This window comes from Triticum aestivum, chromosome 2A (genome assembly GCF_018294505.1).
Source record: "Triticum aestivum cultivar Chinese Spring chromosome 2A, IWGSC CS RefSeq v2.1, whole genome shotgun sequence".
NCBI classification, from domain to species: Eukaryota; Viridiplantae; Streptophyta; class Magnoliopsida; order Poales; family Poaceae; genus Triticum; species Triticum aestivum.
The window spans coordinates 557817316-557889404 of NC_057797.1; the positions used below are offsets into that span (position 1 = coordinate 557817316).

Below are 72089 nucleotides of genomic sequence, written 5' to 3' on the forward strand. Positions count from 1 at the left end.
CCCTCTCTTGCCATAAGCCGCAGCTCACAGAGCGACTGTCCGGCTGGCAAGAGCTAAAGGCAGGAAATGGTGTCCACACGAAAAATGACTAAGGAAATAAAATCGGCATAGGCCAAGCCGGCTCCTTGCCTCACCATTCGGCTGTTGAGCAGTCAGACGGTCGGCTTCTCACTTAAATTGCTACGTTCTAGGTGGCCAATGTACTTGTCTATCCTAAAAAAACTGATAAGTCACTGACCCAGCCACAGACGGCAGAGTGGCTGTCCGGCTGGCAGGGCGGCAGCCAAACGGAAGACGGAAAAGGAAAAAGCCAAAACAGAACAGAAAAGCAAGGCAACGTGGAACTCGGCAAAGCACAGACTTGTGCGAATAAATTAATTTACATAAGGCCCTCGGCTAGCATTCAACAGAGTTTGAGCACACCCCCAGTGGGTGGAATTGCGTGAATTTAACATACTTGTGCAAATGACTACAAGAACATGAAAGAAAGATAAGCTGGCGGCCTAGGCCAGAGGCGTAGCAGGCGGATCTGATGGGTCGGCGAAGGCTGAGGTGCCGGGTGGGGGAGCGGCCGACTGGTGGGTCTCGACCTGGTCGGCACCAGCGGCAGTCGGCTCACTGACACGCGACTCGTTGGTCAAGACTTGGTTGGGCTGAGGTCGGCCGTCTGCTTCATCATTCGGCGCGTCATCTTCGTCATCCTCATCCTCTTTGTATTCACCCTCATTGTTGGAGGCAATCTCCTCCACCGAGTCCTCCCCATACTCTGGGTTTAGCCCGAACCAGTTGGGCGGCACTTCGGCGCCTTCCTCGTCCAGCTCAAGGATGAAGGCGGTGGTGTCGGCGTACTCAGCGATCGTCGCGGTGCATTGAGTGAGCGCCCTGCTTGCCGCCGCCAGCTCCGGCGCGGCCTCTGATGACACACAAGTATAGGGGATCTATCGTAGTCTTTCCGATAAGTAAGAGTGTCGAACCCAACAAGGATCAGAAGGAAATGATAAGCAGTTTTCAGCAAGGTATTCTCTGCAAGTACTGAAATAAGTGGCAACAGATAGTTTTGTGATAAGATAGGTTGTAACGAGCAACAAGTAACAAAAGTAAATAAAGTGCAGCAAGGTGGCCCAATCCTTTTGTAGCAAAGGACAAGCCGGAACAAACTCTTATAGTAGGAAAAGCGCTCCCGAGGACACATGGGAATATCGTCAAGCTAGTTTTCATCACGTTCATATGATTCGCGTTCGATACTTTCATAATTTGATATGTGGGTGGACCGGTGCTTGGGTGTTGTTCTTACTTGAACAAGCATCCCACTTATGATTAACCTCTATTTCAAGCATCCGCAACTACAACAAAAGTATTAAGGTAAACCTAACCATAGCATGAAACATATGGATCCAAATCAGCCCCTTATGAAGCAACGCATAAACTAGGGTTTAAGCTTCTGTCACTCTAGCAACCCATCATCTACTTATTACTTCCCAATGCCTTCCTCTAGGCCCAAATAATGGTGAAGTGTTATGTAGTCGACGTTCACATAACACCACTAGAGGCCAGACAACATATATCTTATCAAAATATCAAACGAATACCAAATTCACATGACTACTCATAGCAAGACTTCTCCCTTGTCCTCAGGAACGAACGTAATTACTCACAAAGCATATTCATGTTCATAATCAGAGGGGTAATAATATGCATATAAGATCTGAACATATGATCTTCCACCAATTAAACCAACTAGCATCAACTACAAGGAGTAATCAACACTACTAGCAACCTACTAGCACCAATCCCAGACTTTGAGACAGGAATTGGATACAAGAGATGAACTAGGGTTTGGAGATGAGATGGTGCTGGTGAAGATGTTGATGGAGATTGCCCTCTCCCGATGAGAGGAGCGTTGGTGATGACGATGGTGGTGATTTCCCCCTCCGGGAGGGAAGTATCCCCGGCAGAATAGCTCTACCAGAGCTCTAGATTGGATCCGCCAAGGTTCCGCCTCGTGGCGGCGGAGTCTCGTCCCGAAAAGTTCCTCTCTATTTTTTTCTCATCGAAAGACCTCATATAAGAGAAGATGGGCATCGGAGAGCCACTGGGGGACCCACGAGGTAGGGGGCGCCCTTGGGGGGCGCCCCCCACCCTCGTGAGCAGGGTGTGGGCCCCCTGGCCTTCATCTTTGGCGTGGATTTTTCTTTATTTCTTTTAAGACGTTCCGTGGAGTTTCAGGGCTTTTGGAGTTGCGCAGAATAGGTCTCTAATATTTGCTCATTATCCAGACCAGAATTCCAGCTGCCAGCATTCTCCCTCTTTATGTAAACCTTGTAAAATAAGAGAGAATAGCCATAAGTATTGTGACATAAATTGAAATAACAGTCCATAATGCAAGAAATATCGATATAAAAGCATGATGCAAAATGGACGTATCAACTCCCCCAAGCTTAGACCTTGCTTGTCCTCAAGCGAAAAGCCGATAACAATAAATATGTCCTCATGTTTAGAGGTAGAGGCGTCGATAAATAAAACACGGACATGAAGGCATCATGATTATTCTTATAACAGCAACATATATAGATTTTGTCATATGATTACTTATGTTCAAGTGATGATCTATTCACAATGCAGAAGTATATATCATAAACTTTATTGGGCTCCAACAAACTATAATCTCAGTCATTGAAGCAATTGCAATTTATCATAACATCGGAAAGAGTCTATGTCAGAGCTAAAAATCAAGTCCACATACTCAACTATCATTTAGTCCTCCATAATTGCTAACACTCACGCAATACTTGTGGTTAAGGAGTTTTAATCGGACACAGAGAAAGATAGGGGCTTATAGTTTTGCCCCACAACTTTTTACCTCAAGGGTAATGTCAACAATAATGGTTCATGCTCCCCTACATCCAATTAGATATATATATATATATATATATATATATATATATATATCATGTTCTTTCCAACATGCTGAGCTTGCCAAAGGATAAAAGGAAAAAGGAAAGGTGAAGATCATCACGACTCTTGCATAAGGTAGAAGATAATAATAAAGGATAGGCCCTTCGCAGAGGGAAGCAGAGGTTGTCATGCGCTTTTATGGTTGGATATATAAAATCTCAACGCGAAAGAACGTCACTTTATATTGCCACTTGTGATATGAACCTTTATTATGCAGTTCATCACTTTTATTACTTCCACATCACAAGATCGTATAAAGCTTATTCCTCCCACACCAATCAATCATACATATTTAGAGCAATTTTTATTGCTTTGCACCGATGACAAGTTACTTGAAGGATCTTACTCAATCCATAGGTAGATATGGTGGACTCTCATGGCAAAACTGGTTTAGGGATATTTGGAAGCACAAGTAGTATTTCTACTTGGTGCTGAGAATTTGGCTAGCATGAGGGGGAAAGGCAAGCTCAACGAGTTAGAGGAAGACACCATACTTTATCTCAGATATAAGAAAGACATAACTCATTACGTTGTCTTCCTTGTCCAACATCAACTCTTTAGCGTGTCATATTTTAATGAGTGCTCCCAATCATAAAAGATGTCAATGATAATATATCTATATGTGAAAACCTCTCTTTCCTTATTACTTCCTATTAATTGCAACAATGACCAAAGCTATGTCTGCCAATTCCCAACAACTTTTAATCATCATACTCTTTCTATGTGAAGTCATTACTCTCAATAAGATCAATATGAACTTTTTGTTTCTTTTATTCTTTTTCTCTTTTCTTTTATTCACCCAAGATCATGGCAAAATAATCAAGCCCTTGACTCAACACTAATCTTTATTATATAACTCACGGACTCGATTACATAGAAAGATTATAAAGCAAAACTCAAAACTAGATCCTGCCATAAACTTTATTCTACTAGATCAAGATTCTACTAATAGGATCGAACTAAGAAAAACGGTAAAGGTAGGAGTTGTGATTGTGATACGATACCGGGGCACCTCCCCCAAGCTTGGCAGTTGCCAAGGGGAGTGCCCATACCCAGATACTCAATTCTTCTTTGTTGGAGGAGAAGGTGGTGGTGACGGATAACCGCACATCGAGCGTAAGAGGTCCTCCAGCTTGCGAATAATGCCCTTGAGTGCAACAATATGCTCCTTCAACAAAATATTTTCTTGTGTGAGATACTTGTTTTGAACACGAGCTAACTCAATCATCTTGAAAGCTTCAATCTCAGTTGGGGTAAGAAGGTTATGATCAATTTGAAGGGTTTCTTTTGCTGCTGGAGCTTAATCCTCCGTGGCCTTCTTGATCCTTTCATCCTTGTTGACCCTCATGGGTTCTTCCCTCTTTAGATCTATCTTCATTAGCCAAGCACCATTGTCACCATTGTTGGAGGAGGGAGACGACATGATGCTTAGCCTGGAAAACCCTGACAGAAAATAGCTCGAAACAAGAACAGAGGAGGTTTGCGTGATACGGGAGTCAAAACCTTCGGGAGAATACATAATGGATTTTTGCCGACCAAAATATGTAACGTGCAAGAAAACAAAGTCCGGAAGGCACACGAGGCGCTCACGAGGTAGGGGGCGCGCCCACCACCCTCGTGGGGCCCTCGTGTCCTTCCCGGACTGCTACTTATTTTTCTATTTTTCTAAATATTCTAAAACGGAGAAATATTGCCTTAAAAATTGTTTTGGAGTCGGTTTACTTACCATACCACATACCTATTCCTTTTTCGGAGTCTGAAACGTTCCGGAAAGTGTCCCTTATGTATTCCTCCGGGGTTATGGTTTCAATAATATTGGTTTCAACATTTATGGGATTACCTGAGATATAATGTTTAATTCTTTGACCATTTACCACCTTCGGATTTGTGCCCTCGAAGTTGTTGATTTTTATGGCACCGGAACGATAGACCTCTTCGATAACATACGGGCCTTCCCATTTAGAGAGAAGTTTTCCTTCAAAAAATCTTAAACGAGAGTTGTACAGCAATACATAATCACCTACTTTAAACTCACGCTTTTGTATCCTTTTGTCGTGCCATTTTTTAACTTTTTCTTTAAACAACTTGGCATTTTCATAAGCTTGGGTTCTCCATTCATCAAGTGAGCTAATATCAAATAACCTCTTCTCACCGGCAAGTCTAAAATCATAGTGAGTTCTTTAATAGCCCAGTATGCCTTATGTTCTAGTTCGAGAGGTAAGTGACATGCTTTTCCATAAACCATTTTATACGGAGACATAACCATAGGATTTTTATATGCAGTTCTATAAGACCATAATGCATCATCAAGTTTCTTAGACCAATTCTTTCTAGACCTATTAACAGTCTTTTGCAAAATTAATTTGAGCTCTCTATTGCTCAACTCTACTTGACCACTAGACTGTGGGTGATAAGGGGATGCAAATCTATGATTAACATCATATTTAGCAAGCATTTTACGGAAAGCACCATGAATAAAGTGTGAACCACCATCAGTCATTAAATATCTAGGGACTCCAAACCTCGGGAAAATAACTTCTTTAAGCATTTTAATAGAAGTGTTATGATCAGCACTACTAGTTGGAATAGCTTCTACCCACTTAGTAACGTAATCAACAACAACTAGAATATGTGTGTATCCATTAGAGGCAGGGAAAGGTCCCATATAATCAAAGCCCCAAACATCAAATGGTTCAATAACAAGTGAATAATTCATAGGCATTTCTTGACGTCTACTAATATTACCAATTCTTTGACATTCATCACAAGACAAGACAAACTTACGGGCATCCTTGAAGAGAGTAGGCCAATAAAAACCAGATTGCAATACCTTATGTGCAGTTCTATCTCCAGCGTGGTGTCCTCCATAAGACTCAGAATGACACTTGCGTAGGATCTGTTCCTGTTCATGCTCAGGTACACAACGCCTAATAACACCATCTACTCCTTCTTTATAAAGATGTGGGTCATCCCAAAAGTAATGTCTCAAGTCATAGAAAAACTTTTTCTTTTGCTGGTATGTGAAACTAGGTGGTATAAACTTAGCAACAATATAATTAGCATAATCAGCATACCATGGAGTACTACGAGAAGTACTTATAACATTTAATTGTTCATCAGGAAAGTCATCATTAATAGGTAGTGGGTCATCAAGAATATTTTCTAACCTAGACAGGTTGTCTGCAACGGGGTTCTCAGCTCCCTTTCTATCAACAATATGCAAATCAAATTCTTGTAGCAAGAGAACCCATCTAATAAGTCTAGGTTTAGCATCTTTCTTTTCCATAAGATATTTAATAGCAGCATGATCGGTTTGAATAGTTACTTTAGAATCAACAATATAAGATCTGAACTTATCACAAGCAAATACAACTGCTAAAAGCTCTTTTTCAGTAGTAGCATAATTTCTTTGAGCATTGTCTAGAGTCTTACTAGCATAATGAATAACATTTAATTTCTTATCAACTCTTTGCCCTAGAAGAGCACCTACAGCATAATCACTAGCATCACACATAATTTCAAAGGGTAAGTTCTAATCAGGTGGCTGAACAACAGGTGCAGAGACTAATGCTTTCTTAAGTATTTCAAATGCTTCTACACTATCATCATCAAAGACAAATGGTATATCTTTTTGCAATAAATTAGTCAGAGGCCGAGAAATTTTTGATAAGTCCTTAATGAACCTCCTGTAAAATCCGGTGTGACCAAGGAAACTTCTTATACCTTTGATGTCCTTGGGACATGGCATCTTTTCAATAGCATCAACCTTGGCTTTATCAACTTCAATACCTCTTTCAGAAACTTTGTGCCCCAAGACAATACCTTCATTAACCATAAAGTGGCACTTTCCCAATTCAAGACAAGATTAGTTTCTTCACATCTCTGCAAAACTCGATCAAGATTGCTCAAGCAATCATCAAAATAGGAACCATAGACGAAAAGTCGTCCATGAAAACCTCACAAATCTTTTCACAAAAGTCAGAGAATATAGCCATCATGCATCTTTGAAAGGTAGCAGGTGCATTACATAAACCAAAAGGCATACGTCTATAAGCAAAAGTACCAAAAGGGCATGTAAAAGTAGTCTTTGATTGATCTCTAGCCGACACAGGTATTTGAGAGAAACCAGAATAACCATCTAGAAAGCAATAGTGTGTATGTTTGCATAATCTTTCTAGCATTTGATCAATAAAAGGTAAGGGGTAATGATCTTTCTTAGTAGCTTTATTTAATTTGCGGAAATCAATTACCATCCTATAACCTGTGATAATTCTTTGTGGAATCAATTCATCTTTATCATTAGGAACAACAGTAATACCTCCCTTCTTAGGGACACAATGGACAGGACTTACCCACTCACTATCAGCAACGGGGTAGATTATACCTGCCTCCAGAAGCTTTAGTATTTCTTTTCTTACCACTTCTTTCATTTTAGGATTCAGACGTCGTTGAGGATCACGAACTGGTTTGGCATCTGCTTCCAAATTTATTTTATGTTGACATAGAGTGGGACTAATGCCCTTAAGATCATCAAGAGTATATCCAATAGCAGCACGATGCTTCTTCAGAGTTTTCAATAATCTTTCTTCTTCATGCTCTGAAAGGTTAGCACTAATAATAACAGGATATATCTTCTTTTCATCAAGATAAGCATATTTAAGATTATCAGGTAAAGGTTTGAGCTCAAACATGGGATCACCCTTGGGTGGAGGTGGATCCCCTAAAATTTCAACAGGCAAGTTGTGATGCAGAATAGGTTCCTATTTAAAGAATACTTCATCTATTTCCCTTCTTTCATTCATGAACATATCATTTTCATGGTCTAGCAAATAGTGTTCTAAAGGGTCACTAGGAGGTACGTCAATAGAAGCAAGACCAATAATTTCATCCTTACTAGGCAATTCTTCCTCACCTTGTTGTTTACTAAATTTAGAGAAATTAAACTCATGAACCATATCATCCAAACCAACAGTAACAATATTCTTAGTGCAATCTATGGTAGCATTGACAGTATTCAAGAAGGGTCTACCAAATATAATGGGACAAAAACTATCTTGTGGGGAACCAAGAACAAGAAAATCAGTAGGATATTTAGTTTTCCCACACAAGACTTCAACATCTCTAACAATTCCCATTACTGAAATAGTATCTCTATTAGCAAGTTTAATAGTAACATCAATATCTTCTAACTCAACAGGTGCAATTTCATTCTTAATTTCTTCGTATAAAGTATGCGGTATAACACTAGCACTAGCACCCATATCACATAAGTCATGATAACAATGATCTCCTATTTTAACAGAAATAACAGGCACGCCTACCACAGGTCTATGTTTATCTTTAGCACAAGGTTTAGCAATTCTAGCAGTTTCACCTTCGAACTGAATAACATGTCCATCAATATTATCAGACAAGAGATCTTTAACAATAGCAATATTAGGTTCTACTTTAACTTGCTCAGGAGGTGTATAAGTTCTAATATTGCTTTTACGAACAACATTTGAAGCTTTAGCATGATCCTTTATTCTAACAGGGAAAGGTGGTTTCTCAATATAAGAAGTAGGAACAATAGGATCATTATAAGTGACAGTCTTTTCTTCAACTTTAATAGGTGCAGCTACTTTTACTTCTATGGGAGGATGATATTTAAACCACTTCTCCTTAGGGAGATCAACATAAGTAGCAAAAGATTCACAGAAAGAAGCTACTATCTCAGAGTCAAGTCCATATTTAGTGCTAAACTTACGGAAAATATCGGTATCCATAAAAGATTTAACACAATCAAACTTAGGTGTCATACCTGACTCCTTACCTTCGTCGAGGTCCCAATCTTCAGAGTTGCGTTTAATTCTATCCAATAAATTCCATCTGAATTCAATAGTCTTCATCATAAAAGAGCCAGCACAAGAAGTATCGAGCATGGTGTGATTGTTTTCAGAAAGCCGAGCATAAAAACTTTGCATAATTATTTCTCTCGAGAGCTCATGATTGGGGCATGAATATAACATTGATTTAAGCCTCCCCCAAGCTTGAGCGATGCTTTCTCCTTTGCGAGGCCAGAAATTATATATATAATTGCGATCACGATGAACAAGATGCATAGGGTAATACTTTTGATGAAATTCCAGCTTCAATCTTTTATAGTCCCATGATCTCATATCATCACATTGCCTATACCATACTAATGCGTCTCCCTTCAAAGATAAAGGGAAGACCTTCTTCTTAGCAACATCATCAGGTATACCTGCAAGCTTAAATAATCCACAAACTTCATCCACATATATTAAGTGCTCATCAGGATGCTTTGTTCCATCTCCTGTAAAAGGGTTATCTAGCAGTTTTTCTATCATACCCGAAGGATACTCATAAGGTATTTCATTTTCAATAGGTTCACTAGGTTGAGGAGCAACTCTTTGCTCTACTGGACGGGGTGAAGATACCCCGAACAAGCCCCTCAGAGAATTACTTTCCATAGTAACAAGTGACAATAAATTTCAGCACACTATATAAATTTTTCCTTACCAAATTCCACCTACCAAAGGCGCTACACTCTCCGGCAACGGCGCCAGAAAAGAGTCTTGATGACCCACAAGTATAAGGGATCTATCGTAGTCCTTTCAATAAGTAAGAGTGTCAAACCCAACGAGGAGCAGAAGGAAATGATAAGTGGTTTTTAGCAAGGTATTCTCTGCAAGTACTGAAATAAGTGGTAACAGATAGTTTTGTGATAAGATAGGTTGTAACGAGCAACAAGTAACAAAAGTAAATAAAGTGCAGCAAGGTGGCCCAATCCTTTTGTAGCAAAGGACAAGCCGGAACAAACTCTTATAATAGGAAAAGCGCTCCCGAGGACACATGGGAATATCGTCAAGCTAGTTTTCATCACGTTCATATGATTCGCGTTCGATACTTTGATAATTTGATATGTGGGTGGACCGGTGCTTGGGTGTTGTTCTTACTTGAACAAGCATCTCACTTATTATTAACCTCTATTGCAAGCATCCGCAACTACAACAAAAGTATTAAGGTAAACCTAACCATAGCATGAAACATATGGATCCAAATCAGCCCCTTACGAAGCAACGCATAAACTAGGGTTTAAGATTCTGTCACTCTAGCAACCCATAATCTACTTATTACTTCCCAATGCCTTCCTCTAGGCCCAAATAATGGTGAAGTGTTATGTAGTTGACGTTCACATAACACCACTAGAGGCTAGACAACATACATCTTATCAAAATATCAAACGAATACCAAATTCACATGACTACTCATAGCAAGACTTCTCCCTTGTCCTCAGGAACGAACGTAATTACTCACAAAGCATATTCATGTTCATAATCAGAGGGGTAATAATATGCATATAGGATCTGAACATATGATCTTCCACCAATTAAACCAACTAGCATCAACTACAAGGAGTAATCAACACTACTAGCAACCTAATAGCACCAATCCCGGACTTTGAGACAGGAAGTGGATACAAGAGATGAACTAGGGTTTGGAGATGATATGGTGCTGGTGAAGATGTTGATGGAGATTGCACTCTCCCGATGAGAGGAGCGTTGGTGATGACGATGGTGATGATTTCCCCCTCCGGGAGGGAAGTATCCCCGACAGAACAGCTCTGCCGGAGCTCTAGATTGGATCCGCCAAGGTTCCGCCTCGTGGCAGCGGAGTCTCGTCCCGAAAAGTTCCTCTCTATTTTTTTCTCATCGAAAGACCTCATATAGGAGAAGATGGGCATCAAAGAGCCACCAGGGGGCCCACGAGGTAGGGGGCGCGCCCTAGGGGGGCGCCTCCCACCCTCGTGAGCAGGGTGTGGGCCCCCTGGCCTTCATCTTTGGCGTGGATTTTTCTTTATTTCTTTTAAGACGTTCCGTGGAGTTTCAGGGCTTTTGGAGTTGCGCAGAATAGGTCTCTAATATTTGCTCCTTATCCAGACCAGAATTCCAGCTGCCGGCATTCTCCCTCTTTATGTAAACCTTGTAAAATAAGAGAGAATAGCCATAAGTATTGTGACATAAAGTGAAATAACAGTCCATAATGCAATAAATATCGATATAAAAGCATGATGAAAAATGGACGTATCAGCCTCCTGCCGGAAGGTTGCTAGCTGGGCCAGATCCAAGCCTGGATACCACGCCTTCATGAACTCCAGCGCCGTCTTGGCACCTACCCGAGCCGCGGCGCCCTTCCAAGCCTCGAAGCGGCTGACTGCTATCTCCAGCCAGTCGGCAGTCCGGCTGGGGGTGCGTGGGATCTGGGCATCCGGCCAGAGGGCGGTCAGCACCTAAGCCCCGACGTGCTGCAGGCGGCAGAGTATCTGATGAGCCGGCTGCAGGCGTGCCTGGACGGCGAGAAGCTGCTCGCCGAGAGTCCGAGGTGCGTTGGGCGCGATTTCTGCACCGGCCCTTCTTCGCTCGTCGCGGTGTGCCTCGATGGCCTGGCTGACGGCAACGGATCGACCGAGAAAGAACTCTGCATAAGAAAAAAGAAGTCAGAAGTCGGCTCATACAATAGTCGGTGGCTGAACGAAAGGAAAAAACAACATGGCCTTCTCCTTCTCGGCCCAGTTCGAGCAAGAAGTCTTGAACTCGACCTGAAGGTTAGCTTCGCTCTCCTTCAGCTTCTGGAGCTCCGCCTTGTGCCGCTCCACCTGATCCGCCACCTCTTTGGTCAGGCGGTCGCACTGCTTGGCTGCCTGACTGTGCTCCTGCTCCTTGGTGTGGAGCTCGGACTCAACCTCGCCCAGGCGCTTACGCAGATCTACGACAGCTTCTTCAAAGACAAAAAAACATCAACACCAAAGAAAAATAGTTGCTGGAAGATCCGGCCTGACTGCTCAGCAATCGGCCCGAATCTCGAGGGCTACACCTAGCGGGTGCGCTGACGTGCCCCCGTGAGGAAGAATATCAAGTACTTACTGCGGCTCTGGTTCAAGTCGGCGGTCCGCTTGGCTAGCTCCTGGACTTGGGAGTTGTAGGCCGCCACATGGACGTTGTGATAATCTTGCAACAAAAGCGACAAAAGGAAAAGACAAGTCAGCACTCGGAACTAACTTGAAGTTCTGAGCCGCCTACTCAGTAGCCGGCCCGGAACTCGGGGGCTACACCCAGTGGGTGCGCTGGCGCGCCCCCGCGGAAGATTGCAAGGAACAAAAACAAAAGGCAAGAAGCAAGAAACCTACCCGGACGGCTGCTCGCGTTGCCAGGAACTCCTGCGTATACTACTGGAGGGCGGCGCCTTGGGCGTTAAAATGGGCCTAGACGTCTTGTGCAGCTAAGTTCAAGACACCTGTGCCGCCCCCAGATGTCCAACCCGGCGGGGCGGCACTGATGGCCTCGGTGTCAGGGGCCGACGAGCTGGCGGCCCTGATCTCCAATGGTCGTGGTGCTGAGACCGCCTTCTCTGGAGGCCGGCGCACCGGAGAGCAGGCCGCGGGAGTTGGACCCACCATCAGTTCGCCGCCAGACGGCGGCACCAGCGGCGCGTCGGCAATCGGTGCGTGCGGAGGCGCCTCCGCCTCCAAGACAACGGGGTCGCCCTCTCCCCTCTCCAAGGCCGACTAATCTGTGTTGGCCTCTCTTGTTGGTGCCTGACCCTCTGGCGCGGCCGGTTCCATGGGCTACAGGCCCTTGGACTCCGGAGCCCGTCTGTGGGACGCTTCCTATGCCTGCGCCTTGGCGGCCGCGTCCGCCTGTGCCCTGGCCGCTGCGTCGGCTTGGATCTTGGCTGGGGCATCAGCCTCTACTTGTGCCGCCTTGTACGCCTCCGCCTTCTCCCACTCCGCGGCCTCCCGCTCCTCGCACGCCTCCCGCACGTTCATCTCTGTTGCTTCCTCGAGGTCGGCGAGCGGGTCCATGCGACGGGGTTCTGCGGAGCCGCCTGTCGTCCCAATCACCGAGCCAGACGGGGCCCGTGAGAGAGAAAGAGGGGCCTTGCTCAAAAAGATAAGAAAAAGAGAAATAAGTGGTTTGCAAAGAGAAGAAAAGCAAACGCAAGGGATAAACGCAAAAAGGATCAAGACACTTACCCAGACACCAGTGGGAGCCGCTTTGGGGCCTTCTGGAGGAGGGCCGACTTGGCGGCAGCCTCGTGCCGCTTGGTCACGGTGGTCGAAGTCTTGGTCTTCTTGGGCCGGCTGCCGAACAACCCGGCGTCGGCCTGACGCTTCAGCGCGCCGGCTGGTGCAGTCGGCGCGGCTGAGGAGCTGGAGCCCGCCCTGTCGGCGCCATAGGTGCGGTGCGGCTCGTTGTCCTCCTCGTCATCATCCGACCAGTCCCCAAGGCCGCCTCCTAAGGAGCCGCCTACTCCATCACTGCCACTGCATGTGGCATCATCCTCCTCCTGGGCGGCCGCCCCCAAGTCGGGGTCGCCCATGTCAATCACTTACCGGTCCGCCACGTACTGGTGACCTGGGGCCACTGCGTCAGTGGCCGTATGGCCCGGGAAGCGCTGCACCAAGGCCGACTGGTCAGGCGGCAAGAGAGAACCTAGAGAAACAAAGGAAAAAGGAATTAGAAGGCTTACCGGATGCGGCGGGTTGGCCCGGGTGTACGACGGCTTGCCGAACCGCCAGTCCGTCTCCGACAGCTTGCATTCGGAGAAGAAGTTCACCATGCAGACCACCTCCACGTCTGGCATCACCTTAGTGGACAGCCAGCAGGGATCCCGGTGCCCAATTATGTTGCTGATGATGTGGGGTCGAGCTTGAAGAGGAATCACTCGATGCCCCATGAAGGTGGCCAGTAGGTCCGAGGCCTTGAGGCCCTCCGACTCCATCATCTCGTGAAGCCGGGCGAGCGCGGTGGAGGAGGCGGCCAACATGTTCTTTGGCCGGAATCGCAGTTGGTGCAGGGCTCGGCACGCGGGCCGGCTACGTAAGCCGGCAGGTTGACGTAGTCCCGCGATGAGCTGACGTTCTCGACATAGAAATACGATTTCTGCCACAGCTTGGCACACTGCAGATGTCAAGGGCCGGGAAGCGGATCCCGGATCCAGAGCGGCGCACAGCGACGCAGGCTCCGCACTGGGCCGCCTCGTTCTTGGCGGTGGTGCCGAGCTTGATGTAGAAGAGCTCTGCCCACAACTCGAGTGTGGGAAGCGTGCCGAGGTAGCCCTCGCACAAGGTGACGAAGCCGGAGAGCAGCACCACCATTTTTGGAGTGAGGTGGCGGGGCTGCACTCCGTAGAATTCCATGAACGAGCGAAGGAACCCGCTCGTTGGAAGGACAAAGCCACGAAGGAAATGCGACCAGAAGACAACGCGCTCGCCGTCTTCTGGCGCCGGTGAGATCTCCTTTTCAGGGGGGACGCACACCTTGATGTGCAACGGATGAGGAAGCTGCCGCGTCTGGCAGAGGAACTCCAAACGCCCGTCATGGACATTGGAGCCGTCCCAGTCGCCCGAGCGGCCGCTTTGCGCCATGAGCTCTGGGCTCGACGGCGGTGCGAGATGGCTGCGGCGCGAGGAGGACCGGCGACGACGGGCTGCGACAGCACTCCTACGAGAGGAAGGGGCACGGCGGCAGGGAGAAGAAGGAGGAGAAGAATGAGACAAGGGGAGAGGAGGGCGCCCGTGTGCTCTGTCGCCCCCCTCCTCCCCCTACTTATAGCACCCTGGCGGGGCGGAGCCGAGGGGGCGAGACGTGGGGGTGCAGGATTAACTGCGCCCACATCCCCCATGACCCTGTGTTTATCGCACCATAACGGTGCATATTAACCACGCCTGGGAAGTGCAACTGCCCGCCTCGGCCACAGCGGATCCACGTGCGTGCCGAGGCCCTATAGTGGTGGGCCCAGGCCTGCGGCAACGTCCTATCGCGCGCGTGGGCTGGAAGGCCGGCCTGGCCCATTGGCGCCGCGTGGCGGCCGAGGAGTGGGCAGCGTGCCCACCATCCGGCTGGCTCGGCACCCGGCCTCCCTCACGACGATTTGAATTCTCCAGGCGGCCGACTGCTCCTAGCAGTCAGCATTATCAGAAGACGGACGAAGCAAGATTACCAGATCACTCGGAGTAGGAAGCTGCTGAGGCACCTCGATTCTCAGCCGTGGCACCTCACCAGCTTCGGGGACTACTGTCGGAGTAAATGACCACGGGTAGCCTCATCGGCTCCCTATGGTATTTCAAGACATTGGGACTAGCTGCACCCCTCATACCTCCTGGACGAATGGCTGGCTGGTCTAGGAGGCCGACTGCTAGAAGGCGACAAAATACCAGAAGGCGGCTACGAGGCGGCCGGCTTCTAGCAGGCAGCCCCTCGTGCCCTTCAAGTTTGTACCCACATAACTGCGACAAGATGGGGCATGGCTACAGTGCAACCTGCCACCCCCAAATCTAGGGCTAAACGCGGCTATAGTACGGGCGTACCCGGCGGGGTATTATAGCCACGCAGCCCATGACTCACCTACTACCTAGGGAGCTATGCTCCCACGACGGCCTGTCGGTACAGCCCGCAGGTGGCGGGCCCTACCTGTCGGCAAGCCCCAGAAGGCGGCAAATCCCCAGCAGGCGGCAACTGGGGCAGGCCACCTCCTAGCAGGCGACCCTCTCCCCCCTCAAAGTATGTGCACCATTAACCAGAAGAGACGAGGAGTGGCTACAGTGAACGCCCACCAGGCGACAGTACTGTAGCCACGCTCCCCCGGATAAAGCATCCATCATCAGTAGCAAGGCTATAGTACAAAGCGATTAACCAGATCCATAGGCGGCGGGCGCGGCCTATCGGCCAAGTACACAACAGTCGGCGGGCCCCAGCAGCTGGGGGAGAAGCCGGCGTCAAGAGACACTAACGGTCGGGTCCTACACCCGGTCGAATTACCATTGTACCCCTGGGGTAGTCCTATATAAACCCCCTAGGTTTCCCCATGCAAGGGGTTCAGACCTCAGAGGTCACACACACACCCATATAGAGAGAGGAGTAGGGCTAGCCTTGTTCTTCTTCCTCCTCTAGCAAAATAGCTCAAGGAGCAACTTGTAGCTACTCTATTTGATCATAGTCATCATGCGGAGACCCCGCAGAGCAGGACTAGGGGTGTTATCTCCACAGAGAGCCCCGGGTCTGGGTAAGATTCGCAGGCGTATGTGGTCTTGCTCACTCCTGCTTCTAGAGCCCAGCGACGTACTCTTGTCCCTCTCCATGATTAGCCACCCCCTGGCATATGTCGCTACACATCCCCGACAATCATATCTACTACATGATTCACGTTCGACCTTTCGGTCTCCAGTATTCCGAGGCCATGTCTGTACATGCTAGGCTCGTCAAGTTTAACCCGAGTATTCCGCATGTGCAAAACTGTCTTGCACCCGTTGTATGTGAACGTGGAGCTTATCACACCCGATCATTACGTGGTGTCTCAGCACGATGAACTGTCGTGCATACTCAGGGAGAACACTTATACCTTGAAATTTTGGTAAGGGGTCATCTTATAATGCTACCGCTGTACTAAGCAAAATAAGATGCATAAAAGATAAACATCACATGCAATCAAAATGTGTGACATGATATGGCCATCATCATCTTGTGCCTTTGATCTCCATCTCCAAAGCACCGTCATGATCTCCATCGTCATTGGCTTGACACTTTGATCTCCATCGTAGCGTCGTGGTCGTCTCGCCAACTATTGCTTCTACAACTATCGCTAATCCATCGTAGCGTCGTGGTCGTCTCGCCAACTATTGCTTCTACAACTATCGCTAACGCATAGTGATAAAGTAAACAAATTACATGGCGTTTGCATTTCATACAATAAACCGACAACCATAAGGCTCCTGCCAGTTGCCGATAACTTCTACAAAACATGATCGTCTCATACAATACCGTATATCACATCATGTTTTGACCATATCACATCACAACATGCCCTGCAAAAACAAGTTAGACGTCCTCTAGTTTGTTGTTGCAAGTTTTACGTGGCTGCTACAGGCTTCTAGCAAGAACCGTTCTTACCTACGCATCAAAACCACAACGGTGATTTATCAAGTTTGATGTTTTAACATGCAACAAGGACCGGCCGCAGTCAAATTCGATTCAACTAAACTTGGAGAAATAGACACCCACCAGCCACCTTTATGCAAAAATAGTTGCATGTTTGTCGGCGGAACCGGTCTCATGAACGTGGTCATGTAAGGTTGGTCTGGTCCGCTTCATCCAACAATACCGCCGAATCAAAATAAGAAATTGGTGGTAAGTAGTATGACGATCACCTCCCACAACTCTTTGTGTTCTACTCGTGCATATCATCTACGCATAGACCTGGCTCTAATACCACTGTTGGGAAACGTCGCATGCAATTTCAGAAAATTCCTACGCTCACATAAGATCTATCTAGGAGATGCATAGCAACGAGAGGGGGAGAGTGTGTCCACATAACCTCGTAGATCGAAAGCGGAAGCATTTGACAACACGGTTGATGTAGTCGAACTTCTTCTTGTTCCGACCGATCAAGCACCCAACGTATGGCACCTCCGAGTTCTGCACACGTTCAGCTCGATGACATCCCTCAAACTCTTGATCCAGCAAAGTGAAGAGGGAGAGATTCATCAGCACGACGGTGTGGTGACGGTGATGGTGAAGTGATTCGCGCAGGGCTTCGCCTAAGCACTACGTGAATATGACCAGAAGCGTTAACTGTGGAGGGGGGCGCTGCACACGCCTAACAATTGTTGATCTGTGTTCTAGTGGTGCCCTCCCCTCATATATATATATATATATATATATATATATAGGTTGGAGGGGAGGAGAGGCAGCCAAGGGGGCGCCCCAAGTAGGAGGAATCCTACTTGGGCGCCTCCCTATTCGGCCTCCCCCCTTCCATATTCATCCGGGGGGAAGGAAGGAGTAGGGAGGAGAGAAGGAAGGGGGAGGCCGAATTTCTCCCCTTCCTTTATCTCTTCCCCTCTTTCCTCCCCCCTTATTTGGCTTACATGGGGCTGGTCTGTCCCCTTCTTGTCCCATTAGGCCCATGTAGTTGCCGGGGGGATGCCCGGAACCCCTTCAGGTGACCCGATATGTACCCGGTACCCCCAAAACAGTTCCGGTGTCCGAATATGATCGTCCTATATATGAATATTTACCTCTCAACCATTTCGAGACTCCTCATCATGTTCGTGATCTCATAGGGGACTCTGAACAACATTCGGTCACCAAATCACATAACTCATATAATACAAAATCGCCATCGAACGTTAAGCGTGCAGACCCTATGGGTTCGAGAACTATGTAGACATGACCGAGACACCTCTCCGGTCAATAACCAACAGTGGAACTTGGATGCTCATATTGGTTCCCACATTCCACGAAGATCTTTACCGGTCGTACCGTAATGACAACATACATTATTCCCTTTGTCATCGCTATATTACTTGCCCGAGATTCGATTGTCAGTATCTTCATACCTAGTTCAATATCGTTACCGGCAAGTCTCTTTACTCGTTCAGTAATACATCTTCCTGCAACTAACTCATTAGTCACATTGCTTGCAAGGCTTATTATGATGTGAATTATCGAGAGGGCCCAAAGATACCTCTTCGATACTCGGAGTGACAAATCCTAATCTCAATCTATGCCAACCCAACAAACACCTTCAGAGATACCTGTAGAGCATCTTTATAATCACCCAGTTATGTTGTGACATTTGATAGCACACAAGGTATTCCTCTGGTATCCGGGAGTTGCATAATCTCATAGTCAAAGGAATATGTATATGACATGAAGGAAGCAATAGCAATAAAACTGAATGATCAATATGCTAAGCTAACAGATGGGTCTTGTCCATCACATCATTCTCCTAATTATGTGATCCCGTTCATCAAATGACAACACATGTCTATGGTTAGGAAACTTAACCATCTTTGATTAACGAGCTAGTCTAGTAGAGGATTACTAGGGACACAGTGTTTTGTCTATGTATCCACACATATATCAAGTTTCCGGTTAATACAATTCTAGCATGAATAATACACATTTATCATGATACAAGGAAATATAAAATAACAACTTTATTATTGCCTCTAGGGCATATTTCCTTCAAAAAGTTGCAAAGATTGTTTGATAGTTTGTTTGATCGTAGAAATAAATGCAAGAACATAAATTCTAACGCAAGTGCAATGGTGCAGCAAGTGGCCAAATCCCTAATTGTGCTAAGGATAAGCCACTTACTTATAGGAATCAAATCGCTCTCAAGGACAGATGAGAATTTTACCAAGTTACTTTCATTTAGTTAGAGAAAAGGCATCGGTCGAGCCTGAGAGAGGTCTCGACCCTAGCCTGACTTTAAACTAACAAAGCCATCAACCGGACAGGATTATAGAGAAAAGAAAACAAGGTGGAGCAGAGATACATAGTGCTAAGAGGAACGATTCAAAGGCAACAACAGGCATTGTTGCCAACGACCACCGCACTACCAAACTAGCTAACCTAACTAAGGCTTCAGGAGGAGGGCAACACCAGGCTTGTATTGTGCCACTGACTGTAACCATACAGCCAAACAAGAGCAGCACAAGGTCTGTCTCTACCGCCCCAAAGGGCCACAACCCTTTCACCTAGGCTCGACGCGTGTCGCACCGGTGGCCGATAGAGAGGTGCCACAAGAACCCAGACCAAGGTGCCGAGCAACTATAGTCAAACAGTAGAGGCAGACTCACAAGAACCGAAAAACGACCAATAGAGCACCATCATCGGTAGCCGCAGGATAGGACGTCGGCCTCGAGTCATCGAATGAAGGCAAAGATCCACAAAGAAGGCCGAAAAGGGGAAACACCATGTGGTGGTCAGGGATTGGAATCGCCAGAGCCCAAGGCTCCCACTTCATAGTGTACCGTCGGCGCCAGAAAAAGGGACACTGATCCCCTCGCACAACCGTCCCGGTGGCAGGAACCCTCTGCAATCGAGACCACATAGGTTGCCGCTGAGAAGACCAGGCCACCTCACACCATCACCAAGCCACCCACAGGTCCATCCCACATGAGCAATCCCCGGAAGACGCCTTCAGGAAGGAGCACGACACCAAATGATGCTGTTGTCGAGGCAAGAGAAGGGTAGATATTCATTTGTGCTTGAGGGAGGATGGGAGGGGAAAATACCACACCAAAGCCTCCAGGAAGGAAAACACGCCGGAAGGCGTCGCCTTTGGTGTGGCCGCCGCACCGGCCAGGGTTTCCCCAGAATCACGCCCAACCACCAGATCCGTCCGTTCGAACCCCTAAGACGATGACGTAAGCCACCAGGGGATGAAGCAAGCGTGGATCGGAGTAGATCAAGGTCGGGGACAGATCTTCTCTAGGACGCGCAAGCACACCCGCACGGGGTCGCCGCAACGCCAACAGCCGCCACCCCCCACCGCCCGCATGACCAGGGGGCAGCCCGCCAGCACCTGTCGATACATCCTGCCGCACCGGCCACGCCGGGCGCCACCCACCGAAGCCGCCGCCCAGGACGCTGGGGCGGTTGGGAATCGTTGCATCGAAAACAAAAAAAATTCTATGCACACGCAATGATCTATCCATGGAGATGCATAGAAACAAGGGGGGAGTGTGTCTATGTACCCCTCATAGACCGTAGTGGAAGCGTTAAACAATGCAATTGATGTAGTTGAACTTCTTCGCGCTCCAACTGATAAAGTACCGAACGCACGGCACCTCCGCGTTCTGCACACGTTCAGCTTGGTGACATCCTCCGCCTTCTTGATCCAGCAAGACGGCGAGGTAGTAGATGAGTTCCAACAGCACGACGGCGTGGTGACGGTGATGGTGAAGTGATCTCCGCAGGGCTTCGCCTAAGCTCTACGAAAATATGACCGGGGTGCAAACGGTGGAGAAGGCGCCACACACGGATAATGGATTGATGTGCTTGTGCTAGGCGCCCCCTCCCACATATATATAGGCGGGGGGAGGAGGGAGCAGCCAGGAGGGTGCCCCAAGTAGGCTGAATCCTATTTAGGGTCCTCCCAAGGTGGCGCCCCCCTTTCCTTATTTGCCGGAGAAGAAAGGAAAGGGGGAAGAGAGAAGGAAGGGGAGGCCAAATCCTCCCCCCTTTCCTTCCCCACTTGGATGGCTTCCATGGCGGGTGCGCCAGCCCCTTGTGGGATGGTGTGCTCCCCTCTTGTGGCACAATAGGCCCAATACTCTCCCGGGGGTGACCGGACCACCTCCGGTACTCCGATGACTATCTGGTTTTCTCTGAAACACATCCGGTGTCCGAATACCATCGTACTATATATCAACCTTTACCTCTCGACCATTTCGAGCCTCCTCGTCATGTCCATGATCACATTTGGGACTCCGAAAAATATTTAGTCACCAAATCATATAACTCATATAACACTATATCGTCAACGAACGTTAAGCGTGTGGACCATACGGGTTCGAGAACTATGTAGACATGACCGAGACACCTCTCCGGTCAATAACCAATAGTGGAACCTGGATGCCATATTGGCTCCTACATATTCTACGAAGATCTTTGTCGGTCGAATTGTTATGACAACATACGTAATTCCCTTTGTCCATCGATATGTTACTTTCCCGAGATTCAATCGTCGGTATCATTATACCTAGTTCAATATCGTTACCGTCAAGTCTCTTTACTCGTTCTGTAATACATCATCCTGCAACTAACTCATTACTCACTTTGCTTGCAAGGCTTCTTATGATGTGTATTACCGAGAGGGCCCAGAGATACCTCTCCGATACTCGGAGTGACAAATCCTAATCTCGATCTATGCCAACTCAACAAACACCTTCGGAGATACCTATAGAGCATCTTTATGATCACCTAGTTACGTTGTGACGTTTGATAGAACACAAGGTATTCCTCCGGTATCCGAGAGTTGCATAATCTTATAGTCGAAGGAATATGTATTTAACATGAAGAAAGCAATAGCAATAAAACTGAACGGTCATTATGCTAAGCTAACGGATGGGTCTTTTCCATCACATCATTCTCCTAATGATGTGATCCTGTTATCAAATGACAACACATGTCCATGGTCAGGAAACTTTAACCATCTTTGATCAACGAGCTAGTCTAGTAGAGGCATACTAGGGACACGGTATCTGTTTATGTATTCACACATGTATTTAAGTTCCGATCAATACAATTCTAGCATGAATAATAAACCTTTATCATGAATAAGGAAATATAAAATAACAACTTTATTATTGCCTCTAGGGCATATTTCCTTCAGGGTCCCTCCACAAAATGGGTGCCGCTAGATCCCCACTACCACCTTCATAGGTGTCGTGCGGCTGTGCCGACGAGAACCTCAAGTGGCGGTGGAGGGAAAGGAAAGGGAGGGGAGAGCGGAGGTGATCTAGGGTTCGCCCCCGAGTAGCCTCAGGGGAGGCGACGCGAGGGAGGGGCTAGTTCGTGCCAGGTCACTTTCATCTAGTTCCGTTGAGTTAATGTTCATTGCCTTGATAATTGTTGTGATGTGGAACTTATAATAGTGTGGTGTTCTTAGTTTAACAAATATCATACTTATGACTATACTCTCCATGTAAGGATATGAAAATACATAAGAGTAATGAATATAACATCTAACCATACCATTACACTTTGGGGTTCCGACAACCTCTAATGCAGAAGTTCATAAACTTAGAGTTTGGTAATTTTTTTCACTCCAACAACCCATCATATATAAACTAATCACACAATGCTCCCCTCTAATGTAACAACCTGGATTTTGACCCTTTTCTTTCTCTCAAAATTTCTTCGATTTATTTGGAGTTTGCAAGTTCCTTGGATTTATTGGGATTTTACCTTGACTTTTTATTTGAATGACTCGTTTGACTTAAAACTTGGAAGTGTGTTTTCTTTTCTTCCTACCTAATGGACCCCAGGCCTTTCAAAATCCAATAGAAACTCTAACAGTTTTGTCCAAGCCCATCCATAAAGTTTTCTTTATATTCTTTTCCATAAAAGGATATACCCTAGGAAGCATAGGTTGTGAAGCAACCTATATTTCTGCTACACCAAACAATTCCCATAATTCCTGTAGGTCAAATGAACACTAAAAATGCCCTCAAAAACTTGTAAGAAGTTTTCCAAGTAAGCACACCATCCAAACTTAGTGTCTGCCTTAACGTTTAGGTTTAGACAACAAGTACTTCGTTGCCTTCTTAAAAATTGCTGAAACTTAGCCTAGAGACCCACCCTAGTACCCAGACACTACACGCCAAAATTCACTCCCATTCCCCTCACCATTTCTCTTTGGCACATCACAAACAGCTTGCTAGTAGAAACAGTTTTGGCCCTGCACGCTCGAACTGATCCCCTTAGCACCAATTATTTGTCACCTAGCTACCCTACACTACATGCCGAACTCATTAGACAAGGTGCTAACCACCAGCCCCTAGTGCCTTGGTGATCACGGGACTGGCATGCCAAGAGCCCGCTTTGCGCATCAGCCAATCCATGGCCGACCAAGCCCCGGCGCCACCGCCCGTCCCCAGCACACCCAGCCCCATAGACAACTATGTGCAACCCCTCTCGCAACCCAGCACCGTCCCCCGCCTCAAGCCCCCAGGTGCCCCTGAGGGCAGAACGCTACGCCGCCCGTGATCGTGTGCCGTTGTCTTCCCCCGCGACACGACCGGGCCCTCCCCTGAGCTTCCCTGGAACCCCACGCAACCCACATATGCGCGAGGCCAGCGCAGTGCCAGCTGCTCATGAGCTCACTCACCATGTGCCACAGTAGGCCATGGCCTCAGCCATAGCTATAAAAGCCCATACTCGCCTCCGCTTTCCTTCACACGACACCTCTCCCTCTCCCAATCAATCAGTGAGCCGCTGGAGCAAGGTCAGGAGGGCCTCCCATCGCTCGGGTAGTAGCTCCATTGCTCGAACCCCACAACCGCCAGCCCCGTCTGCTCCACCCCAGCCTCGGTGATAGCCACCCCTAGATGCCTCTCTCCACTTCGATGGCGATTGATACGTCCCAACGTATTTATAATTTTTTATTTTTCATGTTATTATATTAGCAATATTATGTGATTTATATGCAATTTTATGTCATTTTTGTGAACTAACCTATTAACCCAGTACCAGTTTCTATTTTTGCCTATTTTATTGTTTCGCAGAAAAATGGTACCAAATGAATTCCAAAGCGATGAAATTTTACGATGAATTATTCTGGACCAGAAGGGACCATAGAAGCTTCAGGAGGAGGCCAGAAGACATACGAGCGGGCCACAAGCTCACACGACCCGCTAGGGGCGCACCACCTAAGCTTGTGGGCCCCTTGTAGCTCTGTTTGCCCTAATTCCACTTTCATAAATTCACTAAAATCCCAAAACCATCAGAGTGAGACCCGAAACTATTATTCCGCCGCTGGAAGCCTCTATTCTTCTGTGATCTCATCTAGAGGCCTCCGTTGGTACTCTATCGGAGGGGGAATCGATCACGGTGGACTTCTACATCAATCTTGCTACACCTCCGATGATGTGAGAGTAGTTCACCACAGACCTATGGGTCCATAGTGATTAGCTAGATGGCTCTCTCTCTCCCTCTCTCTGATCTTCAATGCAATGTTCTCCTCAGAGTTCTATCGATGTAATCTTTTTTTGCGGTGTGTTTACTGGGATCCGATGAATTGTGAGTTTATGATCATATTATTCATTGGAAGTAATTGAGTCTTTTTTAAACTTTATTATGTGTGATTGTTATAGCTATGTAATGCTTTCCGATCTGTGAGTTTTCTTTGGCCAAGTTGATGATTAGATCTACAGTGGAATTGGTGCATAGTGGTAGGTTCAATCTTGTGGTGTCCTCACCTCGTGACAGAAGGGGTATTGAGTCACATATTTGTATTGTTGCTACTAAGGTAAAATGACGGGGTTCAATCATATAGCTTGGTTTTATTCTGTCTATATTATGTCATCATACTTCATGCATTACTCTGTTTGTCATGATCTTAATACCTAGAGAGGTAAGTCTAGAAGCACTCTCGAAGTGGAGTAATAGTACTAGATGCATGCAGGAGTCGATCTACTTGTCACAGATGTAATGCCTATGTACATGATCTTGCCATGAATAACGTTATAACTATTCGCTTTTCTATCAATTGTCCAACAGCAATTTTTCTACACCGTATGCTATGTTCTCGAGAGAGATGACTCTAGTGAAAACTATGGCCCCTAGGTCTATTCACCATATTTACTAAAACCCTAAAATGCTCGCTACAATTTATTTACTTTTAGTTTCTTTTGCAATTTATACATCTATTCCTATAAGAATTAATCCTTGCAATTAACGAGTACAAGGGGAATGACAACCCTCTTACCCGCATTGGGTGCAAGTATTTTGTTTGTGTGTGTAGGTACTGCCAATCTTTTGTGTGCGTGAATCTTCTATTGGTTTGATAAACCTTTGTTCTCTACTGAGGGAAATGATATCCGCTACTATATTGCTTCTCTCTTCCTCGTCAAGGTGGAGCCGCCGTCCCCGTCGCGCCATCGCATGAAGCATGAGCCGGTGTCTCCATTCAGGCCGGTCATGGATGAGCCAGCCTCGCCCGGCGCAACCGTGGCATCTAGATCGGACGATGTGTGAAGGATGAGTCGTCGTCGCCCTCGCACAACCGTGGCGTCCATATCGGACGCCGTGTCAAGGACGAGTCAGCGTCCCTTCCGCGCAAACGGTACGCCAGCAAGAGGCAGAGCGACTCCTCGGCGAGCAACAGGCAGCCGCCGGACAAGGCTATCGCGGCCCTCCGGCGCTGTTCTGCCGATGAAGGGACCACGACGACGACGACGGCATGAACGGAGACGACACTGCGCAGGGCAGGGCGCCCATGCGTACGAGGTGATCGTCCAGTATAGGGTTTATGTTTTTCTAGCTTTTTTGTTAAACTGTCGAAATATCGACTTTTTTATTTAAATTATAACCGAACTTGAATGTTTTGTGTGCAAAATTGACGCAGAAGTAAGTGAAATGAAGTCAAATATACGCTAAAATAAAAGTGAACGGGCAAACAAGATTTTTATGATCTAGCGTGATGCCGAACCCAACTTGGAACTATCGTAATCTTAACTAAAAAAGGAGTTAGTGCATAATCCACTTAGTACGATCCCGTATTAATTTATGCTCAAGCTTCACCGCGTCTCGGACGTGCACACAGCGGCACAGCGCAGAGCCCGGCGCCAGGCAGCACAGAAGAAACATCGTCTACACGTGCATGTGAGCCACACATCCAATCCAAGGGTAACGAGGATGCGCAAAAATACTCAAACGGAGTGATGCAAAACTAGAGATCTTTGTTCAAAATTGCTTCATAATTTTTTTCGCAAAAAAAATTTGCTTCATAATTTCACGGCTGAGTTTGCCTGAAATCCACAACTTCTTGAAGGAAGAACTAGCAAAACCATATGTGCACCTCCTTCCTACGAAGTTCACCTACCATTACAATCTTGCTGCTGCTATTGAGTAAACGTCGCCGCGAGGAACATGTCCTCCTCGGTGCCGACCCAGCCGCAGCTACCGCAGCGCTCGACGCCACGGCAGCACTCGTTGACGCCGCCGAACTTCCTCGCTTGCACGGCCACGCGATCGGCCGCCGCTACGGCGTGGACGACCTTGACCTCCACGAGCAACTTGGGCGCCTTGCACCCGCCGCCCAGCTCCCGGCCCGCTGGCGAGAGTCTCAGCCAGCTCTCCTCCGACGCCGACTTCGCGCGCGCCGACAAGGCGAGCTCGGCCCGCGCCAGCACGCGCGACGACGGCCTCCCTGTTCCCAAGAACGCCGCGAGCCCGGACGACGACGGGCGCGGCCTCCACCGGAGCTCGAACGCGACCTTGCCCGGCGCGGCGACGGCCCCGGCGTTGCCCGCCAGCTGGAAGCGCACGCGCTCGCCCCAGAGCACGTCGTCGCCCCCGGCGCCGCACGGGACCTCGCGCGTGTCCACGCGGATCCGCCGCCTCCCGTCGCCCGCCGGGACGTAGTACCTCACAAAGAGGCCGCCCTCGAGCCGTGCCTCGACGCCGGCGACCCGGACGACCTTGACGTCGAACTCGAGGCTCGGCTGCCTCCACAGGGTCGCCATGCTTCTACTTCTCCTCAAGTGTCGAATTAAACTATGTACTCTATGTCTGATGATTGCTGAGCGAGCAGTGGGGTAACTGAGCTTGAACTGAGGCGCTTATATAGGACTTTGTTGGGTTGGGAGGCCGCAAGTGGAACTAGTTATGCATATCCAAGTGCTCAGTGGCGCGCCGGGGGTTCAAGGGGATATGCACGCAACGCAACGCATAGAGGATGCCGCATGGGAGCAGTCGCTTTAAGTCGCGACGGCAGCCATGCAAAACCACATGGCTGAAAATGAAACGGCCCTGGCTTTCCCGAGAGGAGCAAGCCGCGCGTGCCATTGGGAGTTGAATACTCTACCTTTTTTCGGGTGGGATTGGAGCAAAGGAGGATCCTCCTGTCAGTTCTCAGGTGAACCGTCCAAGTAACCTGCTTCGGCTATCCTAGATAACGGTGCCGCTATCTACCAGAGCATCGCCGCTAGTTCGCGCTTGGACGTAAAAGTACTTGTGTCATAAACCAAAATGCGTCGTACAGCCGAGGAAGTTTTTTTTTAACATCAGTACACACAAGCACTCATATACACACGCAGTGGCGGAGCCAGGATTGAAGTATAGGGGGGGCCGAGTACGTATATTGATCGAATCTCGTTGGTAATTACTCATTGCTCCTACTAAAATTGTTGATTGTTGGGGGGGCCAGGCCCCTGCTCGTCCCCCCTGGCTCCGCCCCTGTACACACGCATACACTTATCCCTACGAACGCACATACGCACATCCTATCCTTATGAGCACATTCGAATGACTGAGCCGACATATCATCTTGAGATTTACGAAGTAATCATAGGTGCCTCGTCGTCGACGGAAACGTCTCCTCCCACTGAATGTGCATCATCAGAAATCCTGAAATAAATCCAGAAATAAATGCGAGCACCAGGATTTGAACCTTGATGGACTGAAGATACCACATCCCATCTAACCATCCAACCACAGGTTGGTTCGCGCCGAGGAAGGTTTTGTATAGCGTGACACATAGCATGCTATGTGGAGAATTGAATTGGGGGATAAATGATGCAACTGAAGGCAGTAGAAGTGAAGGAGGCCCCGGAACTGGAAAAAAAACCTTGAATAAGTACGAGGACGAAGCATATCATCTAGTTTTCCTGAGGAATGGGGATGAACTCCTGAACGGTGTCCTGGCCAATGGCGATGAACCCCGGACACGCGTAAGCTACCTTTCTTGGTGGCAGGTACCCGGCACGGGAGATCCGATATAGCTGACCCTACCTGAAGGGGGCAAAGGCCAGAAGAGAAGAACATCCCAGAATAACCAAGGTGTGTCCAAAATTAAAGACCGATTCAGGGGCTATTGATCGTGTCCCGGCTAGGGGGTCTCTTAACAGGTCGTCTCCCGGTCTGGTGGCCCAGGCCGATGACCCCCATGTCAGTTCACCAGTGGGCCACATCGAAGCGACCCATGTCGTATGAAAGGAAGACTCCCGAAGACTTGTATACTCCAAGATGTTAGAAGTCATTTACAACCCGTTTTCTTTGTACGTCTAGGATGTAACCCTAGACACCCCCGGCCCGGTACCTATATAAACCGAGGGGTAGGGCTCGTAGAGAGAGACAACAATTTCAGGGTAGCTCGACTGTACTATACATACTCCATCCAAACGCAATAAAACACAAGTAGGACGTAGGGTTTTATCTCCTCTGAGAGCCCGAACCTAGGAAAAACTCATGTCTTTGTTACCATCATCTCAAGACCCTTAGTCCGGGACCTACTATTCGACATGTGCTGGATTTTGCTCTGAGTGTTCATATCATTCAAGTATTTCAATCTGTAAAGACAGAAGATGATATCTTGCCTTTGCATAAGAAAATAAACCTTTCCAAACGAATTTGTACCTTTTTGCACCAACATAAATACTATTGATCTCTTGCTTTTTCTGATTGAACCATGCTTAAAGATTGATGTTCTTTTTCGAGAGGAAGATAAGAACAAACAAGAAGTAAGAAAAATAACATAACAATGGCTTAATGAATCGCTTTTGCTCATCTGTTCTATATTTGTTTGTTCCTTCCCGTTTTCTATTGTTAATCGTCCCCACGTAACAGGTATCGGACCCCACACCAACAAGTATATCGACATGATATACAAATGCAGTATGTGTATACATAAGCCATCTCGTGAATATTGGCGCCGATCGATGGCGCTGGATCCGCGTGTCCCCGTACCTATATGCTATAAATTCTCTCTCCAAACGCCTCAACTGTTAAAAACTTATCATTATGCTTTTGCTTCCATCGTATTCATCGACGAAATATCGTGTGGATGTCATAATACTTTCCACCAAGCTATGCACCAGCGCAGATGATGACATGATAGGCCCATATTGCTCAAGCGGCCATGTATTTTTTATATGACACACAATACACAAAATAAAAAAGTTCAACTTGTAGTTTGTTATATACTACTTCAAATGTAAGATGTTTTGCAAGCTATGTTAGTAGCCCATAGTGTTTAGGCCCAGTTTAGAATAAAAGATTAAGGGAAGGGAGGTCACAAATGCTGAAATGGAGCTCTTCAGGGGCTCCTTAGATCTGTATGCAAGCAGACTAAAGTTAGTTGCACTGTGATTGTTACCTCTTGTGTTTTATAATGTACTGTACTACTGTGAAAAAAAGCACAAAAAAGTTAAATTCAAACGGATGCTAAAATAAACAAAAATTGACAGGGCAAACGGGATCTTTGTGATCTACTGTGATGCCAAACCCTACTTTAGTATCGTATATAGTCTTCTTAACTAAAAAAAAAGGGCTAGTGCATGATCCACTTAGTTCGACCCCCGTCTTAATTTCCGTTGAAGCTTCACGGCTGCGCGCCGCGTCTCCGATGTGCACACCGCTCAGAGCCGCCTGAGCGCGGAAGAACAATCGTTGGCCCGGCGACGAGGAAGCGCAAAAATACCAGAACTGAATTTGGCATCTTGTTCAAAATTTGTTCATATTTCACGCCCGAGTTTGACTGAAATCGACAACTGCTTGCTGGAAGAGCTCTACTACGAAGTTCACCTACCATCACAATACTGGTACAGTGGTACTGCTATTGAGTAAACGTCGCCGCCAGGAACATGTCCTCCTCGGTCCCGACCCACCCGCAGCTGCCGCAGCGCTCGCCGCCACGGCAGCACTCGTTCACGCCGCCGAACTTCCTCGCCTGCACGGCCACGCGATCGGCAGCCGCTACGCCGTGGAGGATCTTGACCTCGACGAGCAACTTGGGCGCCTTGCACCCGCCGCCCAGCTCCCGGCTCGCCGGCGAGAGTCTCAGCCAGCTCTCCGCCGACGCCGACAAAGCGAGCTCGGCCCGCGCCAGCACGCGCGACGACGGCCTCCCTGTCCCCAGGAACGCCGCGAGCCCGGACGACGATGGGCGCGGCCTCCACCGGAGCTCGAACGCGACCTTGCCCGGCGCGGCGACGGCCCCGGCGTTGCCCGCCAGCTGGAAGCGCACGCGCTCTCCCCAGAGCACGTCGTCGCCCCCGGCGCCGCACGGGACCTCGCGCGTGTCCACGCGGATCCGCCGCCTCCCGTCGCCGGCCGGGACGTAGTACCTCACAAAGAGACTACCCTCGAGCCGCGCCTCTACGCCGGCCACCCTCACGACCTTGACGTCGAACTCCAGACTCGGCTGCCTGCGCAAGGTCGCCATGCTCCTCTCTCTCGAGTGTCGACAGGTGTCAAATTAAACTATGTGTTATATGCTGGTTGCTGAGCGAGCAGTGGGGTAGACGAGCTTGAACTGAATCTTTCTTGGAAGGGGGCGCTTATATAGGGCTTTGCTGGGAGGCCGCAAGTGGAACTACTTATGCATATCCGAGTGCTCAGTGGCGCGCGCGGCCATCAAAGGAAGGGGTCAAGAGGATATGCACGCATAGTGCATAGAGGATGCCGCATGGGAGCAGTCGCTTTAGGTCGCCATGGCAGCCGTGCAAAACCACATGGCTGAAAATGAAACGGCCCTCGCTTTCCCGAGGGGAGCCAGCCGCCCGCGCGTGCCAGTGCGGGTGGGGGGTGAGGGCCGGGTGAACTCGAGTTACCCTTGGGCACGTCAAGGGCTGCCTGGCCATAGGCACGGCGCAAGAGTGGCGGGCGGGGGGCTGACGGGGATGGGCATGGTGACTGATCACGTTGATATCGGGTATAAACTACTACGTGTGCTGGAACGATCGGACGCAGCACATGCGTAACTAGATTGCTGATAGCTACCAGCCCCGCTGCACTCAGATTCTGGCTTCGTAGTTCTTGGGGCGCACTACAGTTTTTTATATTGAGTGTAAAAGTGGTAAAAGCCTCCGTGGTCTGAATCGGATTCAGATAACTAGGTTAGGATTAGGATCCTGTGATGCAGATCAGATTGTTAATCCGCATGTGTCAATTGCTGTGCGGTTAATGTAAAGGATTGTTGGGGGTAAAGAACAGGTAGCTTAGTTCTAGTAGTATATATCGTTCTAATCCTTAGTTTCGACGATTGTAATAAGTTGATATACTGCCTCCATATTTCACATGTGTATGTTCGGCTATAGTCGGCAAAAGAAGATACGTACCTAGAACCAGACGTGGGCTTTGCCACGCCGACGTTTATAGGATTTACTTGTTTGCTGTTTATTCAATTGCAGGCCCTTGCGTGTCATTATTTTCACCGGCGATGCTACAACTACGGACTGTTTTTCACAGATTCAAAGCTACGGACGGAATTGTTATTGGATCTGTTTAGAACACATTTAGATGTGACATAACTGTGACATCCTTGTTGCTGCCTCCATATCTAGATGTGACATAACCTGATGTCAATTATATTTGTGGTCTAATTTTTTTTGTCCTAGCTTTTTTTTTTGTTCCTTGTTGCTGTGACATCCTTAGAAAACATCTAAATGTAAATTACACAAACCGATTGTTATTAGCTGGTTGGCTGGAGAGAGGGTCCACCCCTTGATTTCACGTCCATAAGATTGTTTTCGTAAACTCCGGCCGTAAGTCTATAGTGGTGTGAGATCAATCGGAAGCGTGGACTTGGTTGAAGAGTCCACATTTTCACACGCGGGCAGCTGCCACTAGTTTGACCCAAGAAACTCTACACGAATGGTGTTGCTCTACTTTGCATGTTTTACTTCATCTCTCCTTCAGAAATATCGGTTGCCTTGATTCTTAGGTGTGCGACAACGACTGCATGTCGATGCGTCCAACATTCACCGGCGACAAGAGACGGTGTATCTATTTTGAACGTCGCTATGAAGACCTTACCCTTAAACATGAACGTATTGGCACGTGAAAACATAGGTAGCACCCCACACTAAGGATGCAGAGTGGCGCCCGATATGCGCCGCTCCCTAGTCAAAATAGAATAGGTTAGTTGTAATTGCCCTGCTTACATTTAGTTCAGTTTGAACTAACCTCCAGTTTAAGCGGGACCTTTCGGGACGCCCGATCGCATCCCTACCCACACACAGTGATGAAACTGCGTGTGTAGCAAAATCTTGTTAAATCCTTGATAAACCATTGTTTGTTTTTCATGTTTGAATGAGAGACGGGCACCATCTAAAAAGAGTGAATCAATAACTACATTCCGCTCTCACCCCCTTCGCTTTTCTCTCTCCCTCGGTCTGTGAGGCGGCGACACAACGACACGCGGCTCAGAACACTCTGTATGGTACTCCCTCCGTCCCAAAATAAGTGTCTTAACTTTGTACTAAGCTTAAGACACTTATTTTGACACTTATTTTGGGACCGAGGAAGTATTTTATATTGAGCTAGACAACATCTACGCCAATTCGCATTGGCGAGTACGTGGTGATCATGACTTTTGTAACCAGCTGGCTCTTAAGCACGCAATACACAGGTCAACAAGCGGGTTTGACTGAATTTGTTTCCGTTAGAAGTTTGTTAGATCCTACTCAGAGTAGCTACATGCATACTTTGTTGTTTATCCGCGTGACACGGATGGTTTTCCTACCTTTGCCTGAACCCATGAAAACTCATATCCAAGTAAGATCTTCGTTATTTCGCTGCCAAATCTTGCAACTTCCATTTATAGGATCGAAACCATATGAGTTTTCATGTGTACTACTAGTTTGCATGCAGTTTAAAATAAAATTACCACTGAGTTAAAAAAAATTCTCTTCTTTCCTAACACATAAGTTATAGAGGCCTCGCTTGAAAGAATGCTACTCAGATACATCCATATATAGATAAATCTAAAACAAGAATTTTGAGATGGAGATAATATTCATTTTTACACCTGTAATCCCTTACACCCGTCATTAAATTGGGTGTCCGTAAAATCCAGATGGAAGGTACAAAACGCCCGTTCTTCAGGATCTAAACAACCAACCAACCGAGATGCACGTAATAATTTTCCGCCTGTAATCGTCCAATCGCGCCCTGAGCCTTTTTGTGATACAAGCAAAGAACTTCTTGCGCGAGAATAAACATGTGATCGAATAGTTAGGCCAAATACAACGCAAGGTGCTTAGAAGAGGTGCTTGAAGAAATAAATCAGGCTTTTACCCAAAAAGATTTCACCCTTCTTTGTATTCCAAAGCAACCAACACCGATACATAGGAATGCTCGGGGGAGAAGCACAACAAGTCCAAAAAAAAGAAAAAGAACAAAGAAGAAGAAGAAGAAGAAGAAGAAGAAAGAAATGCCAACAACGGCAGCTCGACAAAGCGCGGATGACCCGCCACCGCTGCGCCCTCCGAAATTGACCCACCATAGACCCGTCCGACCCGCCGCCTACCAAGCAGCACCTCCAACAAAGGATGCGACGTCGACGACGCTGCTGCCCGGACGTGTCCTAGGGTTTCCCTCGGCACGCGAAAGGAAGTGGCGGATGGATACATCCGACACCCTCCAAGAAGGAATGGTGGCAACCGCAAGTGTCACCGCATCGGAGCCGGAAGAGAGCCGGCAAGGGATTTCTCCCGCACTCCAAACCCCACCGCCCAACTAGCCACCTCGCCGCCCACCAGCATGCGCCACCGCGGTCTTGACGCCACCCACGCCGCCTCACCGAGATCACCATCACGAGGCCAAGAGGATGGAGAGAGACGCACGAGGCGACAGGAGCAGCAGCACCGGAGCCACGCGGGAGGGGACTACCTCCACTGCCGTCGTGCGGGAGGCCCGAGTCTCCGGCACCGTCGCGATCGCCGTCCGGACGCAGCAGCAGGGCATACCAGGCCACCCCTGACCCGGCCAGGCCCGATTTGGGTCCGTAAAGCCCCGCCGGCCACGCTGCAGCAGGGCGGCACCAGCGCCGCCAGCATCCACCCGCCCATCGCCGTTCCCCGGCCTCCCGGAAGCCACACCGACGACCCTCCCCGCCGCCAGCCCGCCCAGACCCAGATGGGGCCTGAAGGGCCCAGATCTGGGTCGAGCGGGCGCTACCAGATCGCACCGCCGCACCGTCCCGCCGCCAACGGCAGCGCCGCCGCCCAGAAGATCCCCCGCCACCACGCCAGAGAGCACCGCCGCCGCGCCGGACAGTCGCCGCCTAGGAGCACCCCGCAGCGCCGCACCGCCCCGCGTCAAAGCGGCCAGCGAGGGGAAAGGCCAGTGGCCACCGCCGCCAGCGCCGCCCGGGCCAGGCCCGGCGCCGGACGCCAGCGACGGCGGCAAGGAGAGAGGGGGGAAGAGCTCGGGGAGGAGGCGCTGGAGGCACGACCGGTCGCCCGCGGGGCGATGCGGTCACGAGAGTCGTCTGCCAACCAGGCTTTTCTAAAGCATCGATACTCATCTGTACAGGGCAGACACTTAATTAGTCGTCTCTCCTATAGAAATAGGCATTGACCCTTTAGAAAACTCGGTTTATTTCTTTGTAAGCATCTCGCTAAGCACGTAGCATTGTACAAGGCCTTACGAGGGATGTAAATGCCATGATATAAATTCTTATGTTTTTTCTCGCAACAAAAAATTCTTATGTTTTTCATATTCATGGTCTTTTCATCCTGCAATCAAAGAGGCGAAGTGGCCCTTAAGCTTGCAAATCAAAGCTAATCAATCAGAAAACGTATCCCGTGCACCGAATGAACTTGTGCACCTGGTGCACCAAGGGTTCCTGGACCGTTGGATGGAGAATGGAGACACAAGATCTACCAGCAAGGTGGGCTACTAGTACATTTAAAAAGCGATCCTTGTACTACCGCTGAATTGAGCGTACTTGGGGCATCTCGGTGATTCCATTAAACAAATGGCATGGTAGTACTCCTATATATTCAGGCGTTGAATTTTTTTATGCCAAATATTTTGCATGAAGTTATGTATTCTGTATTTCTGTTGTGAAAGCGCAAGTTCTGTTGCTGCTTCAATAGTTTCACGTCAACCAATTTTCTCAGGTACTGTATCACTTTTTTTTTTTTGCGAAAACTAATGGTTTAAAGCCCGATCCATTCAAGCTACCTTGCTGTTGACACAAATGACTTGTTATTTCTTGCTCCCTCGGTTCCAAATTAATTTAGTCAATTTTGTCTAAATACACATTTAGACACTAAAACATATTTATGCAGATAAAGTTGAGTCAATTAATTTGAAATGAGTATTAAGTATGTAAATCCTCCATCTCCAGTAGTGCACCTAGAATGTTGTTGAACATTTCTGTGTACTAAAAATAGTACTTATGCAATTTAAAGTGGATATAACTTGACTAGATAAGCTGCGTGGGATGAACTCGCGTTTTTCTGCTAGCATGTCATGCCAACAGTTGATTTTTTTTTCTTCCAAAAGAGATGGGATCTGTAAGGAAGATAGCTAGCTCAGCAAGAAGTGACCCGCTTTGCTCCATGCATGCAGTAATAATACAAATATGCTAGGCGCCTTCTGCAAATGTGCCCGTGGCGGGCTTGTAGGTACATCTTGTACCTTCCTTCTCCATCCAACGGCCCAGGAGCCATTGGTGCAGCAGGTGCACAAATTCATCCGGTGCACAGGATACACTCTCAATCATCCCAAGGATTTGACCCAACCGTGGTGCTCCGCCAGTGGCAGGAGAAAATGGTAGGGCACGCAAGCAACCTTCGATGGACGGTTGACAAAGCGAATGATAGTTCAGACTCAGACGGTTCACGAGTCAGCATTATTGCACGGCTTTTAGCTCCAGCCACCAGTCACGCGTCAATAATACTCGTTAGTGGTGTTCTTTACACCTGACACATTCCTTTCCTGACCCTATGGCGAGGACCTCGCAGAGTTGACCACAAAAAAAGAGGGTCAAGTTGGCCTACAAAGAGTGCTTAGCGATCTGTGGATTAATGGCGGTCTACATCTCTTTCTCATGATCTGTAGCAGATCGGATCTACTACCAATAGCACAGAAAGTCCACAGCCAATCTTCGTCAAAACTCTGTACAAGCGCATCACATGAGGCACAATAATGGCCTCAATAATATCCGGTAGGTACATTGACGGACTCTATCCCTTACTGTTACAATGGATGATTTTATAGCCACGTACAAAAGATGGGATAGTATGAAGAAATGCAAATAGCAGTTTTAAGTAAAAAAAAGGAGGGGAGCAGAAGAATTCATTCTCTTGAAAAGAATAGTAGTATTACCAAGATGTATAAAATCAAACATGTTTCTCCAATTAGAACATCTTATTTGCAGCGTAACCATGTCAATGCCTGGAGGTGTGTCAGCTAGCAACTTGAGTCTGCAACAGCACCTGATTTTGCTCGGTCATCTTCGATCATGGCTTTGATGTAGAATTCGCCTGCTTTGTAAGAGGACCGAACCATCGGACCAGATGCAACATAACGGAATCCCTGCCATTTAAAAACATGTCATTTTGTCAGCAATTCAATCAATACGTACAATGCAGAGTAAGAGTATTGCGTGTCCTGAGCACTAAGAAAGATTCCGGGGAACCAAAAAGGATAACAGTAGCACTGATATAGATTATTATGATAAAAGCAAGTTCCTAGATCTTCACGTCTCTAGCATAAGAAACCATGGTGGTTTACTAAACGGCAGAAGTGACAAGGGTGCACCATCCAGATTTGTTTATTTTTTCTTTGCGGATCATGATACTCATTAACAACCAATAAAAAATACTAGGTACTAGACAATGCATTGTGGCTGAGTAAAGTGATTTATTGTGTGTATGTTGTGAAATTAGATTGATGGTTAATGTTACATTTGACACAGATAATATGTATAATAGCAAATCATGGTTGATAATAGATCTTTGCGTAATCAAAAATTGCAAGAACTCAAAGTACAAGATGTGGATGGAGCATACCATTTCAACACCAAGGGCGCGGTAGTTCTCGAAGGCTTCAGGTGTAATATACTCAGACACTGGCATATGTCGCTTTGACGGCCTCATGTACTGACCAAATGTAATGACATCAACACCAGCAGCTCGCACCTTTTCCATTGTGCTGATAACCTGATCGGGAGTCTCCCCACAACCCAGCATGACTGATGTCTTTGTGAGGGTGCCAGGAGGGGCATACTCCTTCGCCATTTTCAGAACATCCATTGATTGCTTAAAATTTGCACGGTGGTCTCGCACACTTCTTTGAAGCTCTTCCACCGTTTCAATATTGTGTGCAAAAACATGCAAACCGGAAGTTGCTACCTTTTCTACACAACTTCGATCTCCTTGGAAATCAGGCACTGTAAAATTATTTGTGTAAGGGCACAGTACATGGAATGCCTAAGAGTAAAAGATAACAGCCGGTGTGTCAAAATAGAAAATACTCATGTTTATAATTTATAATACACACACATGTTGCAAGATTCGAACTTTGCAATGCTCAGAACATAATTACTCCCTCTGTTCCTAAATGTAAGTCTTTTTAGAGATTCCAATAAGGGACTACATACGGAGCAAAATGAGTGAATCTACGCTCTAAAATATGTCTATATACATCCGTATGTAGTTTGTATTGAAATCTCTAAAAAGACTTATATTTAGGAACGGAGGGAGTAGTTGACTATATAGGTATAGCAACACAAAAGTGGCACCCATTAAAATCATACTTGAAAGTACATTCATTTATTAACGATTTTCTAATTATCAATATATATCACGAAAGGAATTAACAGCCAAAGTTCAATCTACGTGACCATGCCAGGTTAAATCACGCCTTACAAAAATAAACTGAGGGGATACTGAACAACTGACAACAGAACTAGGAGTATCCTCTTACCAAGCGCTTCAATAAGCATATCTGGCTTTAAAGTCTTCAGCCTCTGTACTGTTTCAGCAAAATGGCCACTCCCCTGATCAGGTAAATCATCCCGATCCACACTTGTGATGACTATATATTCAAGGCCCCACGATGCAATAGCTTGCGCAACATTGGCAGGCTCATTAGGATCTGGTGGAGGAGGGGTTCGTGATGTCTTGACATTGCAAAATCTGCAAATTATCGACTTCTCAAATTCTAACAATATGTCATCTCTAAAAGGTGAGTCTTAACTAATACTCCCTCCGGCCCAAAATTCTTGTCTTAGATTTGTCTAGATACGGATGTATCTAACACTAAAACGTATCTAGATACATCCGTATTTAGACAAATCTAAGACAATAATTTTGGGACGGAGGGAGTACAATGGTAGAGTGTGATATGAGCAAAGAACTGGAATAAACTGTCGAACAAAACAATAATAAATCACTTCTGTACCTGGCAGGGCCACGTAAATATGAGGACACAGCTAAAAGAAATATGTTGCAACAATAACAACAGCTACTCTACTACTACTAAGCCTTTAGTTCCAAACAAGTTGGGGTAGGCTAGAGCTGAAACCCATAAGATCTCAAAACCAGCTCATGGTTCTGGCACGTGGATAGCTAACTTCCACGCGCCCTTGTCCATGGCTAGTTCTTTGGTGATATTCCAGCCCTTCAGATCTCTCTTTACGGACTCCTCCCATGTCAAATTTGGTCTACCCCGACCTCTCTTGACATTATCAGCACGCTTTAACCGTCCGCTATGCACCTGAGCTGTATATGTCCAAACCACCTTAGACGATGTTGGACGGGCTTCTCTTCAATCGGTGCTACCCCAACTCAATCATGTATATCATCATTCCGGACCCGGTCCTTTCCTGTGTGGCCACACATCCAACTCAACATGCGCATCTCCACTACACCTAATTGTTGAACATGTCACATTTTAGTCGGCCAATACTCAGCGCTATACAACATTGCAGGTCGAATCGCCATCCTATAGAACCTGCCTTTTAGTTTTTGTGGCACTCGTCACAGAGAATGCCAAAAGCTTGGCGCTACTTCATCCATCCGGCTTTGATTCGAGGGCTCACATCTTTATTGATATCACCATCCATCTGCAGCATTGACCCCAAATTTCGAAAGGTGTCCTTCTGAGGTACCACCTGCCCATCAAGGTCCTCCTCTTCGTGCCTAGTAGTACTGAAACCGCACCTCATGTACTCAGTTTTAGTTCTACTAAGCCGCCACTAAAACGAAATATGTTGCCAAAACAACAACAAAAATTAGCAGTTCCCCTGAAATGTACACCACAGGAACAATCCATTCTTATATCTGAAATTGCTACTCAAAAGAGACTCCAACAGAACTGGTTTGTAGCTTTGTCCACAGCCTACGCGACCAAAACCTTCGTCGATTTCAACATGGATTGCATACTTAATAGCACTTAATCCAGACAATAGAAGAAGAAAAGCTTTCTCCACTATTAATTTAGCATAAAATCAAGCATGGCACATCGTTATTAAGAAAGCTAATTATTACAGTCAACATCTGAGGATATTGTCTCACAATCATAGCACATAAACATTGAGAAGCCACACAAGGCCCTAAGGATACAGAGTGAAACAAACATTTAATTATGAGCACACCCATGACAATTGGCAATAGAATGAGAATTTTGTTTGGGACCCAAGCAATTCTGAAGAAGGAACTAGCTTGAAGGAAATCAAAACTCAAGCCAAGTGCAAAGAAGCACGAAATTTTCTACCCAAGACAGGACACATAAGAATGCTCCGGGTAAGCAGAAGATATAACAATGCATTTCACGCTGCTACCAGAGTACAAATTCAAAGTAAGAAATAAATGTTACTAAGGTCCTCCCCAACTACTGCAGATTTTTAATGGTACGATGAACATCAAATAGTTGCTTATTTTTTCAAACTCCCTCTCCTCGCTGCAAGCTCTCTGTAGTAACTGGTTTGCGGTATGATACAGGCTGGACAAATTCCATCGTGGTCCTTCCTCAACAAATTTCAAGATACTGGCAGGGACCAATGCCGATGTTTTATGTTGGCAAGGGTAGTTGGATCTTATAGGCTGTCAGAACAGGTCAGCACACCTCCTGCTCGCCTATTGTAACTCTAGTAATACCTGTAGAAACTCCGCGGCAGTGCAAGCACAATTGTGGGAATAACTGACTAGCCGAATCCAAAACCTTCATTTGTCTCATGAACAGAAAATAGCAACCTCTCCTAGAACTGTTCTTTGGTTGAGTACTCAGGCAAGTCTAGTTGGTTAAAGCAAATATAACATGTGAAGTTCACCATTTATAAAAGCTATTTATACATTGATTAAGCATCTGCTCTTGAGCTAAGCCGTTTCTGAATACAGTTCTCTATAGAATTGCTTCACATTAAGCATATGCTCTTGCACAACAGCTAAAATCGAACGCTTCTTAAATTACTAGCAGCGTTAAAACATCCACATGATCTAGCAAAGGCAACTTAAATACACGATAACAACAACAACAACAACAACAAAGCCTTTAGTCCCAAACAAGTTGGGGTAGGCTAGAGGTGAAACCCATAAGATCTCGCAACCAACTCATGGCTCTGGCACATGGATAGCAAGCTTCCACGCACCCCTGTCCATAGCTAGCTCTTTGCTGATACTCCAATCCTTCAGGTCTCTCTTAACGGACTCCTCCCATGTCAAATTCGGTCTACCCCGCCCTCTCTTGACATTCTCCGCACGCTTTAGCCGTCCACTATGCACCGGAGCTTCTGGAGGCCTGCGCTGAATATGCTCAAACCATCTCAGACGATGTTGGACAAGCTTCTCTTCAATTGGTGCTACCCCAACTCTATCTCGTATATCATCATTCCGGACTCGATCCTTCCTCGTGTGGCCACACATCCATCTCAACATACGCATCTCCGCCACACCTAACTGTTGAACATGTCGCCTTTTAGTCGGCCAACACTCAGCGCCATACAACATTGCGGGTCGAACCGCCGTCCTGTAGAACTTGCCTTTTAGCTTTTGTGGCACTCTCTTGTCACAGAGAATGCCAGAAGCTTGGCGCCACTTCATCCATCCGGCTTTGATTCGATGGTTCACATCTTCATCAATACCCCCATCCTCCTGCAGCATTGACCCCAAATACCGAAAGGTGTCCTTCTGAGGTACCACCTGGCCATCAAGGCTAACCTCCTCCTCACACCTAGTAGTACTGAAACCGCACATCATGTACTCGGTTTTAGTTCTATTAAGCCTAAACCCTTTCGATTCCAAGGTTTGTCTCCATAACTCTAACTTCCTATTTACCCCCGTCCGACTATCGTCAACTAGCACCACATCATCCGCAAAGAGCATACACCATGGGATATCTCCTTGTATATCCCTTGTGACCTCATCCATCACTAATGCAAAAAGATAAGGGCTCAAAGCTGACCCCTGATGCAGTCCTATCTTAATCGGGAAGTCATCAGTGTCGACATCACTTGTTCGAACACTTGTCACAACATTATCGTACATGTCCTTGATGAGGGTAATGTACTTTGCTGGGACTTTGTGTTTCTCCAAGGCCCACCACATGACATTCCGCGGTATCTTATCATAGGCCTTCTCCAAGTCAATGAACACCATATGCAAGTCCTTCTTTTGCTCCCTATATCTCTCCATAAGTTGTCGTACCAAGAAAATGGCTTCCATGGTCGACCTCCCAGGCATGAAACCAAACTGATTTTTGGTCACGCTTGTCATTCTTCTTAAGCGGTGCTCAATGACTCTCTCCCATAGCTTCATTGTATGGCTCATCAGCTTAATTCCACGGTAATTAGTACAACTCTGAACATCCCCCTTGTTCTTGAAGATTGGTACTAATATACTCCGTCTCCATTCTTCTGGCATCTTGTTTGCCCGAAAAATGAGGTTGAAAAGCTTGGTTAGCCATACTATCGCTATGTCCCCGAGACCTTTCCACACCTCAATGGGGATACAATCAGGGCCCATCGCCTTGCCTCCTTTCATCCTTTTTAAAGTCTCCTTGACCTCAGACTCCTGGATTCGCCGCACAAAACGCATGCTGGTCTCATCAAAGGAGTCGTCCAGTTCAATGGTAGAACTCTCATTCTCCCCATTGAACAGCTTGTCGAAGTACTCCCGCCATCTATGCTTAATCTCCTCGCCCTTCACCAAGAGTTGGCCTGCTCCGTCCTTGATGCATTTGACTTGGCCAATATCCCTCGTCTTCCTCTCTCGGATCTTGGCCATCTTATAGATGTCCCTTTCACCTTCCTTCGTGCCTAACCGTTGATAGAGGTCCTCATATGCCCGACCCCTTGCGTCACCAACAGCTCGCTTTGCGGCCTTCTTCGCCATCTTGTACTTCTCTATGTTGTCTGCACTCCTATCCAGGTATAGGCGTTTGAAGCAATCTTTCTTCTCTTTAATCGCCTTCTGGACATCATCATTCCACCACCAGGTATCCTTATCTTCGCTTCTCCTTCCCCTGGACACTCCAAGCTCCTCCGAGGCCACCTTACGAATGCAAGTCGCCATCTTCGTCCACACATTGTTCGCATCTCCTCCTTCCTCCCAAGGGCCCTCCTTAATGACCCTCTCCTTGAACGCTAGAGCTACCTCCCCCTTGAGCTTCCACCACTTCGTTCTAGCGACTTTGGCACGCTTATCCCGCTGGACACGAATCCGAAAGCGGAAGTCAGCAACCACCAGCTTATGCTGGGGTACAACACTCTCTCCAGGTATCACCTTACAGTCTAGGCACGCACGCCTATCTTCTCTTCTCGAGAGGATGAAATCAATCTGGCTAGAGTGTTGGCCACTACTAAAAGTCACCAGATGTGATTCTCTCTTTCTAAAGAGGGTGTTAGCTACAATCATGTTGTAGGCTAGAGCAAAGCTTAAGACATCTTCTCCTTCTTGATTCCTGATGCCATAGCCAAAGCCCCCGTGCGCCCCTTCAAAACCTGTGTTAGATGTACCCACGTGTAGGGGCGGAGCCGGGGGGGACGAGCAGGGGCCTGCCCCCCCCCCCCCAACGATCGACAATTTTAGTAGCAGCGATGAGTAATTAACAACGAGATTAGATCAATATATGTACTCGGTCCCCCCTATACTCGAATCCTGACTTCGCCACTGCCCACGTGGCCATTGAGGTCTCCTCCTATGAAGAGTTTCTCACCAATCGGTACACTCCTAACCATGTCTTCCAGGCCTTCCCAGAACTCCCTCTTGGTGTTCTCATTGTGGCCTACTTGCGGGACATACGCGCTGATAACTTAAATACACGATAAGCTACAAAATCACACTATTTGCCCTCACAATCTCGCTGCTCATTCAAAACTATGCACCTACAAAAATCATGGAAATGATACCATATGGATCATCTAAACTAAAAGCCTATGCTTCTCCTAAAATACAAGGTTATCTAGGGCTTCCCTGTACACAGCCTAAACAACCTAAGCGGCTGTCCGCAGTGCCCAATACAGGCAATAGACGAAAAGGATTGATCTCTTTACCTGCATCCGCGCGTGCAGGTGTCACCGAGGATCATGATGGTGGCAGTGGCGGTGCCGGTCTCGCCGCCCGACCAGCACTCGCCGAGGTTGGGGCAGCGCGCCTCCTCGCAGACGGTGTGCAGCTTCAGCTCCCGCAGCTTGGCCTTGATGGCCGCGTACTTGGCCCCGCCGGGGATCGTCTCCTTCATCCACTTGGGCTTGGGCAGCGGCTTCTTCCGCGTCCCCACCTCCACCGAGTACGCGAAGTCCCCCAGTGACGGCGTCTCCGCCTGCAGCCGCCTCCGCATCTCCGCGAGCCGCCCCGCCGCGGGCGCGGCGAGGGGAGGGGACTGCGGGGTCGGGTCAAGGGTTTGGAGGAGGGACGGGGTGGAGGAGATGGAGCGGGAGGGGGCCTGGGACAGGGTTCTCGCCAGGGAGGCCGCCAGATGGCGGCGGCCGTGCATGGTTGCGGCCTGGAGGCGGTTGGTGGACCGGACCGGGGACGGGAGAGATGGGGAAGACGGTGGCGTTTGTTTGGTGCGGAGAGATCCCGATGAAGCGTAAATATCCAGAAGCCGCTTTCAGTAGCGAAGAGCGCCTTCTCATAATGGAGAATTGTTCATTTTATGCTTTTTTTTTCTTTAAAAAAACATTCTATCTATTCGTTATCTGTCATCGTAGTACAAACTACAAAGAACATCAAAAATAATAATTACAACCAGGTTCATGGACCACGTAGCGAAGACTACAAGTTGTGCAACGAGTCAAAAGAATGCCACCGTCATCGCCCCTCCATCCCTAGAGCCACGCAAACCTTATTGTAGTAGACAATCGGGAAGTCGTTGTGCTAAGGCCTCACAGGATTATCGCACCAGAACAGCAACCGTCGTCGATGATGAGAAGTGTAGGTCGAAAGGATCAAACATGTAGACACACGACTGAGGACTAGATCCAAAAAGATCCACCAAAGATCAGCACCGATGACGGAGGCACACCACCACATGCCCTCCGACGACGCTAGAGCACCATTGGGGCGGGGATCGGACGTGGAAGACACTATTCCTACTAGGGATGATGTCGCCGTCACACAACCTCAACCGAGACGTTAAACCAAACAAGAAGCAGGCAGGGGTCCCTCCCACCAGCGAGGGGCCGTGGTCCTCCGCACCTCCACGGGCCAAAGACCATCGGAGGTGACGGCACCAACTGGAGAAGGGAAACCCTAATCGCCTGGGAAGTCGCTTCTTGGGGAGGAGGAAAAAATAATTTATACTTAGTGATTCATAGGATTTGGTTCATAAGAATTTTGGAGGATTCGGATTTTTTAAATCCTATATTGATTGTTCGATTTGTAAGATTAAACCATATACATAACTGAAGGAATCCTATCCCCCCCCCCCCCACACACACACACACAAAAAAAATTGAAGGATTTTTTATGAGTGAAAACTTGTATTACTCAAACCACAAAGTTATTACAATCAGCATCAGCGATAGCTAGCTCGACTGCACTGGAAGGGGCAGTGTCCATCCAATTTAGGTTCTACTTTCTGATCTAGCAAAATTCGCTAAAAAGTTGATAACCTTATTTATGGGCTAACACGGGTAATACAAGTTTCACTGAGAGTCATAAGACGTCTAATTTCTTTGACGATGGACGAATAGATTGATTTTTCCTTATCTGGGGCTTGGATCATCTTGACAACTACAACTAGAGTCCAACTCGATAGACAAAGGGAGACTCGCTTCTCTTGAGAGCCATAGATAAGCCCTTCATACAAGCACACAACTCCGCCTTAAAGCTTTACGACATGAAAAAAGCTGCATCCATGAAGAAATAATGATGATCTCTTGATTATCGCATAACATCATACCTGCCCCAATGCCATCCAAAGCAAAGAGCCATCATAATTCATCTTCATTCAACCAACATCTAGTGGCAACCAAGTAAGAACAGATTCCTGTGTCGGAAGTGGGCAAGGAATTTTTGCCATGCGATCATGGCTAATCACCATCTTCCCATTCCGAGGGTCAATGTTGGTGCCTCCTTTGAGTGCAATAAGAGAATCCCAATAGCTGACGAGGAACCTTCTAGAAGCATCCATTGGGAGTGGATGTTCGTGGTGTACTCTCATTGGGAATAAACCGGCAAAGTGATAACACCATAAGCAGCTTACTCCTCTCAATATCCTATAAAGATTCAAGGGCATGCAATAAACATTATTTCCTTGTTATGTACCTCCTCGAGAGTCGGCAGCCTCCACACATCAGACATTGTATGCCAAACTTCACACGCCACAAGGCAGCAACAAAGTGGATGCAAATTGTCCTCAAGTTCTGACAACACTAACATGACATATACTTGAAACTTCTAGACCCCTCTTATGCTTATTCGTCCATGTAGGTAATGAGTCGGTTTCTACTCTCCAAGAAAAAATGCCGAACAACATGAGGCACTTCAGCAGACCAGATCACTTTCCACCAGGATCTACATCCATCAGGAGTCGAACTTGATGTTGTCGCACCATCTCTACTGACCTCTTCGAATGCAAGCCCATAGGCACTTTTAACAGAAAAAATCCCAAACTTTCCAGGACCCCATGCAAGTGTATCCTCCTCTAATCTTAGTGAAGCCTTGATCTTAAGAATTTCATCAACATCACATGTCATGAAGTAGATTTTAGCAACTCTAGATTCTAGGAACCATTTTCATTCAAAAGTTCAGGGACAAAACGAATACGACAGCGCCCTTGAGAAGTCACGGGTTTGTATGAATGTGGGTAAGGTATCCAATTATCTCACTGTTATGCTAGTGCCATTGCCTATCCTCCAAACAAGGTCATTTTTATAAGATTGAGACCATAACTAATTGCTTGCCAAGAAGACGATGCATTACCAGAGAAGACCATGTCTTCGAGCTTGCCATCTGGATAATGCCGGCTTTAAGCACTTGAGCACAAAGACTATCAGGCCTAACAATAAGGCGCCAAGCTTGACGAGCCAAAAGAGCTTGATTAGACAATCGATAGTCGTGGAAATCCACCTTTACTCTTAGGCTGAAGCAAATGATCCCATGCTTTCAAGTGTACTTTTCGGTGACCCTTTCATGAATCCCAATAAAAGTTCCTAATTATCCTCATGAGATCATCGCACACCAAAATAGGAAGTTTGAATACGCCTATGATAAATGCAGCAAGGGTCTAGGTTATTGATTTTATCAAAACATGCCTGCCAGCCTGTGCTAGGTGCCCATCACCAGTGGCGGCGCCAGCCTCATAAATTTGTGGGGTCATATGGATTTTTTTAGATTTTTTCTTCATGATGAACAGTAAATGAATAATAATTCTAGGCTATTTTCCAAAAAAGCCATGGGGTTGGCTGACCCCACAGCTTACACATAGAATCGCCGTTGCCCATCACCCTACTGAATCAACCTTTTGGTCAAACTTGCTTATAGGTTTTGAAACTGTCCTTTTGACATGCGTCCTTACTGAGTAGGTAGACCTTAGGTACTTCTCTTCAAACACCGGCATGGTAACATTGAGAACTACCCTAACATCCTCCTGGATCGCCATAGGGCAAGAGCGGACAAACGCTGAGCATTTATTGAAGTTCAAACTTTGCCCCGTGGCACGACCGTAAAAATCGAGCACATCCTTCACTCTTAGCCTCTTACAGCCTAATCATGGGAGGCCTCAAAAAATAACGTGGTGTAGGATCGAAAGTATGTCTAGAGGGGGTGATTAGACTACTTGACCAAATAAAAATCTAGCCTTTTCCCAATTTTAGTTCTTGGTAGATTTTAGCAACATAGCACAAGTCAAGCAATCAACCTACACATGCAATTCTAAGAGTATAGCAGCGGAATGTAAAACAATTGCATATGAAGGTAAAGGGATGAGTTTGAGGGAGCAAACGCAATGTTGACACGGAGATTTTTTATCCGTGGTTCCGATAGGTGGTGCTATCGTACATCCACGTCGATGGAGACTTCAACCCACGAAGGGTAACGGTTGCGCGAATCCACGGAGGGCTCCACCCACGAAGGGTCCACGAAGAAGCAACCTTGTCTATCCCACCATGGTCGCCGCCCACGAAGGACTTGCCTCACTAGGGTAGATCTTCACGAAGTAGGCGATCTCCTTGCCCTTACAAACTCCTTGGTTCAACTCCACAATCTTGTCGGAGGCTCCCAAGTGACACCTAGCCAATCCAGGAGACACCACTCTCCAAGAAGTAAAAAATGGTGTGTTGATGATGAACTCCTTGCTCTTGTGCTTCAAATGATAGTCTCCCCAACACTCAACTCTCTCGCATAGGATTGGATTTGGTAGAAAGAAGATTTGAGCGGAAAGCAACTTGGGGAAGGCTAGAGATCAAGATTTATGTGGTTGGAATGGAATATCTTGACCTCAACGCAAGTGTAGGTGGTTCTCTCTCAGAAAATATGTATTGGAAGTGTAGGCATATTCTGATGGCTCTCTCCATGAATGAAGAGTGGGTGGAGGGGTATAAATAGCCTCCACACAAAATCTAACCGTTACACACAAATCACCAAATTCGGTGGGACCGAATCATGAAACTCGGTCAGACCGATTTAGTTGAAAATGTGAACGTTAGGATTCTTGGTGGGACCGACATGTCAACTCAGTGGGACCGATTTCGTTAGGGTTAGGGCATAACGTAATCTCGGTGAGACCATACACAAACTCGATGAGACCGATTTTGGTAATGGACTAACAGAGAGTTGGTCAGGCAAACTCGGTGGGACCGATTCACTCATCTCGGTTGGACCGAAGTGTTACAAAAGGGAAATAGAGAGTTTACATTGCAATCTCGGTGGGACCGATCGCTCATCTCGGTTTGACTAAAACATTACGAAGGGAAACAGAGAGATTACAATCCCATGTTGGTGAGACCGAGATCCCTATCGGTAAGACCGAAAAGACTAGGGTTTCTGGCAGTGGCTATGTCAACTGAACTCGGTGGCGCCGGATAGAAGAATCGGTGGGGCCGAGTTGGATATTTGGTGTGGGACATATGTGGATATGAGAAAGTAGTGGAGGGTTTTGGAGCATATCACTAAGCATTTTGAGCAAGCACCTCATTAAGCAACACCTCATCCCTTCTTAATAGTATTGACTTTTCCTATAGACTCAATGTGATCTTGGATCACTAAAATAGAAAATGTAGAGTCTTGTGCTTTGAGCTTGAGCCAATCTTTTATCCTTAGCATTTTGAAGGGTCCACTTTTTAATCCATGCCATGCTAACCATTGAGCTTTCCTGAAATATTCATCTTGGAATAGCATTAGCTCAATGAGCTATATGTTATTAGGAATTACCAAAACCACCCAGGGATAGTTGCACTTTCAATCTCCCCCTTTTTGGTAATTGATGACAACATATAGATCAAAGCTTCGACAAATGATAAATAGTATTTGAAAAACATCGTCGCTTTGAGAAGTATGTGATAAGCAAGAGCTCCCCCTAAATTTGTGCATTATTTAAAATTTGCTTTTGAATGCAAATGCACAATCGATTAGGATTATGGGTTACTCTTCCATGTCACATACATCTTGGTGGAGCGCTCAAAATGATACAGATTAAAAGCATGCACTCATCACCAAGCAAATGAATGATCATATAAGGAATGTAAAGGATAGCATCATTCAACCAATCATTAATGTAGCATATGATCAACCACATGATCAACAAGTATCTCACAAGGACATAAAGTATCTCACACAAGCACTCAATAAAGAAGTTCAACCAAAATAGCAAGAGATATAAAAAAGAACACACTCTCTCTCTCAGCGTATGATCTATACATTTTTCTCCCCCTTTGGCAACAAGTTACCAAAAAGTTCAAAAATGCATAGTGCTAAATGACTCTCAGGCTTGATCTTTGAGAGGTGGTGTAGAGAGAACTCCAAGGATGAAGGCTTCCGATGAACATTATTATTAACATTATCACTAGTTTCAGGTTCATTACCAGATTATGTTTCGGCATCAGAGATAGAAATATCATTTGGATTCTCAGGTGTTTCAGTAATAGCTTCACTAGAAGCATGCAAATTCCTATCATTTTTCTTTTTCTTCCCTTTAGAAGGACTAGGTGCATCTATATTATTTCTCTGAGAATCTTGCTCAATTCTCTTAGGGTGGCCTTCAGGATACAAAGGTTCCTGAGTCATTCTACCAGTTCTAGTAGCCACTCTAACAGCATAATCATTATTCTTACTATTCAATTCATTGAGCAAATCATTTTGAGCTTTAAGTACTTGTTCTACTTGAGTGGTAACCATGGAAGCATGTTTACTAATAAGTTTAAGTTCACTTTTAACATTAGCCATATAATCACCCAAGTGTTCAAGCATATTTGAATTGTATTTTAATTGTCTACCAAAATAAGCATTAAAATCTTCTTGCTTGGCCATAAATTTTTCAAACTCATCTAAGCATGGGCTAGCAAATTTAGTAAATGGGATTTCAGCTTTATCATATCTATAGAGAAAATTTACCTTTACTACCTGTGTCGGGTTATCAAGACCATGAGTTTCTTCAATAGGTAATGGATTAGGATCATATGTTTCTTCAACAGGCGGTAAATTAAGACCATGTATTTCTTCAATACCTTTTTCTTTCATAGATTTCTTTGCCTCTTGCATATCTTTAGGACTGAGAAATAGAATACCCCTCTTCTTCGGAGTTGGTTTAGGAATAGGCTCAGGAACTGGCTCAGGAGGTGTCCAATTATTTTCATTTGTCAATGTATTATTCAATAGAATTTCAGCTTCATCTGGTGTTCTTTCCCTGAAAATAGAACCAGCACAACTATCCAGGTAATCTCTGGAAGCATTGGTTAGTCCATTATAAAAGATATCAAGTATTTCATTTTTCTTAAGAGGATGATCAGGCAAAGCATTAAGTAATTTGAGAAGCCTCCCCCAAGCTTGTGGGAGACTCTCTTCTTCAATTTGCACGAAATTATATATGTCCCTTAAAGCAGCTTGTTTCTTATGAGCAGGGAAATTTTTAGCAGAGAAGTAATAAATCATATCCTAGGGACTACGCACACAACCAGGATCAAGAGAACTAAACCATATCTTAGCATCACCATTTAATGAGAACGGAAATATTTTAAGGATATAAAAGTAGCGAGTTCTCTCATCATTAGTGAACAGGGTAGCTATATCATTTAATTTAGTAAGATGTGCCGCAACAGTTTCAGATTCATAGCCATGAAAAGGATCAGATTCAACCAAAGTAATTATATCAGGATCAACAGAGAATTCATAATCCTTATCAGTAACACAGATATGTGAAGTAGCAAAAGCAGGGTCAGGTTTCATTCTAGCATTTAGAGATTGTTGATTCCATTTAGCTAATAACCTCTTAAGTTCGTATCTATCTTTGCAAGCTAAAATAGCTAAAGAAGCTGCTTTATCAAAAACATAACCCTCAGGAATAACAGGCAAGTCTTCATCATCAATTTCATCAGTATTATCAGATTCAATATTTTCATTCTCTCTAGCCCTAGCAAGTTGTTCATCCAGAAATTCACCAAGTGGCACAGTAGTATCAATCATAGAAGTAGTTTCATCATAAGTATCATGCATAGCAGAAGTGGCATCATCAATAACATGCGACATATCAGAATGAATAGCAGAAGCAGGTTTAGGTGTCGCAAGCTTACTCATAACAGAAGGTGAATCAAGTGCAGAGCTAGATGGCAGTTCCTTACCTCCCCTCGTAGTTGAGGGATAAATCTTGGTTTTTGGATCTCTCAAGTTCTTCATAATGATAAGCATATATAAATCCCAAGTGACTCAAAGAATAGAGTTATGCTCCCCGGCAACGGCGCCAGAAAATAGTCTTGATAACCCACAAGTATAGGGGATCGCAACAGTTTTCGAGGGTAGAGTATTCAACCCAAATTTATTGATTCGACACAAGGGGAGCCAAAGAATACTCTCAAGTATTAGCAGTTGAGTTGTCAATTCAACCACACCTGGAAACTTAATATCTGCAGCAAAGTGCTTAGTAGCAAAGTAATATGATAGTAGTGGTAACGGTAGCAAAAGTAATGTTTTTGATATTTTGTAGTGATGATAGCAATAGCAACGGAAAAGTAAATAAGCGAAGAACAATATATGGAAAGCTCATAGGCAATGGATCAGTGATGGAGAATTATGCCGGATGTGGTTCATCATGTAACAGTCATAACCTAGGGTGACACAGAACTAGCTCCAGTTCATTGATATAATGTAGGCATGTATTCCGAATATAGTCATATGTGCTTATGGAAAAGAACTTGCATGGCATCTTTTGTCCTACCCTCCTGTGGCAGCGGGGTCCTTACGGAAACTAAGGGATATTAAGGCCTCCTTTTAATAGAGTACTGGAACAAAGCATTAACACATAGTGAATACATGAACTCCTCAAACTACGGTCATCAGCGGTAAGTATCCCGATTATTGTCACTCCGGGGTTAACAGATCATAACACATAATAGGTGACTATAGACTTGCAAGATAGGATCTAGAACTCTCATATATTGATGAAAACATAATAGGTTCAGATCTGAAATCATGGCACTCGGGCCCTAGTGACAAGCATTAAGCATAGCAAAGTCATAGCAACATCAATCTCAGAACATAGTGGATACTAGGGATCAAACCCTAACAAAACTAACTCAATTACATGATAAATCTCATCCAACCCATCACCGTCCAGCAAGCCTACGATGGAATTACTCACGCACGGCGGTGAGCATCATGAAATTGGTGATGGGGGAAGGTTGATGATGACGATGGCGACGGATTCCCCTCTCTGGAGCCCCGAACGGACTCCAGATCAGCCCTCCCGAGAGGTTTTTGGGCTTGGCGGCAGCTCCGTATCGTAAAACATGATGAATCCTTCTCTCTGATTTTTTTCTCCCCGAAACAAAATATAGAGAGTTGGAGTTGGAGTCGGAGGAGCTCCAGGGGGCCCACGAGGTAGGGGGGCGCACCCCCACCCTCATGGACAGGTGGTGGGCCCCCTGGCCTTCATCTTTTGCAGGTATTTTTTATATTTTCCAAAAAGTTGCTCCGTGAAGATTCAGGTCATTCCAAGAACTTTTGTTTCTGCACATAAATAACACCATGGTAATTCTACTGAAAACAGCGTCAGTCCGGGTTAGTTCCATTCAATTCATGCAAGTTAGAGTCTAAAACAAGGGCAAAAGTGTTTGGAAAAGTAGATACGACGGAGACGTATCAGGGATCGACAACGGTGGATCGGGCCCACAGAGGACGACGGGGACACCTCGGCGGCCACCTCATCGGCGTCGGGCAAAAAGGCCGCGATAAACCTCTTTTTGGCCATTGGCTACTCGAGCTCCCCGGCACACAGGTAGAGGTTGTGGATGGAGGCGCCGGCGATGGCGGCGACCTACCAATGGTTTAGAGGGTTGGGTGTGTCTGTGTGAGCGGAGGTTGTGTTTGAGGAAATTCTGCGGCAACTCAAAATTTTACTAGGCGGGAGTAACAAGGCGGGGCTACTGAAAATTTGGATCAAGGGAGAGCAGATATTTTTGAGATTGCGAGGGATGTAGAGGCGGGTGTAAAATGTTGGGGCTACTGAAAATTTGAATCAAGGAACTGAAGCAGAGCGGGAGTAACAGACATCGCACACGGTCCGCATATACTAATCGTGTGCTGATGACCCACAAGTATAGGGGATCTATCGTAGTCCTTTCGATAAGTAAAAGTGTCGAACCCAACGAGGAGCAGAAGGAAATGATAAGCGGTTTTCAGCAAGGTATTCTCTGCAAGTACTGAAATAAGTGGTAACAGACAGTTTTGTGATAAGATAGGTTGTAACGGGCAACAAGTAACAAAAGTAAATAAAGTGCAGCAAGGTGGCCCAATCCTTTTGTAGCAAAGGACAAGCCGGAACAAACTCTTATAATAGGAAAAGCGCTCCCGAGGACACATGGGAATATCATCAAGCTAGTTTTCATCACGTTCATATGATTCGCGTTCGATACTTGGATAATTTGATATGTGGGTGGACCAGTGCTTGGGTGCTGTTCTTACTTGAACAAGCATCCCACTTATGATTAACCTCTATTGCAAGCATCCGCAACTACAAAAAAAGTATTAAGGTAAACCTAACCATAGCATGAAACATGTGGGTCCAAATCAGCCCCTTACGAAGCAACGCATAAACTAGGGTTTAAGCTTTTGTCACTCTAGCAACCCATCATCTACTTATTACTTCCCAATGCCTTCCTCTAGGCCCAAATAATGGTGAAGTGTTATGTAGTCGACATTCACATAACACCACTAGAGGCTAGACAACATACATCTTATCAAAATATCAAACGAATACCAAATTCACATGACTACTCATAGCTAGACTTCTCCCTTCTCCTCAGGAACGAACGTAATTACTCACAAAGCATATTCATGTTCACAATCAGAGGGGTAATAATATGCATATAGGATCTGAACATATGATCTTCCACCAAATAAACCAACTAGCATCAACTAAAAGGAGTAATCAACACTACTAGCAACCTACTAGCACCAATCCCGGACTTTGAGACAAGAATTGGATACAAGAGATGAACTAGGGTTTGGAGATGAGATGGTGCTGGTGAAGATGTTGATGGAGATTGCCCTCTCCCAATGAGAGGAGCGTTGGTGATGACGATGGTGATGATTTCCCCCTCCCGGAGGGAAGTTTCCCCGGCAGAACAGCTCTGCCGGAGCTCTAGATTGGATCCGCCAAGGTTCCGCCTCGTGGCGGCGGAGTCTCGTCCCGAAAAGTTCCCTTCTATTTTTTTCTCATCGAAAGACCTCATATAGGAGAAGATGGACGTCGGAGAGCCACCAGGGGGCCCACGAGGTAGGGGGCGCGCCCTAGGGGGGGCGCCCCCCACCCTCATGAGCAGGGTGTGGGCCCCCTGGCCTTCATCTTTGGCGAGGATTTTTATTTATTTATTTTAAGATGTTCCGTGGAGTTTCAGGACTTTTGGAGTTGCGCAGAATAGGTCTCTAATATTTGCTCCTTTTCCAGCCCAGAATTCCAGCTGCCGGCATTCTCCCTCCTTATGTAAACCTTGTAAAATAAGAGAGAATAGCCATAAGTATTGTGACATAAAGTGAAATAACTGTCCATAATGCAATAAATATCGATATAAAAGCATGATGCAAAATGGACGTATCATGTGCTATCAAACATTAAAACCATCCAGGCGGTAGATATTTTCGAGATTGCGAGGGATGCAGAGGTGGGAGTTTTGGGGGAGCGAGCTAGTGTGCTTGACACGCCGGCTGTGGACTGTAGCCAACTCACCTTCTCGCGTAAGCCATAGGCGTACTATACACCGACGGTGCTCCAAGATATTTTGTACTACATCTCACACGGTTGGTCATAATAAACTGTGTGGGGTCTACTTGATTTGAATTACAAAATGAGGTCATAGCGGCAATGGACGATGTTGGAATTGCTACACCTTTGATCTACAGTGAACATGCAACTATATGTGTGTCGTAAAAGAATTGGAATTATTCAGGGTTCGTTTGGACACTTCATACATTAAACTGGTTTTCTAGCCATTTCAGGTGCACAATTCAAAATTAAACTACATGCACATGCTCCGGTGCATACAAATTGGTTGAAAAATCAAATCTGTGTCCTGTGCATGCTTAGGTCCCATGCAAGAAATGGGAATGAATTTTTCGGGGTTCGTTTGGCCTTTTTTTATACATTAACTGGGTTTTCTAGGCATTTTATGTGCATAATTCAAATTTGAACTACAAGCACATGCTCCAATGCACTAAAGTTGGTTGAAAAATCACATGTGTGTCCTTGGGTGAATTTCTAGGTCCCATGCAAGAGATGGGAATGGATTTCAAACACCGGGGAACTGTTGATTGCCGGCAAAATGTTGAGATACCTGGTTTTTAAATTCTAGTAAATCCAAAACTCGTCTGAAATTCATGAAACTTGGCATGCTATCATGGAGCGGCATCAACATGCTGTGGTGAAAATTTTGTCCCATTGGGGGCAGGTTTGGGTATAAGCTTCTCACAAACCAGAGCTTCTCACAACAAGCATGATGGTTTCGATAGGGAAAGTACCACCTTTTGGGACGGGACGATGTCCGTTTCCTCTTATTGCTTTCAAAAAAATTCTAGTGTCAACATAGAACAACAGGAGTGTTGTGTTCAATCTTGGAATTTTTCGGGGTTCGTTTGGCCTTTTTTATACATTAATTGGGTTTGCTAGGCATTTTATGTGCATAATTCAAATTTGAACTACAAGCACATGCTTCAATGCACCAAAGTTGGTTGAAAAATCACATGTGTGTCCTTGGGTGAATTTCTAGGTCTCATGCAAGAGATGAGAATGAAATTCAAACACCATGACACTGTTGATTGCTGACAAAACGTTGAGATGCCTGGTTTTTAAATTCTAGTAAATCCAAAACTCATCTGAAATTCATGAAACTTGGCATGCTATCATGGAGCAGCATCGACATGCTGTGGTGAAAATTTTGTCCCATTTGGGGCAGGTTCGGGTATAGGCTTCTCACAAACAAGAGTTTCTCACAACAAGCATGATGGTTTCGATAGGGAACGTACCACCTTTGGTGACGGGACGATATCCATTGCCTCTTATTGCTTTTAAAATAATATAGTGTCAACATAGAACAACAGGAGTGTTGTGTTCAATCTTGGAATTTTTCGGGGTTCGTTTGGCCTTTTTAAACATTAACTGGGTTTTCTAGGCATTTTATGTGCATAATTCAAATTTGAACTACAAGCACATGCTCCAATGCACTAAAGTTGGTTGAAAAATCACATGTGCGTCCTTGGGTGAATTTCTAGGTCCCATGCAAGAGATGGGAATAAAATTCAAACACCAGGGCACTGTTGATTGCCGGCAAAACGTTGAGATGCCTGGTTTTTAAATTTTAGTAAATCCAAAACTCGTCTAAAATTCATGAAACTTCGCATGCTATGATGGAGCAGCATCAACATGTCGTGTTAAAAAATTTATCCCATTTGGGGCAGGTTCGGGTATATGCTTCTCACAAACCATAGCTTCTCACAACAAGCATGATGGTTTCGGTAGGGAACGTCCCACCTTTGGGGAGATATCCATTGCCTCTTATTGCTTTCAAAAAAATTCTCGTGTCAACATAGAACATCAGGAGTGTTGTGTCAATTTTTGGGATTTTTCGGGGTTCGTTTGGACATTTTTATGCATTAACTGAGTTTTCAATGCATTTACGTGCATAATTCAAATTTGAACTACATGTACATGCTCTAGTGCATATAAATTGGTTGAAAAATCAAATTTGTGTCCTTGGGTGCATGCTTAGGTCCCATGCACGAAATGGGAATGAATTTCAAACACCAGGTCACCGTTGATTGCCGACAAAACATTGAGATGCCTCGTTTTTAAATTCTAGTAAATCCAAAACTCGTCTGAAATTTATGAAACTTGGCATGCTTTCATGGAGCGGCATCAACATGCCATGGTAAAAATTTTGTCCCGGTTGGGGCAGGTTTGGGTATATGCTTCTCACAAACCAGAGCTTCTCACAACAAGCATCATGGTTTCGATAGGGAACGCCCCACCTTTGGGGACGAAATGATATCCACTACCTCTTATTGCTTCCAAAATTTTCTCGTGTCAACATAGAACAACAGGAGTGTTGTGTCAATTTTTGTGATTTTTCAGGGTTCTTTTGGAAAATTTTATGCATTAACTGAGTTTTCAATGCATTTATGTGCATAATTCAAATTTGAACTACATGCACATGCTCCAGTGCATATAAATTGGTTGAAAAATCAAATATGTGTCACTGGGTGCATACCTAGGTCCCATGCAAGAAATGGGAATGAATTTCAAACACCAGGGCACCGTTGATTGCCGGCAAAACATTGAGATGCCTGGTTTTTAAATTCTAGTAAATCCAAAACTCGTCTGAAATTCATGAAACTTGGCATGCTATCATGGAATGGCACCCGACATGATGTGGTATTGTTCGTGTCCATTTTGAGAGAAGGTGTCGTAGAATTGTCACGACAAATGTCCTAGTGTGAGGACTTAGTCGTGAGGCCAATTCATATTTGTAGTAGCTTGAGAGGGGTTTAGCGGAATCGAGAGACGCAACACAAAACAAGGATTTAGACAGCTTCGGGCCCTGGGAAACATCATCCGGTAATAGCCCTACATGTTGTTTGTGGCTAGATCTCATTATGCTCATGAGAGAGTCGCCGCATAAGCCGGCTCCCCTTTGTGTCTAGCCCTAGAGATTGTTTCTCGTCCCTCTTGGGGTGCCCTGCTCCTCCTTATATATGTTGAAGGGGAGGGTTCCTAGTAGGATTAGGATTAATCTATTACAAGTGGAGTCCTAGTCTTACTTCCTTTGTAGGAGAATATTCCTTATGTCTTTCCTCTTAAGCCGGCCCACCATAACATGAACCGGCCTTCTGGGCCTTGGGCCTTGTCATCCGTCTGACCCGTCCGCCGGGTTACTAATAACTCGCCAAGATCGGGCGGGTTACCGATGAAGTGCCAAGTCCGGCCGGGTTATACTTCCGGCCGGGTTACGCGCGGGGTATATCCCTGACATTAGCCCCCAAGTTTAGCTTGGATTTATCCATGGTAAACTTATGCTGTAAAATAAATACAAGAACAAATTTGACAGGTTGTGCTCCGGGTTAAGAATTCTTGTAAACCGGCACATGAACATCCTTAAGTCCTTGTCATTTCCTTCTTCTAGAAAATCCAGGTCAATAAACCAGCTTCATAATCAATTTGATTCCAGAAGAAACATTGTAAATAAAGAATCCATTTGAATCGGCCTTCAATGCTCTGACTTGACAAAAATATTGGTCTTAAAATATTCAACTGAAATTCAGCTGGCTTGAAGATATAAAACTTGCCAGTTTATCCAAAATTGCCAAGTTATAAAAACTGATGATTCCGGGTCATGACTGTTATAGACTCTGGGTCGTGATTGTTGCCAACGCCGGTTCATGATTGTTGGTAACACCGGGTCATGATTATTGATGACGCCGGGTCAATCTGGTTTATTCAAAACTGAGAATTTGAAGATTTTTCTCCCTTATATCCATATTATCTGTAGCCCCCAAGTCTTGAACAGAACAAAGTGATGGCTTAAGACTTGCTTCAATATAAATACTGCCACTTAAGAAATCCATGTTATTCATCCCAGTCACTTAGTAAAAACTGAATACTCCATATTATGTAGCCCCCAAGTGCCGGGTTGGCATGCTTGCAACAACCTGGGACTTGTAATATTTGATGTAATCTCAATTTGAATAAATGTAGCCCCCAAGTGCCGGGTTATAAGCCTGCAGCGACTCGGGACTATTCCTTCCATTGTAGAATGAATCATATCCATTGATAAAATAATAGCCATTGCGCTAAAGCGACTTTGAAAACCTCAATCATAATATTGGTTATTTATAACCATAATACAAAACCAGCCATGTTGGCTATTAAAGATTTGAATAACCCGGTTTGAAAACCAGTTCCTGCACACAAACAGATCATATGTGCCCTAACGGTTTACCGCGGGGTGGGTCATGATGCCCAGACATATAGCCAAGGTTTATAACCAAGGCTGTATTTGAAAATAATCAAATATGAAGTAGATGATACTTGTGATATTAAATCACATCGTTGGTTTAACATTTCGTAGTAAAGGTGATAACCCAAATCTTGCATATTGATAACTCCTCCCATATTTTGCCGGTTCATGATAAAACCGTACCGGGTTGTGATAAACACCAGATTATCCATATAGTACTGGCGACTTGTAGTCGAAACCAGGCCGTGTCAATAAGCGCCGGATTATAACTGATCATACATTGACAACTTGTAGTTGAAAGCCGAGTCGGGTTAATGAACACCGGTTTATCAAAACCATCATAAATCTCATCAAAAGAGAAAAAACTTGGCAAATAAAAGCATATGAAAACTTGTAGTCGAGGCTTTTCACGGGCTGCCAGGCCCCAAATTCGAGGCTTTTCATGGGCTGCCAGGCCGCTGAGTTAAACCATTTTACAAAGCCTTTTAAGATGAACCTCAATCTTTAACCAATCGGCGGGTCATATGAGGTTTACCTGGACGGAGTGACTTACTTAAAAAAGGCAGACTCATACGTCTCCAACGTATCTATATTTTTTTATTGTTCCATGCTATTATATTATCTGTTTTGGATGTTTATGGGCTTTATTATACACTTTTATATTATTTTTGGGACTAACCTATTAACCTAGAGCCCAGTGTCAGTTTCTGTTTTTCCCTTGTTTTAGAGTATCGCAGAAAAGGAAAATCAAATGGAGTCCAATTGACCTGAAACTTCATGGAACTTATTTTTGGAAGGAAAGCAACCCGAGAGACTTGGAGACCACATCAAGGAAGCTTCGAGGAAGCCACAAGGTAGGGGGCGCGCCCACCCCCTGGCGCGCCCTCCACCCTCGTGGGCCCCTCATGGCTCCCCTAATGTATTTCTTCTGCCTATATATCTCCATATACCCTAAAACGATCGGGGAGCACAATAGATCGGGAGTTCCGCCGCCAGAAGCCTCCGTAGCTACCGAAAGCCAATCTAGACCTGTTCCGGCACCCTGCCGGAGGGGGAACCCCTCTCCGGTGGCCATCTTCATCATCCCGGTGCTCTCCATGATGAGGAGGGGGTAGTTCTCCCTCGGGGCTGAGGGTATGTACCAGTAGCTATGTGTTTGATCTCTCTCTCTCTCTCTCGTGTTCTTGAGGTGGTACGATCTTGATGTATCGTGAGCTTTGCTATTATAGTTGGATCTTGCACTACGAAAAAAGACACATCCGTGACATCTTGGGCCGAACGAATTTTTTTCTGTCATACATATGACACTTCTATGACGATAATTTGACAAAACCCGGTATCATCATAGATGTGGTGGGCTCCTACTTCTATGACAAAAAATCATGACAGAAAATGGGTTTTTCGTCCTGGGCGGGCCGGAGACGCAGCTGCATGACATTCTTTGGGCCGTCCATGACGGAAAAAACCGTGGTAGAAGCGAGGGGGAGGAAAATTTCGGGGAGTTCCCGGTTACGGTGGGAGGTCGGGGGCTGAGCGATGCGCGTTTCTCTCGTACACGTACGTGCGTGTGTGCGAGGCGTTGGCTCTAACTGAACCCGAGCGAGGCATTGGGCTCTAACTGAACCCGAGCGATTGCACTATAGGCTATGCGTTACTGAACCCGAGCGATCGATCGATGGTTGTTAACTGAACCCGATCGAGCGATTCCTTCGCTACTGCTGCTAACTGAAGCCGATCGATGGGATGAACAGTGAGCGTTGCGCGGGGGGGGGGGGGTGGATGAATAGTGAGCGGTGGCGTTGCCTCTGGATGAACAGGACCCCGTGGTGTGGTGGAGGGCTGGATAAACAGTAGACGGTGGAGGGGTGCCTGTGGAGGGGTGGATGAACAGGACCCCGTGCTGTGGAGGGCTGGATGAACAGTAGATGGTGGAGGGGTGGTTAAACAGGACCCCGTGGTGTGGTGGGCTGGATGAACAGTAGATGGTGGAGGGGTGGTTGAACAGGACCCCGTGGTGTGGAGGGCTGGATGAACATTAGACGGTGGAGGGGTGGTTGAACAGTAGCCGGTGGAGTAGCGCACGGTGGACGCTGGATGAATAGGAGCCCATGGAGGCTGGATGAACAGGAGCCCGTGGAGGCTGGAGGAGGTCGACGATGGAGATGAACAGTATCCCGTGGAGTCCCATTTTGTGGTATGCCACACCCCTCCCGATGAAGAGGACCCCCGTTTCGACCGTAGCGCTCCAACACAAGCCCGTTTCGTCCGTTTTGCGGTACGCCACACCCCTCCCGATCAACAGGACCCCCGTTTCGACCGTATGAGGTCCGTTTCCTCCATTTTGCGGTACGCCAGACCCCCTCCCGATGAATAGGATCCAGTTTCGAACGTGGCCGGTCGAACACAAGGCCGTTTCCTCCATTTTGCGGTACGCCGGGCCTCGTTTCCATCGCATGTTCCGTCCAAGCCCTGCTGATGAACACGACGCATTCCATTGCCTCCCCATGAACACGACGCATTTCGTTGCCTCCCCATGAACACGACGACGACGATGTTTCTCCGTTCCGACCCAGCCATGCACACGAGCCCTGGACGTACGTATGCGCGGGTAGGCGTTTGAGACCCCCCCGTATGTACACATATGTGGCCATATTTTCTTTCTTGCACCCTGGCCGCTGTACGTACGTGTAAATGCTACATGCGCGCCTCTACTACGACACGTGCGCGCCTCTACTACGACACGTGCGCGCCTCTACATCCACCAGTATGTATGTACACGTTCGCGGCCAGAATGACAACGCTATGTACGCTTCGACCAGGTGGGTCCCGACTGTCAGGCACTTCCTTGCCTGCGAAGATGTAGCTGGTCGGTCCCAGCAGTCAGGGGGTGAATCATTTTTTTTGCTCGGACGCACTTCCTTGCGTGCGAAGATGTAGCTAGTGGGTCCCAGCAATCAGGGGGAAACGTTTTTTTCGCGAAATACAGTGGCCTGTCCGGTGGGTCCCAGCTGTCAGGTGGAGAAATCATTATTTTCCGCGTAATAAGGAGGCACTTCCTTGCTGCGGCCGTGGACCCAGCTGTCAGCCTCTCCACGTACAGTCCACGTCCGATGGAAGTCGTTCCTTGACCATGTTGACCACGCCGCGCCGAGAGCACCAGGGCGGTGGACGACGGCGAGGCCTAGGAAGGGGACGACACAGAGGCAGGGAAGACTCAGCAGTTGTTTCCCACGCGGAGGAGAGTACGACTGTACGAGGGTTTACTGGTTCGTCTGCCGTCGCCGGAGAATAACAGCAGGCGTGGGTGAGTAGAGGGATGGCTAGGCCAGCGATGGGAGTACAGTCGGGCGGTGAGGCCTACGCGGCAGCACAGCCGGCCACGAGGAGGAGGGAGCAGGCAGTCCCGCCGGCGCTTGTTTGAGCGGCTGGAGCAGGAAGAGCAGAGATTGAAGAAGCACGACGGCCGTTGGATGGACATCCAACAGTCAGTGCTTGTGCGTCAACCTTTTTTTAGGAAAGCCTCAAATCTGTGGAAAACAGCATACATCCCATCTGCCATTATTTCTAATAATTTACAGCCCATTTGCTAATTCTTAAGGTTTTTTGGAGCCCATATTCTTTTTGTTAGCATTACAGCCCATATTGTGGCAACGGTTAAAAAATTATACGAAATTTTGCATATTTCGGTGCGGTCCTGAACTGTTTTTAATCCCGAAATTTCGACTCACATTCAAACTGATTTTAAAAATAAATGTATATCAATATAAAATCCAACAAATTCTCCACGCATAAAAATTAATGTAATTTAAAATCTTGAAATGAAAAAAAGATATTTGAAACTAATTGCCGGTTTGATGTGTTTTAAAAATGTACAACCCATTTCTCATTACTGATGGGCCATTTTCTCGGCCAGCCGAATGAAAGCTCTCCTCGTCTTGAAAGATTTGCAACCCAACCGGCCTGACAAAGCGACCTACTTGGCAAATCACAAAAAAACTGGGCTGTGGCCGTGGACCCAGCTGTCAGCCTCTCCACGTACAGTACTCTTCCGATGGAAGTCGTTCCTTGACCACGTTGACCACGCCGCGCGGAGAGCACCACGGCGGTGGACGATGGCGAGGCCTAGGAAGGGGACGAAACAGCAGTGGAAGCCCGCGCGGAGAGGACTACGAGGGTTCACTGGTTCAGCTGCGGTGTGAGGCTGCCGTCTCCGCAGGGCCTGACCAGCGGTGGGAATAGTAGGGGGGCGGTGAGGCCTCTACGGCAGCACAGCCGGCCACGGGAGGCAGGAGCATGCGGCACGACCGGCGTTGCTTTGGGCGGCTGGAGCAAGAAGACCCGAGGTTGAAGAAGCACTACGGCCATTGGATGGACATCGTATGGTCAATGGAGCTAGAATCATTCATATTGACTAAGTTGACAAAGCCCTTTGTCCCCGTCAACTTAGTAGGCCCACAAGTCAGCCTCTCAGCAAGGTGGGTCCCAGCTAGCCGCGGGAGTATTCATTTTTTTGTGCGTAATAAGGAGGCACTTCCGGTGGGTCCGAGCTGACAGCGGGGGAAACGCTTTTTTCACGAAATACGGTGGCCCGTCCGGTGGGTCCCATCAGTTAGGGGGAAACAATTTTTTTTGCAAAATACAGGTGGCCCGTCCGATGGGTCCCCGCTGTCAGGTGGAGGAGTAATTATTTTCTGCGTAATAAGGAGGCACTTCCTTGCGGCTGCCGTGGACCCAGCTGTCAGCCTCTCCATGTACAGTACTCTTCCGATGGAAGTCGGTCGTTGACCACGCCGCGCCGAGAGCACCAGGGCGGTGGACGACGGCGAGGACTAGGAAGGGGATGACTCAGAGCTGGGGAAGACGCAACAGTGGATGCCCCCGCGAAGAGGAGTACGAGGGTTCATTGGTTCGGCTGCGGTGTGAGGCTGCTGTCGCCGCAGAATAACAGGGGGTGTGGGTGTGTAGAGGGATGGCCTGGCCAGCGGTGGGAGTAGTAGGGGGCGATGAGGCCTCCGCGACATCACAGCCGACCACGGGAGGCAGGAGCACGCGGCACGACCGGCACTGGTTTGGGCGGCTGGAGCAAGAAGACCAGAGGTTGAAGAAGCACTGCTGCCGTTGGATGAACATCGTACAGTAACAGGAGCTAGAATCGCTCATATTGACTAAGTTGACAAAGCCCTCCGTCCCCGTCAACTTGGTAGGCCCACAAGTCAGCCTCCCACTATGCTGGGTTCCAGCTGGCAGGGGGAATATTCATTTTTTGTGCATAATAAGGAGGCACTTCCTTGCGTGCGAAGATAGCTGGTGGGTCCGACATGTCAGCGGGGGGCACTTTATTTTGCGAAATACAGAGGCCCTTCCGGTGGGTCCCAGATGTCAGGTGGAGGAATCATTATTTTGCGCGTAATAAGGAGGCATTTCCTTGTGTGCGGCCGTGGACCCAGCTGTCAGCCTCTCCACGCACAGTCTACTTCCGATGGTGTCGTTCGTTGACCACGTTGACCACGCCGCGCCGAGCGCATCCAAGGTGGTGGACGACGGCGAGGCCCCGGACAGCAACGAGCCGGAGATGGGAAGACGCGGGAGTAGAGTCGCAGACAGAGAGGTGTACGAGGGTTAACTGGTTCTAGTGCGGTGTGGTTCGGCAGTCGGTGGAGAAGAACAGGAGGTGTGGAGGGGTGGAGGGATGGCCTGGCCAACGGTGGAGTAGCGCTTCATAGCGAAGCGTGCTAAGCAGAGCTGCTAGCAGCAGGAGGCGGGAGGTGGTCCCGGCGGCGCTGGAGGAAGAAGACGAGAGATTGAAGATGGATGCCGGTCGTTGGATGTAAATCCAACGGCTAACATGTCAGAATCATTTGTTGACTAAATTGACAACGACTTGCATTGGCTTCGACCTATTGGCCCACATTTCAGCCTCCAAAAATGTGGCACGTATTCAACCCATTTTTTCAGAATTTACAGTCTTTTTTTGCGCGGTAGAATTTACAGTCAATTTGATCTTTTTTTGAATTACAGCCATTAGCTGGGCTGGGTGAACAAATAATGTAGCGTCCATGCGGCCCGTTTATTTTATTTCCTAAAAAATTACAGCCCATTTGCACTTTCTCGAAATACACGATTTTGCTGGGCTGATTCTAATTATAATGTTGGGTTGGGCCAGCAATGTTATCAAAAAATAAAAAGGGGCTGAGCATTTTGTTATAAATATATTTAAATAATAAGTGATATTATTACATTCGTCCTTAAATCTTACCAAGCTTTTGTACACAATCACTAGGATTTTCGTGCCAAAACAATCCAGGATTTTATTTGTTAAGAAATTATTTTTATAAGTTAATAAGATGTGGGATATTGTTTTCTTACATATGTAAGTATCTGTTAAATATATGATGACAATAAAAATAATATATAATAACATATAAAATAATTTTTTTAGAAAAACAGGGAGCATCTCCCCGGTTCCATTGCTGAGAACGAAACCACAACATATTCTGATACAGCAGCTCAAAGAGCAGTTCGAAAGCAAAGGTAGAAAAGCTACAAACTAGGGGGGTGGATGAACAAGTTCTCTGAATAACACAAATCACCCGAGCGGTGCCAAAGGCAGAGCGGATAGAGCACTCAAATGACACAAGGAGGGTCCAGCGAAGCCTTCATGGTCTTCAGCCGAGGGGCCGTGTCAGCCTGCGGCGACCAGTAAGCAAGCGGAGACACCGGGCTGGAAGGCGTAGCATGGTGGATGTCCCTCTTTTTCGGCGCCAGGTGCCCATCATCTTCATCAGAGATCTTGAGACGAGCCCACGGGTCCAGCCCCAGAGCAGGTCGAGCCTTGTTCAGCCACAAGTGATCGCCAACGGTTTCTGGAGGGATCTTGTTAGGGTTTCCACGAAGCTCATCAACTTGTCCTTGTCCGATCCGGAGGAGAGAATCGCCCAGTTCCTCACCATGTTCCTGATCAACCTCAAGACCTGCGGAATGGAAATCCAGGAGGTGTTACTGAAAATCATAGCATTTCTATATTTCCAGAGGCACCAAAGGACAGCTGAGCTAACAGTGTTTAAAACTGAGCACTTTTTGGTAGCAATCCAGAATCTGGCGACAGATTCGAAGGATGAGCCAATCTGACTAGAGAAATATTCCTCAATGTGGGCCCAGAGATGTTTAGCAACTATACATTCAAAAAATAGGTGAGAACAAGACTCTTGTTCCAAGCAGTAAACACAATCAAGGGGTTTGATGATGTGTCTCTTCCTAAGGTTATCCCTAGTCATCAATTTGTTTTTGGAGAGAAGCCAGAGAAATACATGAATTTTAGGGGGAACTCTCAATTTCCAGACAGCAGGGATAAACACGGGTTGAACCCCTCTAAAGTTGATAACATGATAGAGGGAGCTGGAGGAATACTTCCCCTTATTGTCCAGCTGCCAAATCAGGGCATCCGGCTCGGCAGTAAAGGTAATGCTTTTGGCAATTTCCTCCAACTGGAACCATTGTTCCATGAGACTATCACTAAAGTTCCTTCTAAAAGAGAGTTTTAGGCATTGACCGTCCCAAACTTCATTGACACTTTTGTTAAGCTCATTGCGGACAGAGTAAATAGGCCAAAATTGGACTGCTAGGGGGGATGTGCCAAACCAAGTATCTTCCCAGAACCTGGTTCTGCTCCCATCCCCTATGTTCCATCTGTAGCCAAATTTCACAGCATGCATAATAGATTTTAATCCTTTCCAGAATCTAGAGGTCTTAGGGTTGGAGGAAGGGACAAAAATATTAGGTTTATTTCCTAGGTATTTATGGGCAATAAGAAGCTTCCAGGGTTTCAGGTCTTCCTCATAGAATCTTTTAATCCAAGACCCTAGAAGACAGATGTTAATTTCTTGGAGGTTAGGTATGCCTAGGCCTCCAAAATCTTTTTTCATAGAGACTAGGGCCCAATTAGCAAGGTGTAGCTTCCTATTTCCCTCAAAATCATTCCACAAGCAATGAGACATCTGAGAATTGATGAGGTTCACTGCCCATTTAGGGAACTTGAAGAAGGAGAGGAGATACACTGGAATGCTAGCCAAACAAGCTTGTATGAGGATCAATCTACCTCTGTAAGAGAGAAGTTTGCCCCTCCACCCAGCAATCCTTTTAATGATTTTATCCAGAAGGGGTTGGATATCCTCTCTCCTCAGTTTATCATAGTGGAGAGGGATACCTAGGTACTTAATGGGGAAGTTACCTTTATTACAGACTAGAATAGAGAGGAAGTCAGCTAACTCCTGATCATCCATGTTGATAGGGATGAGTTCACTTTTAGAGTAGTTGATTCTCATGCCTGAGACTTGTTCAAACCAGGTTAGAACAGTTTTCAGATTGCTAGCATGTGTGGAGTCATTGTCTAAGAAAAGGATGGTATCATCTGCATATTGAAGGCAGATGATGCCACCAGGGCAGACCTCAGGACAGAGCCCTGCAATCAGACTATGATCAGCAGCTTTGCTCAGCATTTTAGTAAGAACGTCCACTACTAAATTAAACAAAAGCGGGGAGATGGGGTCACCTTGCCTAAGGCCTTTACCAGCAAGGAAAAAATCACTTTCACAGTTATTTAACTTGACCCCAACAGACCCCCATGAGTAAGTTGCTGGATCCAACTCTCCTCTATGAAAGGCTTGGAAAAGATCTAAGAGATCATTTTTCACCAAGTCCCAAAAATGCTGGTAAAACAAGAAGGGAATCCCATCAGGACCAGGAGCCCCATCAGGATAAGAGCTAAAAATGGCTTCCTTCACCTCTGTCTCTGAAAAAGGGGCTTCTAGCAGCTCATTTTCAGCAGGAGAGACTTTTTCAGAAGCAGAGAAAAAATTGTTTTGTAGAGAGAACCCAGAAGGGTTTTCTTTCTTAAACAGGTCTTTGTAGAAGTCACTAGCCACTTTCAGCATCTCATCTACCTCAGTAACAGGGCCATTAGGGCCATCAAGGGAGTGAATGAGGGTTTTCCTCCTCCTCTGGTTAGCTACTGCATGGAAGTAAGCAGTATTTCTATCACCCTCCTTAATGTTCCTATCTCTAGACCTTTGTTTGGCTTTGATTTCTTCTTGAAGCCAAATTTTCTTGAGCTCTCCATGGACAAAGTTTAATCTATTAGTCTCAGCCTCAGAGAGGTCAGTGGTTTCTGCCTTAATATCTAGAGAATCAAACTCAAGGAGGAGAAGCCTTTTGTATCTTCTAAGATTAGCTTCCTCATTGGAGTTCCACCCTTTGGTAGTTCTTCTAAATCTCCTGATTTTGATCTGCCAATTTTCTAGGGGGCAGCTGCTCCCAGTAGGCTCATTCCAGATTTTCCTGACTAGCTCAGTAAAATCTTCTCTAAGCAACCACCACTTTTCAAATTTAAAACTATTGCTCTTTGGAGTTTGGTTAAGACCAGAGTCCCAGAGCAAAGGAGTGTGGTCACTACCACATCTGGGCAGAGCTCTACAACTAGAAAGGGGAAAAAACTATCTAATTCTGTGTCACAGAAAATTCTGTCAATGGTGGACATAATCCTGGAGCAGCACTTCCAACATATCTAGCAGAACTGTGGGTTTTCCTTCTGACAGGGCAATTCTCAACTTTATGGGTAACCATTTTGCAGATAAAACAACTCTTGGGCTTGACACATTTATCCAAATGATGCCCTGGTTCCCCACAGTTGTAGCAGATCACCTCAGAGTATGCCATAAGGCCCGAAGCAGGGGCAGGAGCAGTTTTCTGGATGTCCTATCTCTTCTTTTGCTGATTCTTGCCTTGAGATTTCCCACTGATCTGAGAGTCAGAACCACCAGCAGATTGATCTTGGGCAATTACAGGAGCCTGCCCAGATTGTGCCCCCATTTGGGGCGGAGGTGGGCCGTACCACTGCCCAACCGGCGCTCCCCCCATTGTGATAGGGGAAATTCATCGGAGTTCCTGGTTCCTTCTCATCCTCCAGCCAGATGTTGTCTCTCAGGAAGCAGAAATAACCACCAGACAGCTCAATTGAAGCAGATTGCAAGCCTAATTTCAATCTTCTGCAGGTTTGGGGGAGAGGTAAGGTAGGGGATCCACCTGCTCCGGCTCCGGTGGCGTGCTGGTGGGCAGGAGTCCAGTCAAGCATTCCCATCTCGCAGCACGGCGTGGATCTCCTGAATTCACTTCTCCTTTCGCCCATCGAACGAACGCAATCGGCGGCTCACTGGGGTGGGGCATCCTGTGCTTCTCCGAGAAATCTCCTTCGAAGTAGATCCGCAGGGCTAGATTCAGCAGCTCCCAATCCACATGATCCTTGCACATCCGAGCATACCTGCGCGAGTGAGAGAACGGATTCGGTCCCTCCTCGGCTTCCTCCCTCGCAGCTTCCTCCTCTGCTTCCCTCCATTCGCGCGTGCACTGGGTCCAGGAGAGAGCGTCGTCGCGGATCCGCATCGCCCGCTCCCTCCATCTCCTCCCTCGAGTCTCCCGCAGCACCGCCGGCGCGACGGAGTCGAGCGGCTGGAGCATCCGCGGGAAGGCTTTGTAGACATGTGGGAGATGCATCTTGTACATCTGCCTGTCTTCCAGCCATTCCCCCGTGGATATGGCCGGCGACTCCATGGGGCGCGCGAGCGGACTTGCTGAGGGGGGCAGGCGCGCCCGGAGTCAGGAGGCGGGGGTGGCGGCGAGATCTATGGCGGCGGCGAGGGTGGAGGTAGTGGCGGGGGCGGCGGCGAGGGTGGAGGTGGTGGCGGGGGCGAAGGGGATCGCGAGAGCGGTCATCTATTTGCCAATTATGTGAACTAAACAGTCAACATATAAAATAATTTAAATATATATAATATAGTTAGAAGGGAAACATAAGTTGGACCTGGCGTTCCTATTCTTATATAGAAAAATAGAACAGACCTCTGCGTTTTCTTCAAAAAAATACATAAATTGGGCTGCCAAAAATAAAACCTCGGATGGGAGGTCCATAGGCCGGTCGATACATGACGGCCCTAAGAAAATACAAACAGGCCTATGGACCTCCCATCCGAGGACGTGGGCTGCGCATGTTAAAAATGAAAGCCTAGACGGGGCAGCCCAAAACCACGTCCAACACTTGCCAAAACTTCGTCCCTCGTTTTCTCTGTGTTTCGCACACTCGACATTGTGTGGGCATTTTGACTGTGCATCATATGAAGATGTGCTATGCATGAATGTTGATCAGCATGATGTTAACTGGCTGGTAGTTCCATTTTCGACCATGAATAAAACTTCCAACATGATGTTAACCCTGTTTGAAAAGGCCGTGTTAATATAAATGCTCTGCCTCTGAAAGTTGCAGTTTCTTATCTGAAACTGAACTTGCAGTTTCTTATCTGAAACTGAAACTTGCAGTTTCTTCTCTGAGAATCACATTGTCTGCACTTTTATACTCCTATGAAACTACATTTTTTAAGTGCTAAAAATAGATATCTAGAATTCATAAAATACTTCATATGCTCAATACTGCAAATCTGAAATTCAAAAGACATTCATATCTGAAAGTACTCTCAAAATACACAACACAAAACACAATTCACAACCTGCAAATACTGACAACCCTAAGCTCCTCCTGACAATTCACAACCTGCCCGACTATTGGGCTGGGGGGCAGCCCCCTCCTATTCCTCGGCGGCAGACAGCCGCCCCGTGAGACGATGTGAACGGCGAGGGAGACGATGGCGGGGAAGCGTCGTCGGGCCAACTGCTTTTCTCCTCTTGCAGTTGGGTTCGGTCGACGAAGACTCCACCGGCTCGCTCTGGCAGGACACCCTCACAAACGGCACCCTGTAGATGCTCGATCCTTCAATCTCTGGTGGATGCTCCATCTGGGATCGATACTCCCACCACCGCTCCCTCACGATCGGATTCGGTGAATCTGTTTGCTCCATGGCCCAGAGGAGCAGCTCTATGTACTCCGGCGCGACTCCCTCCGGGAGTATCGCCGCCTTTTCGCTCTGTTGCAGATATTTGGCCATGGATGTCGCCGTCGCCGCTAGTTGGTCCTTGTTGTCAAACCAAGACTGTATCTCCAACATCCTAGCTAGCTTCACAGGGTCGCCGTCTGCGATCCTCACGTATCGGTTGTACTCCTCCATCGATCTACTTCTCCACAGCACCTTCACTCGCCGGCGGTGGTTTTTGAATGGAAGAGGAGAGGAGCAGCGCTGGTTTTGGATTAGAACGGGAGAGGAGCGACGCTGGTTTTGGACTGGAACAGGAGAGGAGGGGCGGTGGTTTTGAAATGGAAGAGGAGAGGAGCGGCGCTGCATTTAGATTGGAACAGGAGAGGAGCGGCGGTGGTTTAAGAGGAGAAGAGCGGAAGAGCGGCGCTGGTCTTGGAAGTATTTTTTTGTTGTTTCGCGTATTTTGGGTCAAAGTTTGACCACGTACTGTATTTGACAAGCAAAATGTGAATGCATGTCACCAAAAATTGTATCGTTTGGTTCGTATCTGAATGTACTTTCAAATTATACTCCCTCCATTTTTGTATACAAGGCCACAAACTCATATTACAGGTACCAAGGTAAAAATCAATGCTATGTTTAAGTCAATGTTGCAAGCTAGCTTGTCACCTTGATTGTCGTGTTAATTAATGTGGTTTTTCTCTCCCAAGCACAACAAGCCAACCCTCTTACTCCTCATTGGTTGATTAATGTTGGGAATGCAAGCTAACCTTCTCACTCCCGCATGCACACAAGGGATATTAATGT

At 46.6% G+C, this 72089-nt stretch overlaps 3 protein-coding genes across 3 annotated transcripts; all 3 read right to left on the reverse strand.

Moving 5' to 3' along the window:
• Positions 1–26209: 26209 nt before the first annotated feature.
• On the reverse strand, positions 26210–27174 carry LOC123185556 (uncharacterized). Its single transcript, XM_044597418.1, has one exon. The coding sequence runs from the start codon at positions 26996–26998 to the stop codon at positions 26375–26377; it is 624 nt and encodes a 207-aa protein (XP_044453353.1). The 5' UTR covers positions 26999–27174; the 3' UTR covers positions 26210–26374.
• A 2397-nt stretch (positions 27175–29571) lies between these two features.
• LOC123185557 (uncharacterized) lies at positions 29572–31134 on the reverse strand. The gene has a single exon (XM_044597419.1). The coding sequence runs from the start codon at positions 30694–30696 to the stop codon at positions 30088–30090; it is 609 nt and encodes a 202-aa protein (XP_044453354.1). The 5' UTR covers positions 30697–31134; the 3' UTR covers positions 29572–30087.
• A 5237-nt stretch (positions 31135–36371) lies between these two features.
• On the reverse strand, positions 36372–44291 carry LOC123189401 (lipoyl synthase, mitochondrial). Its single transcript, XM_044601812.1, has 4 exons — positions 43762–44291; positions 38196–38407; positions 37280–37659; positions 36372–36803 (listed from the first exon to the last, which is right to left on the reverse strand). Exons 1-4 carry the CDS (start codon positions 44202–44204, stop codon positions 36678–36680), a joined length of 1161 nt encoding a protein of 386 aa, XP_044457747.1. The 5' UTR covers positions 44205–44291; the 3' UTR covers positions 36372–36677.
• Between the last annotated feature and the right edge of the window lie 27798 nt (positions 44292–72089).

Excerpts from the sequence above, each read along its gene's own strand:
- LOC123189401 (XM_044601812.1), bottom strand. The coding sequence starts at position 44,204 with ATGCACGGCCGCCGCCATCTGGCGGCCTCCCTGGCGAGAACCCTGTCC. Across the intron at positions 38,408-43,761 it reads ACCTGCACGCGCGGATGCAG|ATTTTGCAATGTCAAGACAT; the intron begins GTAAAGAGATCA and ends GATAATTTGCAG. Across the intron at positions 37,660-38,195 it reads TATGCTTATTGAAGCGCTTG|TGCCTGATTTCCAAGGAGAT; the intron begins GTAAGAGGATAC and ends ATAATTTTACAG.
- LOC123185556 (XM_044597418.1), bottom strand. The coding sequence starts at position 26,998 with ATGGCGACCCTGTGGAGGCAGCCGAGCCTCGAGTTCGACGTCAAGGTC.
- LOC123185557 (XM_044597419.1), bottom strand. The coding sequence starts at position 30,696 with ATGGCGACCTTGCGCAGGCAGCCGAGTCTGGAGTTCGACGTCAAGGTC.